The sequence below is a fragment of the Aquarana catesbeiana genome, linkage group LG04 (assembly GCF_042186555.1).
Source record: "Aquarana catesbeiana isolate 2022-GZ linkage group LG04, ASM4218655v1, whole genome shotgun sequence".
NCBI lineage: Eukaryota > Metazoa > Chordata > Amphibia > Anura > Ranidae > Aquarana > Aquarana catesbeiana.
The window spans coordinates 1,439,897-1,511,985 of record NC_133327.1 but is presented as its reverse complement, the minus strand read 5'-3'; the positions used below and the strand labels follow the sequence as shown (position 1 = coordinate 1,511,985).

Here is a 72,089-nt window from a genome sequence, read left to right as displayed (position 1 = left end):
TGTGACCGATACCAATGCGATGCTTCAAAATAAAAAAAAAAGTGAATATCGGCCGCACCAATATCACTGCTGTACCATATTAACTCCACTTGATGATGACTGTCTTCACTGTGTTCCATGGTATACCTAATGCCTTGGAAGTTGTTTTGTACCCTACTCCTGACTGATACCTTTTAACAATGAGATCCCTCTGATGCTTTGGAAGCTCTCTGCAGACCATGTCTTTTGCTGTAGGATGCGACTAAGAAAATGTCAGGAAAGACCTACTAGAACAGCTGAACTTTATTTGGGGTTAATCAGAGGCACTCTAAATGATGGCGGGTGTGTACTGACTCCTATTTAACATGAGTTTGAATGTGATTGCTTAATTCTGAACACAGCTACAACCCCAGTTATAAGAGGGTGTGCACACTTATGCAACCACATTATTTTAATTGTTTATTCAATTTTATTTATTATATCAATTTTTTTATTTTTTATTTACCCCGCCCCCCCCCCCGCTCCTAAAAGATTTCAGTTGTACAGTTTATAGGTCACATTAAAAAGTGGAAAAAGTTCTGAAATGATTTATCTTTGTCTCATTTTATTACATCACAGAAACCTGACATTGTAACGGGGTTGCTTAGACTTTTTATATCCATTGTATACATATATAATTTATAGAGGGGGGAGTATATAGATCATATATAGAGGGAGGTGAGTATATAGATCATATATATATATATATATATATATATATATATATATATGGGAGTATATAGATCATATATAGAGGGGAGTATATAGATCATATATAGGGAGAGGGGAGTATATCGATCATATATAGGGGAGGGGAGTATATCGATCATATATAGGGGAGGGGAGTATATCGATCATATATAGGGGAGTATATAGATCATATGGAGAGGGGAGTGTATATAGATCATATATAGGAGAGGGGAGTATATAGATCATATATAGGGGAGGGGAACATATAGATCATATATAGGGGTGGGAGTATATCATATATAGGGACGGGGAGTATATAGATCATATATAGGGACGGGGAGTATATAGATCATATATAGGGACGGGGAGTATATAGATCATATATAGGGACGGGGAGTATATAGATCATATATAGGGATGGGGAGTATATAGATCAGATATAGCGGAGGGGAGTATATATTTAATATAGAGGGGAAGGGGAGTATATAGATCATATAGAGGGGGAGTGTGTGTGTGTGTATATATATATATATATATGGGCGTATATAGATCATATATAGGGGGAGGGGAGTATATAGATCATATATAGGGGAAGGGGAGTATATAGATCATATATAGGGGAAGGGGAGTATATGGTTCATATATAGGGGAGGGGAGTATATAGTTCATATATAGGGGAGGGGAGTATATAGTTCATATATAGGGGAGTATATAGATCATATGGAGAGGGGAGTATATAGATCATATATAGGGGAAGGGGAGTACATAGATCATATAGAGAGGGAAATATATAGATCAGATATATAGGGGGAGTATATAGATCATATAAAAGGTGGTATATAGATCATATATAGGGGTATATAGATCATATATAGGGGTATATAGATCATATATAGGGGGAGGGGGTATATAGATCATATGGAAAGGGAGTATATAGCTCATATATAGGGAAGGGGTATATAGATCATATATAGGGGAGGGGAGTATATACATCATATAGAGGGGAAGGGGAGTATATAGATCATATATAGGGGGAAGGCGAGTAGATTGATCATATATACAGGGGGATGATATAGATCATATAGAGAGAGGAGTATATAGATCATATATAGGGGAAGGCGAGTAGATAGATCAGATAGATGGGGAGGGAGTATATAGATCATATATACAGGGGGAGTATATAGATCATATATACAGGGGGAGGGGAGTATATAGATCATATACAGGGGGAGGAGAGTATATAGATCATATACAGGGGGGAGGGGGGTATTATACAGAATCACTGGGGGTCCCCGGTCACACAGACACCCTCCGGTGGTCTCCTCACCTCCCCGCTCTCTCTCGGTCACTGTAGGCCGCACCTCACCCCGTTCTCCGGTTCTCTCCTCACAGCTGAGGGGTGTAGCGCCGTCTGGTGACGTCACACGCACATGACGGAATACGTTTAGGGGGGCGGGACCCCAGGGGCTCCACCGAGAGAGTGACGGTGAAAGTGGGAGGAGCAGAGAACGAGGATCAGGGGAAGACCAATCATGTCAGAGTGACACGCAGCCCCGCCTCTTCTTGCCTCCTCTTCCCCTTGCTCCGCTATGCAGACAAGCACCGCCCTCGGCCCGCCTCCAACACATTCCTTTCTGATATGATAACTCAGAAGGGTTCTCCTGTAGTCCTGTCCTATAGAAGATTTGTCCTGTAGAAGAGGTCCTGTCCTATGGAAGAAGATCTGTCCTGTAGAAGAGGTCCTGTCCTATAGAAGAAGATTTGTCCTGTAGAAGAGGTCCTGTCCTATGGAAGAAGATCTGTCCTGTAGAAGAGGTCCTGTCCTATGGAAGAAGATCTGTCCTATAGAAGAGGTCCTGTCCTATAGAAGAAGATCTGTCCTGTCCTATAGAAGAAGATCCGTCCTGTAGAAGAGGTCCTGTCCTATAGAAGAAGATCTGTCCTTTAGAAAAGGTCCTGTCCTATGGAAGAAGATCTGTCCTGTAGAAGAGGTCCTGTCCTATGGAAGAAGATCTGTCCTGTAGAAGAGGTCCTGTCCTATGGAAGAAGATCTGTCCTATAGAAGAGGTCCTGTCCTATAGAAGAAGATCTGTCCTGTCCTATAGAAGAAGATCTGTCCTGTAGAAGAGGTCCTGTCCTATAGAAGAAGATCTGTCCTTTAGAAAAGGTCCTGTCCTATGGAAGAAGATCTGTCCTGTAGAAGAGGTCCTGTCCTATAGAAGAAGATCTGTCCTTTAGAAAAGGTCCTGTCATATGGAAGAAGATCTGTCCTGTCCTATAGAAGAAGATCTGTCCTGTAGAAGAGGTCCTGTCCTATAGAAGAAGATTTGTCCTGTAGAAGAGGTCCTGTCCTATGGAAGAAGATCTGTCCTGTAGAAGAGGTCCTGTCCTATAGAAGAAGATTTGTCCTGTAGAAGAGGTCCTGTCCTATGGAAGAAGATCTGTCCTGTAGAAGAGGTCCTGTCCTATAGAAGAAGATCTGTCCTTTAGAAAAGGTCCTGTCCTATGGAAGAAGATCTGTCCTGTAGAAGAGGTCCTGTCCTATAGAAGAAGATCTGTCCTTTAGAAAAGGTCCTGTCATATGGAAGAAGATCTGTCCTGTCCTATAGAAGAAGATCTGTCCTGTAGAAGAGGTCCTGTCCTATAGAAGAAGATTTGTCCTGTAGAAGAGGTCCTGTCCTATGGAAGAAGATCTGTCCTGTAGAAGAGGTCCTGTCTTATGGAAGAAGATCTGTCCTGTAGAAGAGGTCCTGTCCTATAGAAGAAGATCTGTCCTGTAGAAGAGGTCCTGTCCTATGGAAAAGGATCTGACTTGTAGAGAAGGATCTGTGGTATAGAAGAGACCTTGTCCCATAGAGGAGGATCTGTCCAATAAAAGATCTTGTCCCTTAGAAGAGGTCCTTTCCTGAAGAAGAGGTCCTATCTACTGTCCCATCAAAATAGGTCCTGCCTCCTTAGCAGGACTCTAAGCTTCTCTCTCATACAGCCCAAAGCCTGCACTGACAACTCCCCCTGGCATGGATGGGAGAGGAGAGAGCTAATCTGCTCCTTCTTCTCCTGCCCCTCTCCTCCTCTATGCACCATGGGAAGTGTGAAGCCCAGCAGCTGAATTGAATCATTCCGCTGCCAGGCTTCACACTTCTCACAATGCACACAGGAGGAGAGGGGTGGGAGGAGGAGCTGTCAGTGCAGGCTCTGGGCTGTATGAGAGAGATGCTCTCAGCTTAGAGTCCTGCTGAGGAGGCACTGATAGGCTGCACTGATGTGCATGGATAGGTGGCATTTAGGGATGAGCCGAACACCCCCCCAGTTCGGTTCGCATCCAGAACCTGCGAACGGACCGAAGGTTCGCGCAAACTTTAGAACCCTGTTAAAGTCTATGGGACTCAAACGTTCGAAATCAAAAGTGCTCATTTTAAAGGTTAATATGCAAGTTATTGACCTAAAAAGGGTTTGGGGACCCGGGTCCTGCCCCAGGGTACATGTATCAATGCAAAAAAAAAGTTTTAAAAACTGCCGTTTTTTCGGGAGCAGTGATTTTAATGATGCTTAAAGTGTAAAAAAAAGGGAAGTATTCCTTTAAATATCATACCTGGGGGGGGGGGGTGTCTATAGTATGCCTGCAAAGTGGCGCGTGCTTCCCGTGCTTAGAACTGTCCCTGCACAAAATGACATTTCTAAAGGTAAAAAAAGTCATTTAAAACTGCTTGCGGCTTTAATGTAATGTCGGGTACCGGCAATATGGATGAAAATCATTGAGAAAAATGGCATGGGTACCCCCCAGTCCATTACCAGCCCCTTTGGGTCTTGTATGGATATTAAGGGGAACCCCGCAACCAAATTAAAAAAAGGAAAGGCATGGGGCCACTAGGCCCTATATACTCTGAACAGCAGTATACAGGCAGTGCAAACAAGACAGGGACTGTAGGTTTGTTGTTAAGTAGAATCTGTTTGTAATTTTGATCTGGTACATTTTTAACGTGTTTAGCTCCAGCCAAACAATCTATTTTTAAGCTTTTTGGAAAACATAGGGAAGGGTTATAACCCCTGTGACATTTGTTTTGCTGTCTGTGCTCCTCTTTAGAAGATTTCACCTCACTTTCTGTCCCAATGACAAATGTTTTTTGAAAATTTTGAGTTTTTAGTGAAACAAGGATTGGTGATAAAGCATCAGTGGAAAGGAGACACGTTTTTCCCATATTAACTCTTACAGGAGAGAATTTCCCTTCCTAGGGGTGGATTTCATCTCACTTCCTGTTGTCTCCTTCCGTTTGCAAGTAGGAGTCATTTGTAAGTTGGATGTTTGAAAGTAGGGGCCTGCCCTATATACTCTGCAGAAATTGGAGCCTTAGGTGTTGGTGTTGCCACAACACTGTAAGCCCTCACAGTTACTCTTGGTGGGTGCAGGAACGGGTCATGCTGTGAAATATTAGATCAAGAATTGTAATTACATGCCATTGTTGAACAGTGATAGAAAAATCGGGCCCTTGGTGGTGGTGTTGCCACAACACTGTAAGTGAAAAATTGGGCCTTTGGTGGTGGTGGTGCTGGTGCCACAACACTGTAAGTCCTCACAGTTACTCTTGGTGGGCGCTGGAACGGGCCCTGCTGTGAAATATTAGATCAAGAATTGTAATTACATGCACCTGTTGAACAGGGGCAGAAAAATTGGGCCTTTGGTGGTGGTGGCGGTGTTGGCACAACACTGTAAGCCCTCACAGTTACTCTTGGTGGGCGCAGGAATGGGCCCTGTTGTGAAATATTAGATCAAGAATTGTAATTACATGCCCCTGTTAAAAAGGGGCTGAACAATTGGGCCTTAGGCACTGGTGCTGGTCCCACAACACTGCAACCCCTCACAGATACTCTAGTTGGAGTGAAGGAATGAGCCCAGCTGCAAATTATTCCATCAAAAATTGTAATTAGACGCCCCTGTTAAACAGGGGCTGAAAAATTGGGCCTTGGGCACTGGTGCTGGTCCCACAACACTGCAACCCCTCACAGATACTCTAGTTGGAGCGCAGGAATGAGCCCTGCTGCAAAGTATTGCATCAAAAATTGTAATTACACGCCCCTGTTAAACAGGGGCTGAAAAATTGGGCCTTAGCCACTGGTGGCGGTGCCCAGAACCAAAAATGTTCTTACAAGCTATCAGCATGATCATTGAGGAGGAAGAGGATAGTCACTCAGCATAACAGGATAGTCACTCAGCATAGAGGGGATCTGACATTTCAAAAAAAAAATATTCGGTTACAGCAGCATCAGGTGCTTGGTAGCTGGTGGTGATCCAAGACTGATTCATTTTTATGAAGGTCAGTCGATCGACCGAGTCAGTGGACAGGTGCACCCTGTGATCGGTTACAAAGCCTCCAGCAGCACTGAATGTGCGTTCTGAAAGAACGCTGGATGCAGGACAGGCCAGTAGCTCAATTGCATACTGTGCAAGCTCTGGCCAGTGATCCATCCTCAAGACCCAGTAACCCAGAGGATTTTCGGTGGGAAAGGTGTCCAAGTCTGATCTTGCCCCTAGGTATTCCTGCACCATGTAAAACAGACACTGGCGATGGTTGCTGGAACCGATCATACCTTGGGGCTGCGGACTAAAAAATTGTCTGAACGCATCGGTCAGACTGCTACCTTCTCCCCTGCACCCCCTTTTACTGACCGAAGCCTCAGCAACACGTTGTCCAGGAACAGGAATTTGTAACCTCCCAGTCTCTAGGAACGCGTTGCACCGACCTTTCTGCAAGGCCTCCCGAAGATGTTTCATCCTCTGCTCCCTCTGTGACGGCAAGATAAGGTCCGCAACCTTACCCTTGTAACGTGGATCAAGGAGGGTTGCCAGCCAGTAATGATCCCTCTCCTTGATACCACAAATACGAGGATCCTTCCTCAGGCTTTGCAGGTTCAGGGAGGCCATGCAGCGTAGGTTTTCTGAGGCATTCGGTCCGGAGTCCTCTGGGTCCTCTGGGTCACTAAGGACGACATAATCCGCAGCCACCTCCTCCCAGCCACGTACAAGTCCATGGGTTTCTTGGGACTGTAAATGATCCCTTGAAGACTGCTGCTGATGCTGTGTGCCAGGCTCCACCTCCATGCTGGCACAATCCTCCTCCTCCTCCTCATTCTCTTCCTGTGTGATCGGCAGGCACGCAGGAACACTGTCTGGATAAAGGCCTTGAGAGGTAAGGAAGTCCTCCTCTTCCTGCCTCTGTTCTGCCTCAAGTGCCCTGTCCATTATTCCACGCAGAGTGAGCTCACCATCCTCATGGCCTCCTCAAATGGTGACAGGACAGTGCATGCATCCCTGATCATGGCCCACTGGCGTGGGGAAAAAAACAAGCTCCCCTGACCCTGTCCTGGTGCCATAGTCGCATAGGTACTCATTGATGGCCCTCTGCTGCGTGTGCAGCTGCTGCAACGTTGAGTTCCACCTGGTGGGCATGTCACAGATTAGGCGGTTCTTGGGCAGATTAAATTTTCTTTTGGAGGTCAGCCAGCCAAGCACTGGCATTATATGACCGGCGGAAATGCACACAGACTTTCCTGGCCTGCCTCAGGACATCCTGTAAGAGAGGAGGTTGGTGCCATTGTTGCAAACCACCATTCCTGACTTAAGCTGGCGTAGCGTCAACCACCTCTGAACCTGCCCCTGCAGAGCTGACAGAATCTCTGCCCCAGTGTGGCTCCTGTCCCCCAAGCACACGAGCTCAAGCACCGCATGGCATCTTTTTGCCTGCGTGCTTGCATAGCTCCATGAACACCTACGGAGCACCGCTGTTTCCGAGGACAAATCAGCACAGGAAGAGGCCATGGAGGAAGAAGAAGAGGAGGGGGTGGAGGAGAGAGGTGTGGCAGAATCACCACTAGTAGAATTTTGGAGACGTGGTGGCAGAACAACCTCCAACACTACTGCACCCTTTCCTGCATCCTTCCCAGATGTCAGAAGAGTCACCCAGTGCGCGGTGAAAGATAGGTAACGTCCCTGTACATGCCTGCTGGACTATGAGTCAGCGGTAATATGCACCTTAACGCTGACCACCCTGTCCAGCGAGGCCAAGACATTGCCTTCCACATGCCGGTAGAGAGCCGTGAGAAAAAGTGGCGTTTGGGAACCTGCCACTGAGGAACCGCACATTCCACAAACTCACGGAAGGGGTAGAGTCTACCAACTGAAAAGGCAGCAGTTGAAGTGCTAGCAATTTAGCCAAGCTAGCATTCAGCTGCTGGGCATATGGATGGCTGGGAGTGAACTTCTTTTGGCGGTGCAGCAGCTGGGGCAGGGAAATTTGCCTGGTACAATCTGACATTGGTGTACCGATAGCAGGTTGCCCGCAAGTACTTGGCTGTGACACACCTAATTCTACACCTTCATTCCTCTCAGTGCAGGTTTCAGAGAGGACTGAAGGTATAGTGGGGTTGGAGATCCCAGCTGATGAGGAGCAAGGAGAAGTCTGCTTTGTTCTTTGGTGTGGGTCTTTTAGATACACTTGCCAACAAACTGCATGGCAGGTTGACATATGTCTGGTCAAGCATGTGGTGCCCAAGCGGATGATGTTTTGGCCACGCGAGATATGCTTGAGACATATGCTGCAAATAGCAGCAGTGGGATCTGGTGCACTCATCTCAAAAAAGGCCCGCACCAAAGAACTTTTGGAATTACGTGCAGAGACAGCAGCGCCCTGCACATGCATAGCTCTGCGGTGTGCTGCCCTTAAGCTGGCCCCTGGAGGGCATCCTGCCTCATTGGAGATGTGCCTCCTCCTCCTCTCTCCTATCAGGCACCCACGTGGAGTCAGTGACTTCCTCATCATCCTCTCCCTCCTCATCACTGGAGCAAACCTGGCAGTATGCTGCAGCTGGGGGAACATGACTGCCAGATTGGGGGGGGGGGGGGGGGGAATGAGGGGGAGAAAACAAAAACCACAGAACAACAGCAGACCTAGGAAAGGAGTAAGAGGGAAGATTGATGAGCAAAAAGAGGAGAGAAAGGGAAACGAAGGCAAAAAAAAAAAAAAAGGAGTGGAAAGTAAGAAAGAGCAACTAGGGAAAAGAAAGCTTGAACCTGCCACCTGTAAAGAAAATTAAAAAAAGGGAAGAGCCTGGATTGACCCAGGGGTAATGGAGTCAATGAAATTACCCACCGTTGCTGTATTATTATGAGCTAGACTCAGGGGCTGATAGCACACAGGATGGAGTGACTGATATAATTGATGACCAATAAATCTCACCACAACACCAAGGGCAGCCACTGTAGAGAAAGTACATGAGGAAGGGAAGGTATAAGAAAGTGATCTAAAAAATCGGCATGAATTGTAAGACACGCCAAATTAGGAAGGAGGGGGAAGTACATTGATAAGACATTAGTAATCCCCATTCTTCCTATAGAGTTTCAAAGAAGGGTACTTACAAGGGCTCCAAATGACATGAGTGAGGTGCTGGGTGTCCGCCTGTGGAGATGACTAATGAGTCTGAGCGTCTTAAATGCCTCCAACCCGGAAGTTCAACAGCGCTAATATAGCCGCTGCTGTTACTTCCGGGTCCGGTCCTCCACTGTTGCGCAGGCGCGAGAGATTACCCAGCGCATGTGCGCAGCTCAATAGTGGTCGATGCCGAAGCATCGGTCATAGAGAGCAGCAGCCGGGCTCCATGGAGCCCCGTCTGCTGCCGGAGGAACGCAAGCCCGCCATGGGGGGAGAATTAACTCCTCACATCCCTCCAAAAAAGGAGGGTAAGTGCAAATACCAGTGTTAGCTTGGGTGTATATAAAGAGTGAAACATAGAATAAACTAAGGAGGGGAGGGATGCAAGATCTCCGGCAATGGGGACATATAAGAACCCACGGTTGGAGAAATATGCATCCAATCCCCATCCTAAAACATATAATGACTATACAAGCTGATATACATGGCTCTTGTTGATGGAGCATGCAAAAATACTGGAAACTTGGAATCAGCCATAGTAAAGAAACATCAGAATTTAAGTATTACATAGTGAAACCACTATGTATAGAGAGTCCGCTTATGAAACAGAACTAGGGAGAAACAAGCAAGGAAAGGGGAGGGGGGGTGAGGGGAAAGGGAAAGGAGGGGGTTGGGAAGGGAGGAAGGGGGGCACAATAAACAAGGTGAAGCACAATATGCAATTAAAGTATCATACCATTTATATTCAATGTGTTAGGTATGAAAGCAACATTACTGAGGAGGGAAAAAGGGGGAAAGAGGGCAGATGTTTGTTATTTTTATTTACGGCAAAGACTGGAGGAGCCAAGAGAAAAAAAAGAAGAAAAAAAAAAAACCCAGTTTTTGTTTTATTCATATCCAGGATGATGGTACCTATTAACAACACTATACCTTTTCTTGTAAACCATGTGGCACACACCTGAACTCAAACATGGAGGGGAGATGAAGAGGGGTTATGGAGATAATGAGGGAGGATGGGTTATGGAGATGAGGAAGGACTATGGAGATGAGGAGTTGGAGGAGATGAAGAGGGGTTATAGTAATCAGGAGGAGCTATGGAGATGAGGAGAGGGTAGGGAGATGAGGATGGTTATGGAAATGGGGGGGAGCTATAAAAATATGGAGATGAGGAGTAGGGGGAGACAAAGAATGGTTATGGAAATCAGGAGGAGCTATGGAGATGAGGAGAGGGTAGGGAGGTGAGGATGGTTATGGAAATGAGAGGGGGCTATAGAAATATGGAGGAGGGGAGCTGAAGAGGGGTTATGGAGATAATGAGGGGGGATGGAAAGGAAATTGAAGAAAACAGCTGAACGGCCGCACTCTGAATAACACCTTTTATTCGTGGCAAAACAGTAGAAAATCCAAAATCTATTACATCATGGTGATGAAAGGTACAGACAGGCTAACGCGTTTCACTGCTTAAGTTGTGAGTGGGGAAGGCAGTTATTAGAGACACCAACATGCTTAGAGCGGCATTGCTACCTCAAAAATGAGGGGGGATGGGTTATGGAGATGGTGAGCTGCAGGAGATAAAGAGGGGTTATGGAAATCAGGAGGAGCTATGGAGATGAGGAGAGGGTAGGGAGATGAGGACAGGTTATGGAAATAAGGAGGGATTTTAGAGATAAGGAGAGGTTTTGGAGATGGGAAGGGGTTATTTAAAGATGCAGAGGGGCCATGGAGATAAAAAGGGGAGAGGAGATAAGGAAGGGTTATAGAGATGAGGCAGAGGAGGAGATAAGGACGACGAGAAGGGAAAGGGTTATGAGACTGAGGAGGAGCTATGGAGATAAGGAGGAGGGGAGTTGGTGAATGCTTATTGAGATGAGGAGGGGGTTGGGAGGGGTTATGGAAATAAGGAGGAGCTATGGAGATAGGTAGAATGAGATTATGAGGGTGAGGGGGTAATATGGGAGGGTGGTTATGGAAATGAGAAGGGGTTAACAGATATGAGGAGATATCGAGAGAGCTGTGTTGTCATCACAAGTAGGAAGTTAGGAGATCACTATATTTCTGGCACATTAACGCATGTTTAAAAGGATAAAAACTGGGAAATGTGCATATATTCCAGAGATGTACTATTTTTTTTTTTTTTATTGCATAGACATACACTTTAAAAGGCAAACATTAGTGTAGACTGACAACGCAAACCGCCATTATCTTAGCTTTCATTTTATTTTGGAATCTTCAGTCATTGTTGGCATCTGATGAAGGGGTGAGAGTTGATCCCCTGAAACGTGTTGGTCTTCTCTTCTGACTTCTTGTGAAAATAAACCGTCACTGAACTTTAGATTTGACCCCACCCCCTCCCCCCAGAGACCCACCCCTTCAGAGTTGGAGTCTAAGCATGACTTTATCTCCTTTTGGGTCCCTCACCCCAGCAATCCGGCTTTTTATCAGAAATGGTGGGTTGTCGGTAGTGAACAAGGAGGACGTTCTGCACAAATTGGGTTTATTTCATTACATTTTCATCAAAGATTTCCAAGACCATCTACATTATCAGACATTCCATCCATACTACAATACACCAACTACAGCAGAGACATTATTCCCGGACACTCCACCTCAGGACACAATGAGCTATTTATAAAGCGGACAACAAAATCCCATATTGTATTCAAAGTCCATATTATATGATAAAGAAGAGAATGGGTTTTTCGATAATGATAATGCAGGGACAGAGCAGGGGTCTTACTTATAAAAAAAATAAAAAAGCATAGTCTTTCGTCCTAGCACTCTGTATGTACATTTGTTCTGGGTGATTGTGGCAAAAATGAATGTCCTTTAGGCTATTTTTTTTTTTCAAGAATGAACGTTCTTTTTTTATGAGCGGTTGTTGTAGACTGCATCATGGCCACTAGATGGAACTGAGGAGCATAGGAAATACATAGGTCTTTGTAACAATAGATACAATGTAACAATTCTAGAGGGAATTACCAAATAAATATAACCAATGGTGCCTTTATTCCCTTTAGCGTTAAGCAGAGCCGCTGGACCAATGGCTATGTGACTTTTGTTGGAAATAGACCACAAAGTGTATGTGCACCTTAAAAACGAATAAACAATGTAAAATACCAATATGTGAACTTTTTTAATAAAATAAGAAGAATTTTTTATTTCTTTTGCAATGTTTACTTACTAGCAGTCACATGACAGTTATTCAGAGCTTTACCCCGGGCTCCGATGGGTGGCGGTGGAGACTCCTTGTGACAATCTGAAGGTTCTGCTGATGTCATATAACCCAGCTGCTGTCCCTCAAACGGTGTGGGGGAGGGGTGTGTCAGCACTACTCTGACCATAGTAGTACTGGCAGGGCTGAGCGGGGGAGCGGCATGTCAGCAGTAGTCTGACCACAGGGGTACAGGCAGGACTGGGTAGAGGAGGGGCATGTCAGCAGTAGTCTAATTGCAGAAGTACAGCAAGGACTGGGCCTAGGAGGAGTATATCAACAGTAGTCTGACTACAGGGGTACAGGTAGGACTGGGTCAAAGGAGGGGCGTGCCAGCAGTAGCCTGACTACATGAGTACAGGCAGGACTGGGTAGAGGAGGGGCATGTCAGCAGTAGTCTGATTGCAGAAGTACAGGCAGGACTGGACCTAGGAGGAGTATGTCAGCAGTAGTCTGACTGCAGGGGTGCAGGCAGGACTGGATTAGAGGAGGGGCGTGCCAGCAGTAGTCTGACTACATGAGTACAGGTAGGACTGGGTAGAGGAGGGGCATGTCAGCAGTAGTCTGATCATGGAGGTACAGGCAGGACTGGGCAGAGGAGGGGCTGTCAGCAGCAGTCTCACAATGGGATATTGGCAGAGGTACAGGCAGGACTGGGGGGAGGAGTGGCATGTCAGCAGTAGTCTCACAATGGGGTATTGGCAGAGGTACAGGTAGGACTGGGTAGAGGAGGGGCATGTCAGCAGTAGTCTGATCACAGGGGTACAGGCAGGACTGGACAGAAGAGGAGTGTGTCAGCAGTAGTCTGACTACAGGGCTACAGGCAGGACTGGGTAGAGGAGGGGCATGTCAGCAGTAGTCTGATCACAGAGGTACAGGCAGGACTGGGCAGAGGGGGTAAGCCATAGTCTAATTACAGAGGTAAAGGCAGGTCTGGGCAGAGGGGGGGGGGTGTCAGCAGTAGTCTGATCACAGGGGTACAGGCAGGACCGGGCAAAAGAGGAGCATGTCAGCAGTAGTCTAATTACAGGGGTAAAGGCAGGGCTAGGCAGAGGGGGTGTGTGTCAGCAGTAGTCTGATCACAGGGATAAAGGCAGGACTGGGCGGAGGAGGGGCGGTCAGCAGTAGTCTCACAACAGAGGTAAAGGCAGGACTGGGCAGAGGAGGGGCTGTCAGCAGTAGTCTCACAACAGAGGTAAAGGCAGGACTGGGTGGAGGAGGGGCTGTCAGCAGTAGTCTCACAATAGAGGTAAAGGCAGGACTGGGCAGAGGGGGTGTGTGTCAGCAGTAGTCTGGCTACAGGGGTACAGGCAGGGCTGGGGGGAGGAGGGGCTGTCAGCAGTATTCTCACAACAAAGGTAAAGGCAGGACTGGGCGGAGGAGGGGCTGTCAGCAGTAGTCTCACAATAGAGGTAAAGGCAGGACTGGGCAGAGGGGGTGTGTGTCAGCAGTAGTCTGGCTACAGGGGTACAGGCAGGGCTGGGTGGAGGAGGGGCTGTCAGTCTCACAACAAAGGTAAAGGCAGGACTGGGCAGAGGGGGTGTGTGTCAGCAGTAGTCTGGCTACAGGGGTACAGGCAGGGCTGGGTGGAGGAGGGGCTGTCAGTCTCACAACAAAGGTAAAGGCAGGACTGGGCAGAGGGGGTGTGTGTCAGCAGTAGTCTGGCTACAGGGGTACAGGCAGGGCTGGGTGGAGGAGGGGCTGTCAGTCTCACAACAAAAGGTAAAGGCAGGACTGGGAAGAGGGGGTGTGTGTCAGCAATAATCTGGCTACAGGGGTACAGGCTGGGCTGGGTGGAGGAGGGGCTGTCAGCAGTAGTCTCACAACAAAGGTAAAGGCAGGACTGGGCAGAGGGGGTGTGTGTCAGCAGTAGTCTAATTAGAGTAAATATACGTAACTTCTGTGCTACTATGTGTAGTGATAAAAGGCACATGTACATTTTGTGTAAAATTAAAAGAGGTGCTGCTCAACACAGGATGTGTTCTTACATGAACGTACAAAATAAATAGAAATATATTGTGAAGCGCTACCTCACCCTACTGAACCCCGTTGGGCTTCAACATTTGTCTAGTGTAAATCAATAATCAATCTGAAAATATCCCTTTAGAATACAAATGTTAAACAAAATAGATAACCAATACAAAGTCCATGAACTGATAATAATATGTGCAAAAGGATGAGCTTGATGTATTAGTTCAATAATTCCAAACAATATTTTCTCTCTTCTTAGTGCAAATGTGAAAATATCCAATAGTGACAATCCAAGTGATATTTGATGTGTGCACACTGCAGTGCCCTCCAACGGTCACCCTATGTGCCCACCTCCCACAAAGACCCACAATAGGGTCCAATGGCGCCTTCCCCTTGGGGGGTAAAAATCCAGCATCTGTTATTCCTCTGTCTGTATGAGGCTCCCAATTTCCTAAATAACGTTCCTCATGAGTAGATAGCATAGGCTAAGAAAGAACTTGACATAGTGTTTACTGTTTAAAACACTCACTTTTAATAAAACAAAAGATGTAAACTCACATTAACAGATGAACTAATCCTGGTGCATGCAGGTAAATTGCTTGTATGGTTACAGTAGGAAATCCACGGATCATTACAACATTCTCTGCCCTGTGTCCCCAGCGACTCGCTATCTGCTTCCTGGTTTGTACGCCATGACGTCACAGGCTCGATCTCAATGACGAGTAGTCTGATCACAGGGGTACAGGCAGGACCGGGTAGAGGAGGGGCATGTCAGCAGTAGTCTGATCACAGGGGTACAGGCAGGACTGGGCAGAGGAGGAGCGTGTCAGCAGTATTCTAATTACAGGGGTAAAGGCAAACTGGGCAGAGGGAGTGTGTGTCAGCAGTAGTTTGACTACAGGGGTACATGCTGGTCTGGGTGGATGAGGGGCTTGTCAGCAGTGGTTTAACTATATGGGTACAGGTAGGACTGAGTAGAGGAGGGGCAAGTCAGCAGTAGTCTGATCACAGAGCTACAGGCAGGACTGGGCAGAGGAGGGGCTGTCAGCAGTAGTCTCACAACAGGGGTATTGGCAGGGTTGGGCAGGAAAGGGGAGTGTCAGCAATAGTCTGATCACAGGGGTACAGGCAGGAGTGGGCAGAGGGGGTATGTGTCAGCAGTAGTTTGACTGCAGGGATACAGGCAGGGCTGGCCAGAGGGGGTATGTGTCAGCAGTAGTCTGAATGCAGGGATACAAGCAGGACTGGGCAGAGGAGGGGCTGTCAGCAGTAGTCTCACAACAGGGGTATTGGCAGGGTTGGGCAGGAAAGGGGAATGTCAGCAGTAGTCTGATCACAGGGGTACAGGCAGGACTGGACAGAGAGGGTATGTGTCAGCAGTAGTCTGACTGCAGGGATACAGGCAGGGCTGGGCAGAGGGGGTATGTGTCTGCAGTAGTCTGACTGTAGGGATACAGGCAAGGCTGGGAGGAAGAAGGGCATGTCAGCAGGAGTCTGACTACATGGGTACAGGCAGGAATGGGCAGAGGTGGGGCAGTAGACTGACCATAGGTGGAATAGGCAGTGCTGGGCAGAAGAGGGGCTGACCATGGGTTTACACTGGCAGGACTGGGGGGGGGGGGGGCACGCATGTCAGCATTTCCCTGACTACTAGGGTACAGGTAGGACTGGGTGGGGGTATGACAGCAGCAGTCTGTCCACAGGAGTACAGCCAGGGGTGGGCAGGGTGTATAGGCATGCCATGTGCCTCTGAAGTAGAAGGCTGAAATGCAAATAGACCAGCAGACTAGCAGGTTTACCAGGTTTTTCTCAGCATACGAATAAATAAAAAGAGAACAGGCTACATTCAGATATGCCAACATGGAACATCAGACACATACTGTATATGAAATATTCAATTTAGGGGTAACATACACTATTAGGGTATACAGAGTTACAGACATCTACAGGCAAATATTCTCTAGCTTAAAATACCCGCCGATTTCCAACATTTGGGAAGCAACAAGTGGACACTGGAAGGGTCTTTATGTCTGCAAACATCCTTGAGTGTGTACCCTAAATTAGCTTTGTCTTTTTTTATAAATAGTAGAAAGCGGTGAAATAAAAAAAGGGACTAAAAAGAAACATTTAATTTTCTCCCCTTTATAAATAGATCCCTGGGGGCCCCCACAAGAACCCTCTTAGACTGTCCCAAAGTCGCCATGTTGAGGGGTCGCCGTTCTCTGCCTGGCAGCAGAATCTGGAAGAGAAAAAAAATGCAAGAATTATCACATATTATTATGTGTGTGAGACACAACCGGGAGCACAAGTTTGCAGTATCTAAACATCGATAGATAGGTTTATATACTGTAGATAGATAGATAGATAGATAGATAGATAGATAGATAGATAGATAGATAGATAGATAGATAGATAGATAGATAGATAGATTGATTGTATATACTGTATAGGATAGTTTTAGTTTTAGCTCTCACCATCTGTGGGTTCAACTCTCTCCTCTTCTGCTGCTGCCTCTGACTCTTCTGTTTCATCCTCATCCTCTACCTGCGTACCTGATATCATGGTAAAGGGTCATGGTTTTAATGCACACTATTACAGGTGTAATATTGGGCTTCATAATGACCCCCTAAGATTTTTACAGTGAGGCACAGATGTTCCCTCAGAGCAGTACCCTTGGAGTGGCATATCCAACCAATAACACCCACGGGTGCAGACCAGATCTCTTTTAGATCCCAAGGATTAGCATGTCCAACCAATAACACTCATAAGTGCAGACCAGAACCCTCTCAGACCCCCAGGGAGGACCGTATACCACCAATAAAACCCATGGGTACAGGCCAGAACCCTCTCAGACCCTGGGGAGGACCGTATACCACCAATAACACCCATAAGTGCAGACCAGAACCCTCTCAGACCCCAGGAAGGACTGTATACCAGCAATAAAATCCATGGGTACAAGCCAGTACCCTGTCGGACCCCAGGAAGGAGCACATCCCACCAATAACACCCATTGGTGCAGACTACAACCCTCTTAAACCCCGGGGAGCAACACATCCCACCAGCAAAGATTCATGGTATTAATGCACACTATTACAGGTGTAATGTTGGGGTTCATAATGACACCTGGAGATCCTCCCTGCTATACATCCCAAGATAGTTTCCATCCCACTGTCAGGAATGTACATATGATCCTTTCCTGAGATATTCTCAATCACACCATCACAGATATACATATGACCCCTTTCCAGCATCAAAGATTATCTCAATATGTTCTCCATCTTACCCTCACGCATGTACATATGACCAAGATAGTATCCATACCTTCCTCATGGATGTAAATATGACCCCAACCCAAAATATTTTTCATCCCACCTAGTGGATATACTGTACATATGAACCCCATCCCTAAAATTCATTATCCCAATCTCACAGATGTACTTATGACCCCTTCCCTACATCACGGATGATCTCAATATGTTCTCCATCGCACCTTCATGAATGTACATATGACCCCATCACAGGATATTCTCTAACCCTACCACTGCACAGATATACATATGACCACATCCCTAAATGTGCCTCATCCCAACCTCAGGAATGTTCATATGACCCCATCCCAAGATATTCTCAGTCCCACCATCGTGGATGTACATATGACCCATCCTAAAGTGTTCTCTTTCACAACGTCACAGATGTACATATGACCCCATCCCTTGATGTTTTTTGTTCCATCCTAAGATGACCCCATCCTAAAGTGTTTTACCCATCCCACCCTCACATAAGTACATAAAACCTCATCCCAAGATGTTCTCCATCCTTCTCTAATGCCATGGACATATCACCTCATCCCGAGATAAATTTACCATCTCATCCTCACAATTGTATATTTGACCACATCCCAAAATATTCTCCATCTCACCCTCACAGATGTATATTTGACCTTATCCCAAAAAAATTTCCATCTCACCCTCACAAATGTATATTTCACCACATCACAAGATATCCTCCATCTCACCCTCACAGATGTATATTTGACCTCATTCCAAAATATTCTCCATCCTACCTTATGATATGTCCCAAGATACAGTATTCTCCATCTCACCCTCACAGATGTATAATTGACCACATCCTAAGATATTCTCCATCCCACTATCACAGATGTACATATGACCCCATCCCAAGATATTCTCATGCGCCCCCTCACAGATGTACATATACAGTAACCCTATCAAAAGATATTCTCCCTTCCACCATCACTGATATACATATTACCCCATCCCAAAATATTCTCCACCCAAACCTCACAGATGTATATATGGCCTCATCCCAAGATATTCTACATTCAACCCCTAACAATTTACATATGTCCCCATCCCTTTATGTGCTCCATACCACCTTCATGGATGTACATATGACTCCATCCCAAGATATTCTCTATCCAACTCTCAATAATGTATCCCTATCCCAAGGTATTCTACATCTCACCCTCACTGATGTACATATAACCTCTTTCCAAGATAGTCCCCATCCCAACCTCACAGATGTACATATGGCCTCTCCCAAGATATTTTCCATTCCACTTTTACAGATTTACATATGACCTCATCCCAAGATATTCTCTATCCCACCCTTACAGATGTACATATAACCCCATCCTAAGATATTCTCCATTCTACCCCTATGCATGTACATATGACCACATTCCTTTATGTTCTCCATTTCACCCTCATGGATGTACATATGACCCCATCTCTGGATATTTTCAATCCAACTCTCAAGGATTTACTGTATATATGACCCCATCCTAAAATGTTCTCCATCCCATACTCACAGATGTACATATGACGCCATCCTAAGGTATTCTCCATTCTATCCCTATGGATTTAAATATGACCACATCCCTTTATGTTCTCCATCCCACCCTCAGGGATGTACATATGACCCCCATCCCTTAATGTTCTCCATCTCACCCTCATGGATGGAAATATGACCCCATCTCAAGATATGCTCAATCTAACTCTCAAAGATATATATATATGTCCTCCATCGTAAAATGTTCTCTATCCCGTCCTCAAGTATATACATAATACCCCATCCCAAGATATTCTCCATCCCCCAATCACAGATGTACATATAATCCCATCCCAAGATATTCTTCATTCATCATCACAGATGTACATATAATCCCACCCCAAGATAGACCCCATCCCAAGATATTCTCCATCCCCCAATCACATATGTACATATAATCCCATCCCAAGATATTCTCAATTCACCATCACAGATGTACATATAATCCCACCCCAAGATATTCTCTCTTCCACCATCATGGAAGTACAGTACATATGCCCTCACCCTGGTGTACAGCCCAGTCTTTTTTTGGGAAGGAGATCACAGTGTACACAGCAGCATGTTAGCCTCTCCCACCCACCCAAAGAATATTTTCTTTCTCTTTTTGATACCTGCCCTTATACATACTTGAACAGAATTCGATGGTCCTCAGCATCTCAGACACATAGTCCACATTGACGCAGAAGTGATCCATGTTCTCATAGCCGGGGTCCGGTCGGTCTATTGTGGATACTTTAGACATGTCTGTGATCCTTCAGATAGAATTAGGATATAAATAGAGAGCAGAGCAAAACAGAGAAGCACTCTGGCACACACCATGCGAATCAGGTTTAGACTATGTGGACTTCAGAAGGGGTTGCTCAATATTCCATGCAAGTTCCTAAACCCAAACTGCCCCTTAAGCTTGGGCAGGAACCATTCAAGTGCTTAACCAATGCACAACAAATAAAACTGAACATGGCCTGAAGAGGTCAGGACACATCAGATGCCGCGGGCCCATTAGCTAACTCAAGGAGCACAACCAGAGCGACATCCAGACAGTTGGAACCCATGTGGCTGAAGATTTACCATTCCAGCACCAAAAAATAAATGCATGGCTCCCAACTGTCCATCATTTGGAGGAATTATCCATTTTTTTAAAACCAAATCCCTCTGTCCCTCGTTCCTCATATGTTGTCCTTCTTTTTATTCTGATGTAAAGACCCCTAAAAACATGTTGTTGAACTTTCAGTTTAATGAAGCTAAATACAAATACAAAACCTTACAGTTAATTTAGAAAGCTGTCATGGACTGATTAGAAAAGTCTGTCCCCTGCCAGCATGGTGTAGAGAAGAATCCTTGTTCTTTGTGGAAGCAGCGGTCTCTCTGTTTAGGTCTCCTACACCCCCTGAGGAGTCAGACATATAACTTCGATATCAGTAAAGTGCTTGCTTCCTACTGATTAGAAAACCCTATCTCAGCTGAGGGCATGTTGACCAATCATTTTATGCGTATTCATTTTTCCTTCTCTGTGTTACTGGGGGGCCTTTGCCTACAAATTTTGTGTCAATAGTTTTCCTTCTTTAATATCTCAGAATGTTGGGGTATACAAATGCAGCTTCATTCTAAATGCATCATTAGTTATTATCTATAGTCCTGGAGATATTTCTCATCTGAAATAGGTGCACAGCTGAGGAGAGGTCAGGGTCATGTTTTAAACTTGTAGTACCACTTCTGACCACTAGATGGGACATTTTCTACAGGCTTCCTACCAATGTGTGGCTGAGTGTTCTTTGAGTGAGTTTTGCTCATACTTACTTTTTGAGCAGCTCCTTGGATTGCTGTGGGAAGGAAAAAAACAAAACAAAACAAAAGTGAGATACTCAGCTCAACTATATGATGTCTCCTTAAAGTTTACTTTTTACATAAAATGTATACCTTTGCTGCCAAAGTGGAAATGGTTTGTTTTACCGCCCCCTCAACTGCTAGTGTAACAGAGCCTTGAGGGTCTCCAGCAGTGAGATCGCTCTGCTATAGGTATTTCACAAATCTTGCTCTTCTCCTGCCTACCACCTAGGAGTTGTAGGTGTTTTCATCCACCTTAGAATGTCTTACTCCTCCTAATGCATTCTCCATTGTATAAAATAAATGAAAACCCAATAGGAAGAGTGGGGACCCCTCATAACAAGCATAGCAAGTGTGCATACCTGGGAACTCAGGGGTGGTGGGAACCCCTCATAATCGGCACAGCAGGACATGCTGTGCCGATTAAGAGGGGTTCCCATCATCCCTATGCCGAGGTCCTCAGTCTGTACATCTGTCGTGTGCATTATGAGGGGGTCCTCACCAACCCTGCGCTGAGTTCCTATTTCTGGTAATGGGGTCCCAATCCGTGCAGCGTTGAGGCGTAATGTGGATTTTAGATACAGATGTTTCCCAGAGTAGTACCCTTGGAGTGGCATATCCAATCAATAACACCCATGGGTGCAGACCAGATCCCTTTCAGATCCCAAGGATGAGCACATCCAAACAATAACACCCATAAGTGCAGACCAGAACCCTCTCAGACCTCGGGGAGGAGCACCCCACCGGCACATCCCACCAATAACACCCATGGGTGCAGACCAGAACCCTCTCATACCCGGGGAAGAGCACATCCACCCAACAGCATCCATTGGTGCAGACCAGAACCCTCTCAGACCCCAGGGAGGAGCACATCCCACCAGCACATCCCACCAATAACACCCATGGGTGCAGGCCAGAACCCTCTCAGACCCTGGGGAAAAGCACATCCACCTAACAGCACCCATTGGTGCAGACCAGAACCCTCTCAGACCCCGGGGAAGAGCACATCCCACCAATAACACCCATGGGTGCAGACCAGAACACTCTCAGACCCTGGGGAAGAGCACATCCCACCAATAACACCCATGGTTGCAGATCAAAACTCTCTCAGACCCCAGGGAAGAGCACATCCACCTAACAGCACCCATTGGTGCAGACCAGAACCTTCTCAGACCCCAGGCAAGAGCACATCTCACCAGCACATCCCACCAATAACACCCATGGATGCAGATCAGAACTCTCTCAGACCCCGGGGAAGAGCACATCCATCTAACAGCACCCATTGGTGCAGGCCAGAACCCTCTCAGGCCCTGTGGAGGAGTACATCCCACCAGCACATCCCACCAATAACACCAATGGGTGCAGACCAGAACCCTCTCAGACCCTGGGGAAGAGCACATCCACCCAACAGCACCCATTGGTGCAGACCAGAACCCTCTCAGACCCCAGTGAAGAGCACATCCCACTAATAACACCCATGAGTGTAGACCAGAACATTCTCAGACCCTGGGGCAGAGCACATCCCACCAATAACACCCATGGTTGCAGATCAGAAACCTCTCAGACCCCGGGGAAGAGTACATCCCACCAATAACACCAATGGGTGCAGACCAGAACTTTCTCATACCCCCGTGAGGAGCACGTCCCACCAATAACACCATTAGGTGCAGACCAGAACCTTCTCAGACCCCGGGGAGGAGCACACATCCCACCAGTACATCCCCACCAATAACACCCATATGTGCAGACCAGAACCTCTTCAAACCTTGGGGAAAAGCACATCCACCCAACACCTATGGGTGCAGATAGAACCTTCTCAGAGCCCAAGGAAAAGCACATCCCACCAATAATATCCATGGGTGCAGACCAGAACCCTCTCAGAGCCTGGGGAGAAGTAAATCCCACCAATAACACCAATGGGTACATACCAGAACCCTCTCAGACCCCTGTAAGCACCCCATACCCCCTATTTAACCTCCCTCAGACAGGGTATAACCACGCTTCCACACCCCCGGATGTTCTCATACTCATAGTGTAATTAGAGGTGTAGGTCTGCACCTGCAGAAAAGCAGCCATTTGGGGCTCATCCATGGACTGTATGGAGGTCTCCACAAGTTTGGAAGTGACTTCGAGGTGGTCGCCATGTTTGCGGATCAGCCCTCGCACATACTGCAGCTTCTCCTCCTGCTCTCGTGTAATCACTTGTAATAATTCCTTCTTCCTCTCCTCCAGGATGTTATAGAGAGAGTCAAATCTCTGGCTCATGTGCTGCTTCTGTCTGCGGCTGTTGTCCTGGACAAGAGAGGGGGGAGGGGAGGGATGGCATGTTACATTATAACATCCCATCACATTTGAGATATTTATTTTTTAAATACAGTAAATTATAATGGATTATACATTACAACATGGCTGTGATATATTATATACCAGCCACCAGGGGGCTCCAAACTGTTCACTACAAGGGCCACATTGTATACTTTACAAAAATTCCCGGGCCCAAAAAGATCAGTTTTATAAATGAATGATCCCTCTACTTTACATCAGAGTCCCCAACAGAGTCCCTCCTTACAACAGAGTCTCTCTTAAAGGTCCACATTAAAGTCCATCTTACATAAAAGTCTTCCTTTACATCTGGGTCCCCATCAGAGTCCTCCTTACATCGTTACATCAGATCCTTCACTTACAACAGAGTCCCCATCAGAGTCCCCCTTACATCAGATCCTTCACTTACAACAGAGTCCCCATCAGAGTCCCCCTTATGGGTCCCCATCAGAGTCCATCCTACATCAGAGTCCCCTTTACATCAGGGTCTTCATCAGAGTCCCCCTTACATCAGAGTCTTCCCTTACATCAGGGTCCCCATCAGAGTCCCCCTTATGGGTATCCATCAGAGTCCATCCTATATCAGAGTCCCCCTTACATCAAGGTCCCAATCAGCGTCCCCCTTATGAATCCCTATCAGAGTCCATCTTACATCAGAGTCCCCCCTACATCAGGGTCCCCATCAGAGTCCCCATTACATCAGGGTTCCCCATCAGAGTCCCCCCTACATCAGGGTCCCCATCAGAGTCCCCCTTACATCAGGGGGGGTCTCTATCAGAGCCCCTCTTACATCAGAGTCTTCCCTTACATCAGGGTCCCAATCAGAGTCCCCCTTATGGGTCCCCATCAGAGTCCATCCTACATCAGATTCCCCCTTATATCAGGGTCCCCATCAGCGTTCCACCTATACCAGAGCTCCTTCCCTCCTTAAATCACAGTTCTTATCAGAGTCCCCTATTTATCAGGGTCCCAGTTAAAGTTAAAATTACATTAGGGTCCCTGTCAGAGTCCAACCTTATATCAAAGTCCCCATCAGAGTTCCCCTTACATCAGAGTTCCCATCGGAGTCCCCCTTACATTAGAGTCTTCCCTTACATCAGGGTCCTCATCAGAGTTCTCCCTACACTAGAGTCCCTATGCTGTAGCCGCAGGGTGGGAGGCATAGCAGTTCTGGAAGGGGAAAGTCTCCTCCTCCTGCGAATAGTGGGACAAGGATGTCATTAGCTGAAGATTGCAGAGTGGGGACAGAGACGCGGAGATCATAGGCAGCCTCTGCTAACCAGAGTCCTCATTTTGTGCATATTGAGGAAACACCAACCACTGACTCGAGCTGCAGGCCAAATGCAATCTTGTAGTAGGCTGGATGTGGCCCATGGGTCACTTTTTGGTTAAGAAGAAATAAACGGTGAGTCTCCAAAGAAGGTCCCACTGGTGGAACCTTCTTTGGAGACTCACCGTTCATTTTTTGGTTAACCCCTGATATATTCCCAAGGAACATTACAACATTGTACACTCACCAATCCACAACCAGAGCCCCCCCTTAACACAGAGTATACTGGACTCTGATGGGGACAATATAGTGGTCCTTCCCCTTCATAAAGTCATATTGTCTGTCTGTATGATCTCAGTGACACTCACTTCAACACTTTTGCAGATCTCCTCCATCTGTGTGATAATTGCCTGAATCCGATCGTTGCCAGCGACCAGCATTGCAATCCCATCACTGAGGTCACTCTGTGGAGACAAGAACATTGTTCATTCCATTTGTAGTTCAGAAGAAAACAGAACTAGAAGATACTGTATGTTGGTAGGGCGCTGGAGCCAAATGTGAATAAATCCAGGCTTCAGCTCCAACTTCTCTCTCAGCCGGGGGGAGTTCCTGGGGGTCCCCGGAGCAATCTGAAGACTATAAAAAATAATGTGGGGGCCACAAGTGTTGGATAAGGCCATTAAAAGTACATTTTTTACAACTTCACAAAGACCATGCCAATGCGTTTCATCAGGGCTTGTATGCTGGCAATGATTGATGATTACAGATAATATGGACAGGTAATTGAATTTACTGCCCTTCAAACTTAAGGGGGGCCGGACTGTGACCAGTGGGAGTAGAAAATGCTGGCATCAGTGGGAGTAAACCATGTCATATAAAAAAAATTACATCATTGGTGTCAGTGGGAGTAATAATGCCCCATCACTGGTATCAGTGGGAGGAATAGTGCCCCATCTTTGGTGTCAGTGGGGGGAATAGTGCCCCATCATTGGTATCAGTGGGAGGAATAGTGCCCCATCATTGGTATCAGAGGAAGGAATAATGCCCCATCATTGGTATCAGTGGGAGGAATAGTGCCCCATCTTTGGTATCAGTGGGAACAATAGTGCCCCATAATTGGTATCAGTGGGAGGAATAGTGCCCTATCATTGGTATAAAAAAAAATAATATAGTGGATGGGCATCTTGATGGGACGCAATGTGCGGGGATGGTGACAATTGTAGGTGCTCACTCAGGTTGAACTGGATGGACTGGTGTCTTTATTCAACCTTAATAACTATGTAACTATGTAACTATGGTATCAGTGGAAAGAATAGTGCCCCATCATTGGTATCAGTGTGAGGAATAGTGCCCCATCATTGATATCAGTGGGAGAAATAGTGCCCCATCATTGGTGCCTGTGGAAGGAATAGTGCCCCATAATTAGTGTCTGTGGGAGAATTAGCTCCCCATCATTGAGAGGAATAGTACCCCCATTGTTGGTGTCAGTGGGAGGAAGAGTGCCCCAAGGGCCAGATAGAGGCAAGCAAAGGGCCACGTCCAGACCACGGGCCACAGTTTGGAGACCCCTGGCCTAGGTAATAAACTTTTCAGGACTTATTCTAGACTTGTGGCATGCGCATTCTTCTATACTCTTCAGATTCCTCCGGGGACCTCAGGAACACCCGATGGAGTACAGATACCCAACTCAATGTGAGCAGCCAAACATTTGCAGAAACCTAGTGTGCTCCATGTACTGAAGGAATTGCCTGGTGCTAAATTATAATGGGTTCTGGGTGGATGGGCCTCAATCTATGCTAGGCGACTTAATATCTACTGAAAGTCAAATTTAGATGGCACTGACAAGTGAGATGTCCCATTCACAGACCAAACATTACTTTAGACCATTGCCAACAGTCTAGGCAACCTTCAACCTATGTCTTCTAGGACAGTGTTTCTCAACGAGTGTGCCATGGCACCACATGGTGCTGTTTGGATTCCCCCCCAGGGTGTTGCAAGCACAGCACTTAGTTTGCCCTGGATCAGTGTCATGAAGTGCCATGGCATGGGTGGGCTGGCCAACAGCCTCATAACAACCATTGACGCTCTAGGATCAGGATGTACGGTGTCATTCATTGGTGTGGTGTTGGCGCCCGATCCGCCCACACAATGGCAACACATGACTCTGATCCAGGGCAGGTGGCATGCAGGGCCACCCCCAGCATTCCGGAGAAGATGGAAGTCTGCTTTATCTAGATCTGCTCCATCTCCCACCCTCTGAGTTAAAAGGTAGAGCTCTGCTGTTAAGAGGGGACTGTGTGATTGGGTGGCTCTGTGATTGGGGGACTGGGTGATGGGGGTTCTGTGATGAGGCTACTGTGTGATTGGTGAGTCTGTGATAAGGAGACTGTGTGATTGGGGGTTCTGTGATGGAGGGACTGTGTGATTGGGGGGGGTCTCTGATGGGGGGACTATGTGATTAGGGGGCTATTTGATGGGAGGACTGTTTGGGGGGCTCTGTGATGGGGAGGCTGTGTGATTGGGGCTCTCTGTGGTGATGAAGGGGTCTTTGATGTGATGGGTGGACTCTGTTATGGGGTTACTCTGATGTGATGGGAGGATCTCAGTCTCCGTCCTCCAGTCTTTCTCCACTTTCCACCTTCTGCCACGCTGCTAGATGTTAAGAGGGGACTGTGTGATTGGGTGGCTCTGTGATGGAGGGACTGTGTGATTGGGTGTTCTGTGATGAAGAGACTGTGTGATTGGGGGTTCTGTGATGGGGATGTGTGATTGGGTGGCTCTGTAATGGAAGGATGTGTGATTGGGGGTTCTGTGATGGAGGGACTATATGACCGGGTGGCTCTGTGATGGAGGGGATGTGTAATCGGGGGTTTCGTGATGAAAGGACTGTGTGATGGGGGTTCTGTGATGGAGAGACTGTGTGATAATGTGTTCTGTGATGGAACGACTATTTGATTGAGGTTTTCTGATGGGGAAATGTATGATTGGGGGTTCTGTAATGGGGGGACTGTGTGATTGGGGGTTCTGTGATGGGGGATGTGTGATTAGGGGTTTTGTGATGGTAGGACTGTGTGATTGGGGGTCTGTGATGGGGGGGCTGTATGATTGGGGGTTCTGTGATGGGGAATGTGTGATTGGGGGTTCTGTGATGGAAGGATTGTGTGATTGGGGGGTCCATGATGGAGGGACTGTGTGATATGGGTTCTGTAATGGGGAGACTGTGTAATTGGGTGGCAGTGTGTTGGGGGGCTGTTTGATGGGGAGACTGTGTGATTGGGGGGTCTGTGACGGGGGTTCTGTGATGTGGAAACTGTGTGAATAGGGGGTCTGTAATGGGGAGACTGTGTGATTGGGGGGCTGTCTGTGATGGGGGTTCTGTGATGGGGGATTGTGTGATTGGGGGGTCTGTGATGGGGGTTCTGTGATGTGGAGACTGTGTGAATAGGGGGTCTGTGATGGGGAGACTGTGTGATTGGGGGGCGGTCTGTGATGGGGGTTCTGTTATGGGGGATTGTGTGATTGGGGGGTCTGTAATGGGGGGGGTCTGCATGTATAGGGGGAAGTCTAATGTGATGAGAGGACCCTGTAAAAGGGGGATACTGTGGTGATGGATAGACCCTGTCGTGAAGTTACTTTGATGTGATGGGGGTGCTCTTATGTATAGGAGGGCTTTGACATGTAATGGGGGACTTTGGATGTTAAAGGGGGACTCTGATGTGATAGGGGTACCTCTGACATGATGGGGGGGGGGGGTGGCTTTGACATGATGGGAGGCTTCTGGTGTGAAGTTAATTTCATCACGGTGGTTGTGTGCATGTGTGCATTGTCAAGGGCTCAGGTTTCCCATTGATAAGTAAAATTTGTTTTTTTAGACTGGTGTGCCTCGGAATTTTGCATATTTTTAAAGGGTTCCTTGACTGAAAAAGGGTTGAGAAACACTGTTTGCTAGGATACTGATGAAAAAAATAATTGTATGTTCAACCTTTACAATCAGGTGAAGAATGTGTGGGCAGGTTCTCTAATCACCATACTGGAGCACCTTGTAAACCTGGAGCCACAGAGTCTCAGTGGTTTAATGACCCTATGGCAATGACTCCACATCTCAGGATTTCCAGTCTTGTCCAACCCTTGTAGATGTATGTACTCTTGTGACCTCTTCCACCAACCATAGCTATAATATGGGTCTCCAGATAAAATCTCCTATATATTGCAAGGAAGTACCTTCTGTCTTTTGTAGATGCTGGACAAAGGGGCTACTTCACAGTCCTTGTGTGCCCCAAACACCTTACACATGGAACAGGTAGGAACCTCACAGGTTAAGCAATAAATATTGATTTTCTCATCCTCGTGTTCCTCACACATCAAGTGCTGCTCCGTCGTTTTTGTGTTCAGAGGCCTGGACAAAATGAAGACAAATTATGGACTGGAAAGACAAGGATGCCAAACTGTTCTCTTACTCTTTGAAGGTTCTTATTTCTCCAGGTCATGGTATAGCTGGTAGAGCTTGGTCATGTTCAGCTGGACTTGCTCTGTAATGTTGAAGATGTTTTGTAGCTTCTCCAAGCCATTTATTGAGTTCCAATCATTAGAAATTAAGAAGAGACTTGGAGAAGCTACCAAACGTCTTCTGGTGCAATAATTTTTATGGCTGAACTCAAAAGTAACATCACAGCGAGTCACTCACGCAGGGGTTTACACAATGAGAAGCAAGTCATACATATATGAGTGAAGTCTTGTGCAACATCCATTTAAGCAATATACGGTGGGGGCCCACATAAGTTACCTAAGCCAGGGCACAGGGTTATACCATAGGGAAACCTCAGAGGTGGACAGATGAGTTGATCATGAGAGAAAAAAAGAGAAAAATAAAGGGAGAGAGAGAACAGGACAAGGACAAAAAGGGGGGTTAAGGGAGGTCCTGCAGGCTTGGGCCCTAGCTACAAAACGTCTTTAACATTACAGAACATGTCTAGTTTTACTATTGAAATCCAATCATTAGAACTAAAGAAGTGGCTTGGAGAAGCTACGAAACATCTTTAACATTACAGAACATGTCTAATTTTAGTACTGAAATCCAATCATTAGAACTGAAGAAGTGGCTTGGAGAAGCTACGAAACATCTTTACCTATACCGAAACAAGTCCAGCTGAATGTGACCAACTGCTAGTAACCATCCCTACTCCAATATTCTGCATTACAACTCTAAACTGTATTGTTGTATATAGAACACTGATCAGCTTTAGGTGTTGGTCAAGATAAAGATTTACCTGGATGGATCCCACAGTCTGGGCTACCACGGGGATTAAGTATCTCAAGCTACATCTGTGAAAATGGAACCCTAAAAACGTTTGATACTTTGAAGTAGGGATGGGCCCGATGTTTGGGTCGAACGTAAGTTCGACTCGAACATCGGGTGTTTGTTTGTTTTGGAACAAACAAACATATGGGGAGCTCGCGGGACGTTTGCCCACCACGGAGTGCCCCATAATGCACTGCGAGATCGCAGTGCATTGAAGGCTGCTGATTGGCCAAAGCATGCACCTGATCTGCGCGATGTACAGTGAGAGCCATTAATGGCCAAAGGCAGGGTGCCTTTGGCCAATCATGGCTTAGGGGCTAAGTCCACGCCCCACACTATATAAGGCTGCTTACACGGCAGCCGTGTATAGTGTGTATTAATGGAGATTATGAGAAATGTTAATTAGGGGTGGGTGGCGCTACCTTTAAAAATGTTAAATATGAGTCCAATAAATAAAGTATAAAATACTCATAAGTGCAAACCTCATTCACTCAAAATACAAAGGGGAATGAGTGTGAGTGGGCAACTCCTAAGTAGTGGACCTCGCTAACATGCCAATCACATGTCATACATAAAAGTTGTGTGCAAATGGGAAAATCCGGACAGCCGCACTCCAGGAAATTATAATCCAAACTTCTTTATTTTAAAATCAGGAACATGTCATACAGTACATCAAAGGCAGAGTGTACAGACAGGCAGCTTACGCGTTTCGCACTATATCAAGTGCTTACTCATAGCTCGCGCAGCTCTGAATCCACAGCGGCCATTTTCCTCTCCGAGCTCGGAAAGGAAAATGGCCGCTGTGGATTCAGAGCTGCGCGAGCCAGAGATATACTGATGGATACTTCACAGCTGGAGCGGGAGCACCTGAGGACCCAAAACACCATATCGTTGCCTGGTTTTACATGCCTACTACCCCTGCAGGGGTGCAGGGAGCTGGTGAGTGGGGATCCTTGAGGGGGAGCACCGCAAGTCACTGGATCTGAACAGCTGCCTTCACTAAAGTCACTTCTCACAGATGTTTTTGCTTTTTGTTTTTTCTGCTTATGCTGGATTCTGACACATCCAAAAAACTTTTTCCATAATTTTGTCACTATTTTTTTAGGGTGCACATTGTATCGTATGCCCCAGTTGGGACTACTTATGATATATATAATTTGTGGCCGGTTAGATTTTTTCACTTATGTAATTTTGGACACACTTGTGGATCAATTTAGGATCTAGGCATGGGATAATATCAGCTGCTTATGCTGACTAATGCCATCTGGAAAGTGGATTACACATTGGTTTTCAAAAAAGGGGGGCTTCCTATCGGATTGATTCCCTTCCATGTCACAGGCTGTGGTGCTTATTGAATTGAGTTAATGTCATTTTTTACCGTTATGCTGTCACTTATTATTCAATGTTTGTTGGTCAACTATACGTTATACACTTTTATGCATGACATGTGATTGGCATGTTAGCGAGGTCCACTACTTAGGAGTTGCCCACTCACACTCATTCCCCTTTGTATTTTGAGTGAATGAGGTTTGCACTTATGAGTATTTTATACTTTATTTATGGGACTCATATTTAACATTTTATAAGGTACCCTGTTAAAGGTAGTGCCACCCACCCCTAATTAACATTTCTCATATCATTAAACTCACCCCTTTATGGGGTAAGTGCAAGGGGAGGCTGCAAACCTTCTGGTCCATGAGCGCGGAAACCCGCCCCTCAGTTTAATTAATGGAGATTAGGCAGATAAGTTAGTGGATTGAGTGTGCAGTCAGTGTAGTGTATATAATACAGTGTAGTGTATATAATACAGTGCAGAGTATATGGTGCAGTCAGTGTAGTGTATATAACGCAGTGCAGAGTATATAGTGCAGTCAGTGTAGTGTACATAATGCAGTGCAGAGCATATTGTGCAGTGCAGAGTATATAATACAGTGTATTGAAGTGTATTTAAGTGGTTAAGGGGAACCCTATGACAGAATTAAGAAAACAAACGGCATGGCCCCCCCCCCCCAAATTCATATCAGGCTCTTATTCGAGTGGGCAGGAAACGAGCGAGCGCCCCCCCTTTTAAACAATACCTGGCTGCTTGCCCTCAACATGGGGAGGGTGCTTTGAGGTGCCCCCCAAAGCACCTTGTCCCCATGTTGATGGGGACAAGGGCCTCTTTCCAACAGCAGATGGGGTCTGCGGGCAGGGGGCTTATCGGAATCCGGAAGCCCCCTTTAACAAGGGGCCCCCAGATCCCAGCCCCCCTCCATGTGATTGGGTATCGGGTACATCGTACACCTAACCATTCACCAAAAAAGTGTCAAAAAGTAAAAACCACAAGAGACAGTTTTTGACAAATCCTTTATTAAAAAATAAAAATTTTTTAAAAGTGTCCCTCGATGTAAATCCACCGTCAATTGCCCTGCCCGACGGACCCGAAAAATAGCAAAAATGGAAAACGCTCCACCTCCTTGGGAGGCCTCCCGCTGACTGCTCTCTCATCGCTTTGACAACTCTTATATAGACAAGGGCATGGAGGTGGAGCATTTTCCATTTTTGCTATTTTTTGGGCACATCGGGGGCTTCCAGATTCCGGTAAGCCCCCCCAGACCCCGACAACCACAGAGGCCCTTGCCCCCATTAACATGGGGACAAGATGCTTTGGAGGCACCCACCCCCCCATGTTGAGGGCACGTGGCCTGGTATTGTTCAGGAGGGGGCGCTCGCTCGTCCCCCCCCCTCCTTTTCCTGACCTGCCAGGCTGCATGCGCGGATAAGGGTCTGGTATGGATTTTGGGGGGATCCCACAATGGTTTTTTTTGTTTATTTTGGCATGGGATTTCCCTTAAAATCCATGCCAGATCCGAAGGGCCTGGTATGGACTGGGGGGAGGACTCCAAGCCGTTTTTAATTTTTTTTTTAATCTGTATTGCTGGAAGCTGGCAATACTAGAGTTTGCATGTTTGCTAAAGCTTTTTGCCTGTTCGAGAGTTCTGGTACGAACCAAACCGGGGGGGGTGTAGGCCCATCCCTAGTTTGAAGCAACAGTTCTCTCTTCCTAATTCCCATCTTTTTCAGATATACAGTATACAGTTACGCCATGCGTTTCAGACTCAGTTTTGTTCATCCAGGTTGGCTCTCACCTCATCCGGGCTAAAAACTCTTCTCAGAATTGATTCTCTTCGTAAAGTGTTATATACCATTTACAAAGCCTTATTGCCTTCTATACATGATAGTTCAGACAGTCTATTCACCAAGGGGCGAGCGGAGGCTCCGGTGCTAGACAGTGAGGATTGGAAAGATATGTAGGAGTATCTCATGCAACAGCTGTACACAGTGCTAGTTTTTTGCTCAACCCATTGGACAGTCCGATGTCAGTACAGCGATCTCCCCTGCTAATCTATTGTGTTCTGACAGGGGGCTGGCCCCCTACCAGAACATTCCAGTCAGCAGACCTTTTTCAGTCATACCCCATCGACAGAAGCCAGTCGAACATCCGGCATCTCTAGGACTGACTGCAGTACACACGGGCCGAATGTCTGTTGGTTCCTATTGAAATGGCAGATGGCTTTGGTCTCCACTAGAGTCAGATTGATTCAATTTAAATTTTTGCTCAGGATTTATTTTACCCCTCAGCGTTCTCTTTGGATCTACAACTCCATTCCCAAGAGGTGCTTGAGATTTTTTTTGTACCTTCTATCAAGCCAGGGCATGCCCTATTGGCTCTGTGTTGTACCTCTCTAAGTTTCACATTTAATTAAAAAAAAAGTTAGGAAAAAAAAAAAAAAATTTACCTGGATGACTCCTGCTTATAGATGTCGATGATATTTTCCACCAGCAAGTTCCGTTGCAGTCCATAGACTCCATGTCTGTCAAGGACCACTTCATGACGACAGGATGGACAGCGGAAACGTCCCCCTGATGACACTGTGCTAGAGCCCCGGGACTGCCACAGTGGGTTGGAGGCCTGGAGATAGAGAATATTGTAAAATAATGTTCAGTGTGGGGCGAAGTGCAACTTGATATCCAATGTCAATGACAATGACTTTTACAGTTACCATTGTGCTTATGTTAGCGCTCAACCGAACTATCAAGCCATCAAACGGCTGGTGACATAGGTAGCACCATGTCAACTGCGGATCAAACAGAGGCCAAGATGGCACCTTCCTTGACTGTAAAGGATAGGATGGTTCAGATCCTGAGTGCGACTGACCTGGTTACATACTTACCTTCACCTGTCCCTGCTGTGTCCGCACTACCAAACACCGGGAGGAGCAGACAGCAGAAGGGGAAATATAGAGATCTCCGGTCATTGACTCCAAGTCCCCACACCTTCCACTGACTCTTCATCTTCAGTTGTGTCCTCCAATTCTTCCCTGCTTATTTTCATCACCTTCTTCCACATAAATATAGCAGTGTGCACACTCCAGACTCCAGACACCCTGGAGTGGAAGAAGCCATGTTAACTCAGATGTCAACCAAGAGGTTCAACAGTGCAAAGAGCTATGGCATCTGCAGTAGGGGGACTGCCAATGTTCAGTTGTAAGAACCATGTTGGCTTCAATGAGAGGAGCACTGACAGCCCGAAGGTGTCATGTTATTCCAGATGTCAATCGGAAACAGTCACATTACCTGGGTTTGGAGGAGTCATTTCAACCTATAGTGGGAGGAGCCATGACAGCCTGGAGTGGAAGGAGCCATGTTATCCTAGATGTTATCTGGAAGGAACAACATGCCCTGCAGTGGGAAGAGCCATGGTATCCAAAGTGGGAGCAATGCCATTGTGGAGTTGGAAGGGCCATGTCAATTGCAACAAGAGTAGCAATGACAGTCTGTAGCTGAAGGGGCCATGTCATTCCAGATGTTACCTGGAACCAGTCATATCCTCTAAGTTTGCACGAGCCATTGAAACCTGCAGTGGAAAGTGCCATGTCATTCCAGATGTAACCTTGGAGCAGTCACATCCCATGGGTTTGGAGGAGGCATATTACCCAGCAGTGAAAGAGGCCATGACAGCCAAGAGTTGAAGGTGCCATATCATCCCAGATGTCACCTAGGAGCAGTCACATAGTTACATAGTTGGTAAGGTTGAAAAAAGACACCAGCCCATTGTCAATATTACATTGTATATCCCTGTATGTTGTGGTCGTTTAAGTGTCTATCTAATAGTTTTTTTAAATTACCTATGCTCCCTGCTGAAACCACTGCTTGTGGAAGAGAATTTCACATTCTTACCACACTTACCATAGAGAACCCTCTACGCAGTTTCCGGTTAAAATGCTTTTCCTCTAATTTTAGTGAATGGCACCGAGTCTCTTTAAATGCCCCTTCGCGTGAAAGTTTTATTCCTGTTGTGGGGTCACCAGTGCAGTATTTGTACACTGAAATCATATCCCCTCTCAGGCGTCTCTTCTCCAGAGGAAATAAGTTCAGTGCTCGTAATCTTTCCTCATAACTAAGATCCTCCAGTTCCTTTATTAGCTTTGTTGCCCTTCTATGTACACTCTCCATTTCCAGCACATCCTTCCTGAGGTCTGGTGCCCAGAACTGGACGGCTTTCTGCAGGTGCAAAGTCTTGTAGAGCGGGAGAATTATTGTTTTATCTCTGGAGTTAATCCCCTTTTTAATGCATGCCAATATTCTATTAGCTTTGCTTGCAGCAGCTTGGCATTGCATGCGGTTGCTGAGCCTATCATCTACTAGGACCCCCAGGTCCTTTTCCATCCTAGATTCCTCCAGAGGTTCTCCCCCTAGTGAGTAGATTGCATTCATGTTTTTGCCACCTAAATGGATAATTTTACATTTTTCTACATTGAACCTCATTTGCCATGTAGTTGCCCTCCCCATTAATTTGTTCTGATCTTCCTGCAAGGTTTCCACATCCGGCGGAGAAGCTATTGCCCTGCTTAACTTAGTATCGTCCGCAAATACAGAGATTGAACTGTTTACCCCATCCTCCAGGTCGTTTATGAATAAATTAAATAGGATTGGTTGAAGCACAGAGCCCTGGGGGACCCCACTTTCCGTATTGGACCGTTCCGAGTACTCCCCACTTATCCCCACCCTCTGAACTCGCCCTTGTAGCCAGTTTTCAATCCAGGTACTCACCCTATGGTCCATGCCAACAGACCTTAGCTTGTATAGTAAACGTTTGTGGGGAACTGTATCAAATGCCTTTGCAAAATGCACATACACCAAGTTTACCAGCCTTCCTTCATCTAGATGACAGCTCACCTCTTCATAGATGGTTAATAGATTTGTTTGGCAAGAACAATTTTTCATGAATTCATGCTGATCACTGCTAATGATACCGTTTTCATTACTAAAATCTTGTATATAGTCCCTTATCATCCCTTCCAAGAGCTTGCATACTATTGATGTTAGGCTAACTGGTCTGTAGTTCCCTGGCATATATCTTGGTTCTTCTTTAAAGATTGGTGCTACATTGGCTTTTCTCCAATCAGCAATCATTCCCTGGGTTTGGAGGCAGTGGCGGTGCGTCCATAATGGCGCACGGGCGCCGCCCCCTCTCCAACCACTCCCCATATGTAAAATAGATACATTCATGCATTGAATGAATCTATCCATGGCCGCTGTAGCCACCCCCTATTCAGGCCTCCGGTCCCATTTTGGATGCTGGGCGCCTGAATTTCAGTGGCGGGGGGCTATTTTTGAAGCAACTGATTAGAGCCATAGGCTTTAATAGGCTTCAAAAAAGGTGGACTTGTGGTGCAGAGCATTGAGCTACGATCCCACCCAGGTGTGTTAGCAAAGCAAATTAATATTTGCTTTGCAAACACTGAATCGCCTCTCCGCCAATCAGGGAGCGTGGGTCTATTACCCGTCACCTGATTGGCTGAAGGCACAGACATCCCTATCGGATGCCTAGTAGAATGGAGGAGGAGACACATGGGAACCATGGAGAATGTAGGAGCTGTCACCTGTCCGTTCCACAGCTTGCCGCCATCACCCGGATGTGGTAAGTGCCGGTCTGACGGCGGGCGATATATGATGGGCACAGAAGCTGCATATGATGATCACAGAAGTTGCATATGATGGGTACAGAAGCTGCATATGGTGAGCACAGAGGCTGCACATGATGAGCACAGGCTGCATATGATGGGCACAGAAGATGCATATGGTAGGCACAGAAACTGCATATGGTGGGCACAGAGGCTGCATATGATGGACACAGAGGCTGCATATGATGGGCACAGGCTGCATATGTGGGCACAGAAGCGGCATATGATGGGCACAGAGGCTGCATATGATGGGCACAGAGGCTGTATATGATGGGCACAGAAACTGCATATGATGGGCACAGTGGCTGCATTTTATGGGCACAGTGGCTGCAATTGATGGCGCAGTGAGGCTGCAATTGATGGCACAGTGAGGCTGCAATTGATGTTTTTTTTTCAGTATTTTTCATAATTTTTCAGTTTGTTTGCGCCCCCCCAAAAAATTTTGAGCACCAGCCACCACTGTATGAAGGACCATATGAACTGGCAGTGGAAGGAGCCACGACAACCATGATTTGAAGGAGCCATATTGTCCTAGATGTCAACTTGGAGCTGTCACAACCCCCTGGGTTTACAGAAGCCATTTCAACCTGCAGTGGAAGGAGCTATAACAGCCCTGAGCTAAAGGTGCCATGTCATCCCAAATGTCACCTGGGAGCAAGCACATCTCATGTTTTTTTTAGTAGCCATTTCAATGTGGTTGAAGTGGAAGCTGGTGGAACCTAGTGGAACCTAGTGGAAGTAGCCAAGAATATTTTGCATTACATCACCACCAGCAGACAGAGAAGGCATTTGTTTCACAATAGAAACAATAGCATAGAGTTGTATCCTTCAAAAGACACTACATACTTATTTGAAGACTACAGTACAGACCATGAATACCAACAAAGACATCCTGTGCAAATACTGTCCAGTATATTCCATGGTTGCACTGTGATCTGTCCCTTGCCATAGTCCTTGGATCCCTACTGGGATCCAAGGACTATGGCAAGGGACAAACCACAGTGCTGGTATTTTTCACAAGATTTTACTTGAAAGATTTTACTCTGTAGGTCTTCTCTATAAAATAAAATGAATGCAGAATTCCCAGAGCAGAAAGAGGTTTCCTTACAGCCTTGTGTCTCATGGTCCAGCGATTGGCCTGGCCCTGTCCTGGAGCTCAAGGTGCAGATGTCCTTTATTAAAGCAACCCTGTGGATATCCCCAAGTGATCTACAGTGTATACAGAGCTTCTCAGCATCTCTTTAGTCATACCCGACTGGGCCACCAAGGTTTAGGAACCAGCAGACATGGATGATGGACCTAGATGGAGGATCAGGAAAATGTATATATAATATAACAACAGGGTATGATGACCTATGTGGGCTCAGTGAAACTACCACTCTGGAGGAGATATTGCCAGGCTGCAGGCGGCCTGTCCATCCCTCTCCCCACTGCACTGCACTGACCCACCAACTGCCACCCCCATAGTACCACTCTCAAAGTAAGCCACTTCAACACTGGCAGTCCCTGCATTTTTCACTAAGGATAGCCCTGCCCAGTCACAAGGCACCCCTGATCACATGGATAGGTCTGTTCCAATTTTCATAGACATATTAGGAAGCCAACACCGAGCCAAACAGAAGAAATGATTTATCACATCTGAAATCTGACCAATATCTAATACACCGACACACGTCCACAACTCCACACCTTAGATTGGTGATACCGGCCAAGTCACGGCTGCCTGGAACAACACAGCACTTCCCAGAGCATCCCTTCCTTCCGAACATCTCCTATAGTATGTTTGCAACCTCTGACTATCTCCTATAGTATGTTTTCAGCCTCTGACCATCTCTTGTATCATGTCTACAGCCTCTGACCATCTCCCGTATTATGTCTGGAGCCTCTGACCATCTGCTATAGTATGGCTCTGCTCTCTGATCATCCCCTGCAGTATGTCTGTATCATTATTTTTAATTTTTATTATGTTTTCTTAAAAAAAAAAAAAAAGTAATTATTGCATCCCATATTATTATTATATATTATTATATATGCTTAGCAAAGCCTGTAGTACATAGAGTCCAAAAGAGAGAGCAGCACTCACAGGTCTTCAGAGGTGAAAGCACAGTGAAGATTTTGGTTCTACGTTGCGACGAATCCTGAGAAAGACGAGCTTGTGCCTCATTGAAACGTCGAAATAATGTCATGGACTATAATTACTAATATATGTTTGTAATGTAATTATTATATTTAATTTTAATATATGTTCTTAAAAAAAGTAATTATTATAGCTCATATAATTATTGCTTGTAATATAAATAATCATGATATTTAGGTTTTTTTATTTTCTTAAAAAAAAGTAATTATTATATCCTATTACTGTACTTGTTCTGATAAGTTTTATTGATAGCTAGCAAAAAAAAATACAAAAAACTGCACATATTCAAAGAGTATCATAATAGTGCACAAATAAATGGGATACAATAGAATAAAATTGGCCATACCATGGGCAGATAAAAGTCCACATATAAAGAAACTAAAAACATAATGGTCGCACACATTGAAAATTGTCCAAGAGTAAAAAGGAAAAAGGACCAAAAAAGGCCAGCTAAGAAGGATTAATAATATTTTTTTTTTTGTAATATAATTAATATGTTTATTGTTAATTTATTTTATTTTCGGGGGCGTGACCTGGACATGGCTGTGTGAGGATGCGTGTTCTGCGAGCTCCCGGTTACCCCCTACCTATCCCGGCTTCTCACCTCGTTTTTTACAGGCATGCTATCTGCTAAAAGACACAGAAACAGATCGTCCAACCAGTAAACCCATTCCAACACTCCACAGGGTGAATTACACCGTTTCTTCGCAAGGTTACAGAGACTTTCCCCAGGCGCTCCAGTGGCGGCTCCATGAGGACTCGTGCTGGAGGCTCAAACCTTACAGGCTCAACATTCATCTCCTAGCCCTTCTACCGCCTCAGATTCCATACCATAGACCCCGGCAGCTTTCCGCCCTGATATGCCAGACCCCTCACAATATACGGGCGAGAGTTGCCTGGATCAAGACATCCGGGCCCTGCTTCAGGCTCTCCTGACCAAAAACGACATCGAGGCCCTCATCCTCTGGCTGGAGGAAACTCACCAAAGGGACATCCAGGCGGTCAGAGACGATGTACAGTCTCTCTCAGACAAGGTATCATCGGGAGAAACTTCGCTGTCTGTTTTGGAACAAAGCGTGACTGCCTTAGAAGGTTCCCAGGACTCCCACACGGACTCGGCAGTAACCCTGCAGCTGCACCTGGAGGACCTGGAGGACCGGAGCCGCCGTAACAACCTGCGGCTCCGGGGTCTCCCAGAGGCCATGGGCGCTAAAGACCTGGCGGCAACTGTCACGGCCATCATTTACAAAATTTGGGATCCCCCCCCACTGACTCTGGAGCTAGATAGAGTCCATAGGGCCCTGGGTCCTAGATCGCAAGATCCCAACAGACCGTGAGATGTCCTCTGCCAACTACATCGATATTCACAAAAAGACACCATTCTCCGCAAAGCCTGGGAACACGGAGATGTAAACTTTGATGGGGCCTTTTTAGGGTGACGCTGCAACGCAGGGCCTTGCTCCGACCTGTACTGGACCTAGCGAGGCAACAAGGCCGCACCTACTGCTACCCGTTGGCGGTGATTTTCCGGAGAGCCACCATGTCCTTCAAGCTACGTGCACCAGGGGACCTGCAGGCTCTTTTCTTGTTTCTGGATGCGGATCCCGTGCAGGTTCCCGACTGGCTCACGTTTATCCCGCATCCCGGGGGTGGCTCGGGCCCTGCCTCAACTCGGGGCCCTTCACAGGTGCACCCTCAGAGATCCAGGAGATAGCCCCAAGTTCCATCCATGAAACGGACATGTGAGTCCCAAATGTGTTGGCTCTTCTTGTCCCTCCCCTGCCTCCTGTCACTGACTGCCATTTGCCCGACACCCCGCTGATCCACTGCTGCCGAAATGGCGTACCGCTCCCCCGCTGTATCTGCCCCCCAATGGTACCGCTCCCCCGCTGTATCTGCCCCCTAATGGTTTTCTTATCACCGCACTCAAGAGGGCCCCGTACACATTTGGATTCTCTTGCCCGACTGTTCCTGTGCTCTCCTGGCTGACCTACCTGCCCACAGGACTCGTGCACAAAGGAGATACGGAACACTTACATCCTGTGGCTCCTGGACCTGTGAGAACTCCGGGCTCTTGTTAGACCCCCGTGATGGTCATCCTGCTCTACAGTCACTGTGCCTTCCTGCTGCATGAACCCCTTTGGCCTATCCAACCCCTGCCTACAGGCTAACTACCACTTTGCCAGGTAAGAGGTCATGAAACCTAGCCCACCGATTTTTTTGAGCGTTTATCGGCATTTATCAGTGTTTTTTTGACGTTAGAGCGTTTTTACAGCTGAAACTCCTCTCAGAACCCACTAGTTTTGGGGGTTTTTTTTACAGCCAAAAACTGCTGATAACAGCCTATGTGTGCATAGACACATAGGATAACATGCTGGGGAGTTTATTGACTGTAGAAAAAAAAAAAAAAACGTCTGAAGCCAAAAACAGCAGCTGTAAAGACATCCAAAAACGTCCAGTGTGCATGAGGCCTAATAATATGAAAGGCCTCTGTTCTGTATTTATGTTAGGCACTACAGTATTTGTGGATATTAAGCAAGAACATGCCAAGTATGTGAAAAATGCTCTGGTAAATGGTGGTCAGTCACTACAGATCATCAAACAGGGTAAAAACACACAGTTAGCTAACATACCTTGTACACATAAAAAAAAAAAAAAAAAAAATTATATATATATATATATATATATATATTTTATTTTCTATTTCGACGAGTCCTGAGAAAGACGAGCTTGTGCCTCACTGACACGACTAAATAATGTAATGGACTATAATTACTATATATATTTTTGTAATGTAATTATTATATTTAATTGTAATATATGTTCTTCAAAAAAGTAATTATTATATCTCAAATATTTATTGTTTTATAATAAAAATAATAATAATGATTTAGGTTTTTTCATATTTTCTTTAAAAAAAAAAGTAATTATTATATCCCATTTAATTAATATATATATATATATATATATATATATATATATATTTACATTTCTAATATAACTATTATATTTTCTGTTAATATATTATATACTGTATACATATATATTTTTTTTAAAGTTATTATATCTAATATAATTAATAATTCATCTGTATAAAATAACTGTATTTATTTGTAACATATGATATTTTCTTTTAATATAAGTCTCTTTTTGTTAAATTATAATGAATATTTGATTAATCTCTGTAATAACATTAGGTATTATATACAATTTTAATACATTTTTGTTTTTTGTTATTGGAAGGAATGATACATTTTAAATATATTACATAGAACGTTATAAGTACACTGTGTTCACAGTCCTCTCCATAAATTCTGGGTATATGATGTTGACGAGGAGTTATTTTAGGAATTAATTACGGAATCATCCAGGAACGGATGCGGATAAGTCACGGCTCTCCAGTTGTCAGCCCGTCTCCTCCATCCCAGGACTTAGGTTGTGTTTTTTTTTTTTTTGTCCCTCTTAGGATTACCATACGCATTACCATCTTATCACACAATCTATACACAGCCAACCATAGAGTTACCAAAACTATGAGGACCTACTTAGACTATCCAATCAGCCAGTTCCCTGATGATAACCCTAGAAGAGATTGTATAGCGTTTGGTCCAAAGAAGGAGATTTAGGGTTATCATCAGGGAACTGGCTGATTGGATGGTCTAGGTAGGCCCTCATAGTTTTGGTAAATCTATGGTTGGCTGTTTAAAGGTTGCCTGCTCAGATTGTAAGGCGCATGGTGACCCTAATGCCCCGTACACACGATTGGATTTTCCGACAACAAATGTTGGATGTGAGCTTGTTGGCGGAAAGTCCGACCGTGTGTATGCTCCACCGAACATTTGTAGTCGGACTTTCCGCCAACAAATGTTGGCTAGCAGGTTCTCAAATTTTCCGCCAACAAATTTTTGTTGTCGGACTTTCCGATCGCGCGTACACAAGTCCGTCGCACAAAAGTCCACGCATGCTCGGAACCGATGCTCACCAAACACAACATTAGCAGAAGGAGCCCAAAGGGTGGCGCATGACTACTGAACTTCCTTTTTATCGGCTCGCCGTACTTCTTGTACGTCACTACGTTCGTAATTGTTGGCCAACATTTGTCTGACCGTGTGTATGCAAGACAAGTTTGAGCTGACAACCTTCGAACAAAATTCCACGGTTTTGTTGCCGGAAAGTCCGATCGTGTGTACGGGGGCATGGGAGCGCCGCTGTGTGATTTAGCTATAGACAAACAGCTTGGTCACCTTGCTACAGGAAGAGGAACAATGACGGATCAACAGGTAATAAAACTATGTTACGGGGGAAGTTGCCTGGTTGGTGGCACCCTACGTCCTATGCGCCAATTTTTATTTTGCCCCCCCCCCCGACCCTTCTAGACACAATTCTAATAGAGCGTTGCATGCACCGGGCTGGTACCTGGAAGATGTCGTTGGCACACTTGCGGCACAGGTTGTGCTGACACGGTAGGATGACCACGGGTTTGGTGAACATCTCCAAGCAGATGGGACATATCAGCTGCTTCTCCAGGTTGTCCATGGTCTGGGTGTCCCCCCCTAAAGCCTTGAAGCCCACGGCAAAATTCATCCCTTCCGCAGGACGCGAGCAACCAAGGTGAGAGCGACGGGCCGGTCTTGTGTGACTTCAGTGGGCTCTGAGCCTCTGCTGGGCACACACCGTCCCTTGCCTAACTATAGAGGGTCTTATCATTGGGAGGGGGGAAGGGGAGTGATGGCCTTAACCCCTTTCTTGCCAAGGGGGGGTAGCGTGGCCACCCAGTCGCTGTCCCTGGTGAGCCAGCCTGCCGAAGGGACAGTGTTAAAGGCGGACGTTGGAGGGGGGGGAGGCTGGAAAGGGGGGGAATTCCTGGGGGGGTATTTTTAGCTTTTGGATAAGATGGACCCCGATGGGAGGAGGAGGTCGCAGCTGTCACACACGGCAGCAGGTGACACTGACTCACACAATGACTCGCAGAAAATAACAAAGACACAAATACACTTCCATGTATCGGCGGAGCCGCAGAGGAACACAAAACATCCACACGTCACATGCACCAAGCGTGGGGATGCCTAAAGGGTAAAGGGGGATTCCGCAGCATGACAAATACATACCCCCCCACCCCCCTTACATTAGGGCATGAGGGCTCTGGAGTAGAGCACTGAAGCAGGGTGCTGGGATGTTTTCAGGAGGCTGCGCACAGATCCCACCAGTCATGATCTGCCTGCATTGCATAGAGAAGCACAGAGACCCAGTGACGTCACTGGGTGTAAAATAGACTGGAAATCCCTATAGTAGTTGTGCACCATGACTGTGAAGCTGTGATTTCCTACACACTGGCCACAGGGGGTCGCTTGTTTGGCATCATGTATTTTTTTACAGGGTGTTCTGTGAATGGACGTGATGGAGAGGTGGGGGCGGTGACCTCACAATCTTCACCACCACGGTGGGAGGGGGGGGGGGTTGTGTGACTGACCATTAGTCAAATAGGGAAGGGGCTACCAAGTTCCTTCCCTATGGTGTCCAAAAAGAAGGGCAATGCAATTTGCCATTAGTCAGGGGAGACTGGGGCTATCCAGTGGCGTCTAATGGAGAGTTAGTTCAAATGACCACCAGTCCTGTGGGGCGGGGGCTACCAGGAGGCTTCTCCATGGTGTTTGATGGAGGGGTAATGTGACTGAGCATCAGACAAATAGGGAAGGAAAGAGGGGAAATGCATTTAGACATCATTTAGGTGGGGTTAGCGCTACTAGATTGCTTGCCCATGGTGTCTGATAGAAGGGTTGGGTAACTGGCCATGACTTAGCTAGGGAGGGGGCTACCAGACGGCATCCCCATGGTGTCTGATGGAATGGGTAGCGTGATTGACCATTATTCGAGTGCGGAAGGGGTTATTACATGACTTCCCCACGGTGTCTGATGGAGGGGCAGTGTGGCTGGCCATCAGTCAAATTGGAAAGGGGATACCAGGTGGATTCCCCATGGTGTCTGGTGGGGTGGTGTAACTTGCTATCGGTCAAATAGCAAAGGGGCTACCAGGTGGCTTACCTATGGTGTCCAATGAAAGGGGCAGTGTGATTGGCCATCAGTTAGGTGAGGTTGGGGCGACCCAGTGGCTTCCCCATAGAGTCTAACAGAGGGGTAGTGCAAAATAAATGACCATCAGTCATATAAGAACAGGGGCTGCCAGGTGGTTTCCCTATGGTGTCAAATGAAAAGGGCAGTGTGATTGGTCATCAGTTAGGTGAGGTTGGGGCTACAAAGTGACTTCCCTATGGTGTCCAATGAGAGGGGCAGTGCGACTGGCCATCAGTTAGGTGAGGTTAGGGCTACCCAGTGGCTTCCCCATTGGGTCTAATAGAGGGGTACTGCAAAATGACCATCAGTCATATAAGAACAGGGCTACCAGGTGGCTTCCCTATGGTGTCCAATGAAAGGGGCAGTGCGACTGGCCATCAGTTAGATGAGGTTGGGGCTACCAAGCGGCTTCCCTATGGTGTCCAATGAAAGCAGTGTGATTGGCCATCAGTTAGGTGAGGTTGGGGCTACCCAGTGGCTTCCCCATAGAGTCTGACAGAGGGGTAGTGAAAAATGAGCATCAGTCATATAAGAATGGGGCTACCAGATGGCTTCTAATGAAAGGGGCAGTATGATTGTCCATCAGTTAGGTGAGGTTGGGGCTACCCAGTGGCTTCCCCATAGAGTCTGACAGAGGGGTAGTGAAAAATGAGCATCGATCATATAAGAATGGGGCTACTAAATGGCTTCTAATGAAAGGGGCAGTATGATTGTCCATCAGTTAAGTGAGGTTGGGGCTACCAAGCGACTTCCCTATGGTGTGCAATGAGAGGGACAGTGCGACTGGCCATCAATTAGGTGAGGTTGGGGCTTCCCAATGGTGTCTAATAGAGGGGTAGTGCAATTGACGATCAGTTGGGTGGGGTTTGAGCAACCGGGTGGCATCTGCATGGCGTCTTATAGGAGGGGTAGGGTTAGTGACCATCATTCAAGTACAGAGGGGGCTACTACATGGTTTTCCCCATGGAGTCTAATGGAGGGGTAGTGCAAATGACCATCAGTCGGGTGGGGAGGGGGCTACCAGGTGGATTCTCCATGGTGTCTGGTGTAGGGGTAGTGTGGCTATCAGGCAAATAGCAAAGGGGCTACTAGGTGACTTCCCTATGGTGTCCAATGAAAGGAGCAGTGAGATTGGCCATCAGTTAAGTGAGGTTGGGGCTACCAAGTGGCTTCCCTACAGTGTGCAAGGAAAGGGGCAGTGCGACTGGCCATCTCTTAGGTGAGGTTATGGCTACCCGGTGGATTCCCAATGGTGTCTATTGGAGGATAGTGCGACTGGCCATCAGTTAGGCAGGGAGGGGGCTGCTAGGTAGATTTGCTATGGTGTCAGATAAAGGGGTTGGGTGACTGGCCATCAGTTAGGTAGGGAGGGGGCTACCAGGTGGCTTCCCCATGGTATCCAAACGAAAGGGGCAGTACGATTGGCCATCAGCTAGGTGAGATTGGGGCTACCAAGTGGGTTCCCAATGGTGTCTAATGGAGGGGTAGTGCCACTGGCCATCAGTTAGATTGGGAGGAAGCAACCAGGCGGCTTCCCTATGGTGTCCAATGAAAGGGGCAGTGCAATTGGCCATCAGTTGGGTGAGGTTGGGGCTACCAAGTGGCTTCCCTACGGTGTCCAATGAGAGGGGCACTGCGACTGGCCATTGGTTAGGTGGGGATGGGGCTCCCAGGTGGCTTCCCAATGCTGTCTAATGGAGGGGTAGTGACATTGGCCATCAGGTAGTTAGGGAGGGGGCTAACAGGTAGTCTCCCCATATGCAGTGCAATTGGCCATCAGTTTTCAGACAATGGCGTGTGAGGTCTTCAGTCTGGGAAATTTAGCAGAGTAAGCTTCAGCTTTAAAAGTTTTAACCCCTCCCCCACTGTACTAACAATGGTTTACTGGAGAAGTTTCCCCCTTTACCTCCTGAGGGGAAATCTCCCCAAAAGAAAACCAATAAAAACCTGACAGACCCTGCCACTAGAGGTTTTTGCTGAAGAGGAGGGACTGTTCTGTAGTCCTGTCCTAGGGGTCACAACGCCACTCCTCCACAGATACAGTACAGGGATTGAGCATTGTAATGCTAGCACTGGACTACAGAACACCTCCTTCCTAAGTTTTGAAGGAGGAGGACCCTAGTCCTTTCCTAGGGTGACAACACTGTTTCTCTGTATAGTACAGAGAGTGTTGTCACTAGTGCTGGACTAGAGAAACCCCCCTCCTTATGTTATGGAGAAAAGGAGGTACCTAGTCCTGTCCTAGAGTGACAACACTGCTCCAACATAGATACAGTACGGTAAGCGCTGTTTATCCTAGCACTTTACTACAGAACCCCTCCCCTTATGTTATGCTTTTTGTATTATCTGTTGATCCTGACAGAAATCATGAGAGCTGGAAACTACCTGTGTTATGGAGAAGATTAGGGGGTGTTATGTAGTCCTTACCTAGGTTGACAATGCTGCTCCTCCATAGATACAGTACAGTGAGTGTTGTCAACCTAGCACTAAGCTACAGAACGCCTCCCTCCTATGTTATGGAGAATAGGAGGAGCCTAGCCTTGTCCTAGAGTGACAACACTGCTCCTCCATAGAGTATGGTAAGCACTGGACTACAGAACATGTAATACAGAGGGGAGGTTCCTAGTGCTATCCTAGGGTGAAAATGCTACTTTTCTGTAGCACTGGACTACAGAACGCCTCCCTCCTATGTTATGGAGAATTGGAGGAGCCTAGCCTTGTCCTAGAGTGACAACACTGCTCCTCCATAGAGTATGGTAAGCACTGGACTACAGAACATGTAATACAGAGGGGAGGTTCCTAGTGCTATCCTAGGGTGAAAATGCTACTCTTCTGTAGCACTGGACTACAGAACGCCTCCCTCCTATGTTATGGAGAATTGGAGGAGCCTAGCCTTGTCCTAGAGTGACAACACTGCTCCTCCATAGAGTATGGTAAGCACTGGACTACAGAACATATTCTACATAAGGGGAGGTTCCCTAGTCCTGTCTTAGGGTGACAATGCTGCTCCTTCCTAGCACTGGACTACAGAACATCACCCTCTTATGTTATAGAAAAGATGAGCACCCTAGTCTTGTCCTAGGGTGACAATGCTGCTTCTCCGTAGCACTGGACTACAGCACCCCTCCCCCTCCTATGTTAGGGAAAAGATGAGCAGATGATACAGTATGAGTAGTGAGGGTTGTCACCTTAGCACTGGACTACAGAACACTTCCTCAACATGTTCAGGAGAAGAGGAGGAGCCTAAGTCCTGTCCTACATAAATACCTTAGGGTAAGCAGTGTCATCCTAGCATTGGACTACAGAACCCCTCCCTGTATGTTATCTGCTGTGCAATAAGGGCAAAGAAAATACCGGCTGATCCTGTTAAAAATCATGAGAGCTGGAAACTACCTGTGTGATGAAGAAGACTGGGGGGAGGGGGGTGTTATGTAGTCCTTTAGTAGGTTGACAATGATGCATCGCTATTTATTACAGATACTTATAAAGCGCCACCAATATACAGATATATATTGTAAATTCACATCAGTCCCTGCCCTCAAGGAGCGTACAATCTAAGGTCCCTAACTCACATTCATACATACACATACTAGGGCCAATTTAGACAGGAGCCAATTAACCTACCAGCATGGGAGGAAACCGGTGTTCCCGGAGGAAACCCACATAGGGAGAACATGCAAACTCCAGGCAGGTAGCACAGTGGTTGGGATTTGAACCGGCAACCTCTAGTGCTGCCAGGTGGAAGTGCTAACCACTTAGCCACTGTGCTGCCCATAGTTACAGTACAGTGAGTGCCAACACCCTACCATTGGACTACAAACCCCCCCTATGTTATGGAAAAGAGGCCTGTACTAGAGCAACAACACTGCCTCTCCATAGATACAATATGATGAATGAGGGTTGTCACCCTAGTACTGGACTTCAGAACCCCTCCATCATATTTTAGAGAGAGGGGGGGGCCCTAGCCCTAGGGGGTTGGGGCACCCTAATCCTGTCATAGGGTGGCAACACTGCCTCTCCATAGATACAATATGATGAGTGAGGGCTGTCACCCTAGTTCTGGACTTCAGAACCCCTCCATCATATTTTATGGAGAAAGGGGGGGTGGGACCCTAGTCCTGTCCTAGAGTGACATCACTGGTCCTTCACAGACACAAAACAGGGAGTGAGCGGGTTCACCCAACAGTAGACTATAGAACCCCTCCTATCTATGTTATGGAGAAGAGAACATTGCTCCTTCACAGACACAGTGCAGTGGGTGTTGTCACCCTGGGACAGGAACTGTGTTGTGAATGCCGACCTCATGACAGCACCCCCTAGTGGTCAGACCACCAACACCAACCTTACCCTATGTTATGGAGAAGAGGACAACTCGAGTCCTGTTCTAGGACAACATTGCTGCTTCTCTCTTCTAGCATTGGACTACAGAACCCATCCCCCCAATGTTAAGAAGAGGTGGTCCTTATGCTTGTACTAAGGTGACAACACAGCTGCTCCACAAATACAGTATGAGTGAGGGTTGTCACCCTAGTACTGGAATACAGAACCCCTCCATCATATGTTATGGAGAGGGAGGGGAAGGGAGGACCCTAGTCCTGTCCATTACTGCCCCTTCAAAAGACACAAAACAGGGAGTGAGCATTGGCACCTTAGCACTGGACTATAGAACTCCTCTTCCCTGTGTTATGAAGACCAGGAGAACCCTAGTTCTGTCCTAGGGAGACATCACTGCTCCTTCACATACACAAAACAGGGAGTGAGCAGGGTCACCCAACAATAGACTATAGAACCCCTCCTCTCTATGTTATGAAGATGAGGAGAACCCTAGTTCTGTCCTAGGGTGACATCACTGGTCCTTCACAGACAAAAAATGGGGGGTGAGCATTCTCACCCTAGCACTGGACTACAGAACCGCTCCATCATCTTATGGAGAGGGGGGAGGACCCTAGTCCTGTCCTTTGGTGACATCACTGCTCCTTCACAGACCACAGAAACTGGGAGTATTGGCACCTTAGCACGAGACTATAGAACCCCACCTCCCTATGTTAAGGAGAAGAGAAGGACTCGATTCCTGTTCTAGGATGACACTGCTGCTTCTCTCTTCTAGCACTGGACTACAGAACCCCTCAATCATATTTTATGGAGAGGGGGAGGACCCTAGTCCTGTCCATCACTGCTCCTTCACAGACATAAAACAAGGAGTGAGCGTTGGCACCCTAGCACTGGACTACAGAACTCCTCTCTCCTATGTAATGAAAAGTCCTGTTTTAGGGTGACAACATTACTCCTCCACAGACACAGTGCAGTGGGAGTCGTTTTCCTAGGACAGGACGTTTGTTTTGAATGTCGGCCTACAAAGTGGTCAGACCACCAGCACCACCCTTATGGGGAAGAGGAGGACTCGAGTCTAGGGTGACACTGATGATTCCCTGTACAGTACAGAGAGTGCTGTCACCATAATCCTGGACCTCAAAATTCCTCCCCCTTCTATGTTATGAAGGAGTGGGGGACCCTAGTCTTGTTCTAGAGTGACAACACTGTTCCTTCATAGATACAGAATGCAGTGTTGTCACCCTAGCACTACAGAAGCCCTCCCTCCTATAATTTGGAGAAGAGGAGGACCTTAGTCCAGTCCTAGAGTAACATCGCTGCTCCTTCGTAGATACAATACAGTGAGTGCGGTTACCCTAGCGCTGGACTACAGAACCCCTCCCTCCTATGTCATGGAGAAGTGGCGGACCTTAGTCCTCTCCTGGGGTGACAACACTGCTCCTCCACAGACACAGTACGGCGAGTCTCGTCACCCTAGAACTGGGCTACAGAACCCCTTCCCCCCTATGTTATTGAGAAGAGGACCTTAGTCATGTCCTAGGCCAGTGATGGCGAACCTTGGCACCCCAGATGTTTTGGAACTACATTTCCCATGATGCTAAACTACACAGCACAGTGTATGAGCATCATGGGAAATATAGTTCCAAATTATCTGGGGTGCCAAGGTTCACCATCACTGTCCTAGGGTAACAACACTGCTCCTCCATAGACACAGTATGGTACGTGAGTGTTGTTACCCTAGAACTGAGCTACAGAACCCCTCCCCCCTATGTTATGGAGAAGTGGAGGACCTTAGTCCTGTCCTAGGATGACAACACTCCTCCTCCATAGACACAGTACAGTAAGTGGGTGCAGTCACCCTAGAAATGAGCTACAGAACCCCTTTCTCCTATGTTATTGAGAAGAGGACCCTTCTGTCCTATGGTGACAACAATGCTCCTTCCTAGACACAGCGCAGTGGGTGTTGTCACCCTAGGACAGGAAGTGTGTTGTGAATGCCGAACCTTATAAACAGTCCCAACCTAGTGGTCAGACTACCAGCAGGACCCTTAACCAGAACATCTGTTCCCTCTCACGGTCAGTATGAAGACAAGGAGACAAACTTTGTGTGGGTGATTTTATTAAAGCTCCAGGACACTCAGAGGTAGTGATCTCCTTCCACCCAGAGCTCTCAGACACTATTGTATGGTGGTAAACACGCCAGTCCACAGCGCCCCCCCCTCCTACGTTGGCACTACGCGTGCTGGTGAGAAAACCGGAACATTTGGCAAAAACCCGGTACAAACTTTAGCATTCAGGTGTCCAGAAAAAAGAATAGAGTAAAAAAAGCTAAAATGAAGTACAGTCTATGCACACAGGATGCAGAAATACATGGGGGGTGGGCGGGGGGCGACTTTTGGAGAGGACAATAATCCAGACCACACCACAGGTCCAAACAGCGGCCAACAGACTCTCTGGACGTGTGTACACCAGTTTACATGTGACTCGGGTACAAGGATATACACATCACAGGAAGTACGGGACTGACTGTAAATTATCACCGAAGCTTCACCCAACAGTAGAAAGAATTGAAATGATACTATACAGTGAATATTCTCCAACAAGAACCGTGAGGCCACAAAAAACAGCTCAGATTCCATTTTAATTTACAGGCCGGGCAAAGGGACAGATGCCTTGGGCGCTTCAACAGGAAGTGGAAGGATGGGGGGGGGGGGGGGTTGGTGTAAAAAGGACAGGACCTGCAACCTATGCTGCTGGGTGCTAAACAACCTTGTCCTGTCCATGAATGAAAGTTTTTGGTTGGCCGTTAGGTATGGCCTCTGATTATCCTTAAAAAAAAAAAAAGTCAAAGCTTGTCCGTTAATTGGTTACAGTAAGAAGTCAGTGCAGAGTGGTGTTAATGGAGCCCGCGTTAGTGGGAAGGGAATTCGACGAGCACCGTCCAGACGTTTCCGAAAGTGCAATCATCTGCCCGGAGCACCAGGCCGGCCAAAGGACAGCAGTCATTGGCATTGAGCTTTGAAGGATCAAATACAACATTGAGGAGGTTGCTTCCAGTATGGCTGAGAATCGCTTCAGTCTGATCGGGGATAAGAAATAAAAAAAAAAACACGAGTCTTTGGAGCAGGAACTTCTACACAGTGAGATTGTCTGGCCATAGTCTCTGGGTTTAGCCTCCTAGTTTGGTACATTAGCCCTATTTTGACCAACAGACAGAAAGAGCAAGACAGCCCGGGGGCCAACCGGTTTATAACTATTTAAACCAAACTTTTACAGGACGGAAAGGGTTTCTAGAGGCAACTATTGTGAAGGTTCATTCCAGGATCCCGTTTCATGTTCTCTGCTCTGCAGGGGGCAAGGATGGTCAAAGATAGTCTTTAATTAAGAAAGTATAGAGTTCGGTCTCCTTTGCTTCTTGTTGCCAGTGAGAAGCAGCTCCTCAAGCCTCATTGCGAGGACCAAGAGACTGAACAGCGCAATACGAGGCGGATTTCGTTGCCCCTCTGCTGTAAGGTCCAAAAAGAAGATGGAGAAGGATTTGAAGATCGTGGAAGGTGCCATGAGCTCTTCAGAACAAATTTTTTCTCCTTCTCCTCAAGAGCTCTAAATCCGGGTCTTCAAAAATGGCGAGAAAGGGATCCCGTCCAATACAGCTGCTATCCAGGTTGCCACGGGGTCCAAGGACCTTGGGGTAGAGAGAGACTGAGGTGAAGAAACACTTGGCAACAGAAGGGTAAGAACGGTGAGCAGGACAGACAGACAACGGAAAGAAGGTTTATCCATGTCAGGAAAAGATGGGAACAGGACAGACAATGGGAAGAAGGTTTATTAAAGCCAAGAGGAGAAAGGAGCAGGACAGACAAATAACACAGAGAATGGGAGAGATGGACACTGGGATAGGGAAATGAGAACTAGAAAGATAGACAATGAAAAATAGGTTTTATTAGTGTGAAGAGGAGATGACAGATGGAAAAAGGGAAGGGCGTTAATTAGTGAAGGGGAGATGGACAGATGATGGACAATGGGAAGCGGAGATGATAAATGGACAGGTGGACACGGGGAAGGAGAGATGAGAGATGGACACGGGGAAGGAGAGATGAGATATGGACACGGGGAAGGAGAGATGAGAGATGGACACGGGGAAGGAGAGATGAGAGATGGACACGGGGAAGAAGAGATGAGAGATGGACAGCTGGAAGTAGGTTTATCCATGTAAAGGGGAGATGAGAGATGGAACGGATGGAAGGAGACATGACAGACGGACAACAGGAAGTAGATTAATCTGTGTAAATGGGAGATGGAAAGGAGGGAAGGAAAGACAGACACTGGGAAGGAAAGACGAGAGACGGGCACTTGGAAGCAGAGACGGGCACTTGGAAGCAGAGACGGGCACTGGGAAGCAGAGACGGGCACTGGGAAGCAGAGACGGGCACTAGGAAGGAGAGACGGGAGACAGGCACTGCGAAGGAAAGAAGAGAGATAGACACTGGGGCGGAGAGATGGACATTGGGAAGGAGAAATGAGAGATGGAAAGGATGGAAGGAGAGATGAGGGGTGGACATTGGGAAGAGGTTTTATTGGTGCACACAGGACAGACTGTTGCCATCATTACTGTATGGTACCACTGGACACAGGAAATTTTACCAAATTTACAATGAACTATAAAAGCCATACTGGCAGTAAGGCGAAATTGGACAGGACACAATACTTCCTCTAGCACCATATAACGCACTGTAATAAAAAACTCACAGTATTAGGAGTTCTGCTTCTGTGGCTCGGGGTGGACAGAAGCTCCAGCAGATGGCTGCTTGTTGATGACCTCCTCCCCTGCAGAGAAACAGAAGACATCAAACAGCACAGAACCCAAACCTCATCCTCCAAAACTGGCCGACACCAACACCAGACTCACCGTCCTCTGCTCTGATCTGAGCCTCCAGGTCTTCTGGGTTCACACACTTATAAGACTCGTCCTCCTCCGGAGGTTTACAGCGGCCGCAGCAAAACCCACAACAGCAGCAACAGCAGCAGCATGTCACCAAGGTGCAGCAAATCACCAGAGTCTGTAAAGAAAATATCAACACAGTGTGTCCAAACCAGCAAAGATAAGCCTCCAGAACATTCTACATACATTTCATACAGGGGATAAATCTGACCTCCGGCCCTCCCTATTTGTAGAACTCCTCCTAGGTGCCAGTCCACTGCTTACATCATGGCTGCTGAGAGGAGTACTGATGCATGGTACAGTGATGTTTTCAGGAAGCTATGTACAGTACCCAGCCAGCTCCCCCCACCAGCCATAATCCACCTGCATTGCTTAGAGAAACCCAGTGATGATATCACAAATCTAAAACAGGGTATGTAATGAAAACAAAGTGTTACCTAAAATTATTAGCATATTGGTGAGTGGGAGGATGAGAGGCAAAATATAAGCCACCTGTGTGTGACACAACTGGGAGAGGACTCCCTACTTTCTGTCTGTCCCAACTGGAGAGGACTTCCCTTATTTCCCCTCTGTGACTCAACTTGGGAGGACTTCCCATACTTCCAGTCTCAGTGTGTCCGAACTGGGGAGAACTGCCTTTACTTCCTGTCTCCGTGTCCCAACTAAGGAGTTCTTCCTTTCTCTGTGTTAATTGAGGAGATCTTCCTTTACTTGCTGTCTCTGTATGTCCCAACTAAGGAGTTCTTCCTTTACTTTCTGTCTGTGTGTCCCAACTAAAGATGACCTCCCTTAGTTCCTGTCTCTGTGCTTCTCAACTGAAGACTTCTTCCTTTACTTTCTGTCTCCCAACTAAGGAGTTCTTCCCTTACTCCGTGTCTCATCTCAGGAAGACTTCCCTTACTTCCCATCTATGTGTGTCCTGACTAAGGAGTTCTTCCTTTGCTTCCCATCTCCGTGTGTCCCAAATGGGGAGAAATTCCTTTACTTCCTGTCTCTGTGTGTACCAACTGTGGAGGACTTCCCTTACTTCCTGTCTCTGAGTGTCACATTTGAGCAGCCCCTGATCGCCATCCAACAACACGACCAAGACGTTGTCAAACTCCTGATCGCTAATATAATCAGGAACAAGTCCCTAATGCCATAATGGCTAACCAACATGATCTCATCACCAGGAACAAGTCCCCAAACCACTGATCTTTAAAATCACCAGGAACAAGTCCCGAATCCCCTGATCTCCAACATCACTATAAAACCAGTCCCTAATTCCCTGATCTCCAACATCACCAAAAACAAGCCCCAAACCCCTGATCTTTAACATCACCAAAAACAAGCCCCAAACCCCTGATCTTTAACATCACCAGGAACAAGTCCCAAATCCCCTGATCTCCAACATCACCATAAAACAAATCCAAAATGCCCCGATCTCTAAGATCACCAGGAACAAGTCCCCAATCCCCTGATCTCCATCACCAGGAACAAGTCCCCAATCCTCTGATCTCTAAGATCACCAGGAACAAGTCCCCAATCCCCTGATCTCCAACATCACCAGGAACAAGTCCCCAATCCTCTGATCTCCAACATCACCAGGAACATGTCCCCAATCCCCAGGAACAAGTCCCCAATCCCCTAATCTGTAATATTACCAGGAACAAGTCTCCCATCCCATGATCTCCATATGACCAAAAATAAGTCCCCAATCCCCTGATCTCTAACCAACATGACCAGGAACATATCCCCTGATCTCTAACATGGTCAGAAACAAGACACCAATCTTCTGATCATTAACCAACCTGACTGGAACCAAGCCTGCAACCCCCTGATCCTTAAACAGCATGACCAAGAACATTCCATCAATACCCCAATTTCTAACCAACATGACCTGGTTAGGTCCCTAATCCCAGAAGCCTTAAACAAGACGAACAGGAACCCGAACCCCTGATCTCAAACACACAACTCAAGAATTTCAGGCCTCACCTTGAACCAGCACTTGGACATGAGGAAGTAGTACTTGACACTCTCCTCTCCAAACTGCTCAGCCACATAGAGGCCCATGGAGCCATACTCATCGTAAATTTTCCTCTTGTTTTCGTCACTCAGAATTGTGTTGGCGTTGTTGATTTCTTTGAATTTCTCAGATGCTTCTGGGTTATCAGGGTTTTTGTCTGGGTGGAAACGCAGGGCTAGCTTCCTGAAAAGAAAGAAAACAGACTTTATTGCAGGCAGCAAGCAATGTGTGACCAAGATCACCCAATCTGATCTCATCTTTCATTCTTTTGATCACTCTTATGAAAGGTGAGATGGGATTGGTTGCCGTGTAAATAGCTGTATCAAGCAATCCCCAAGTGAAACAGGTGAAAGAATCTCAGTCTTACCGATATGCTTTCTTTATCTCATCCTGTGAGGCGCCTTTCTCCAACTCTAACACTTGGTACAACGAGGATCCAGTCCGGGACATCCTCCTCTGAGGTTTGTTGGGATCTGCCATGGTGCCCTGGAAGGAGCAAAGGTTAGAACGTCAAACGGGCAGGTCCAAACATGACTTAACTCAAGAATAAAACACTTAGGGCAATTGCTTACAGCAGGGGTCTCCAAATGTTCTAAACAAAGGGGCCAGTTTACGGTCCTTCAGATTTTATTGGCATGGACTGTGGCCATTGGGCGTAGAAAAGGTCCCAATGTCAGTGGGGAAAAACAATGCCCCATCTTTGATGTCGTTGGGAGAAATTGTGCCCCATCACTGGTGTCAATGGGCAGAATTATGTGCACCATCATTCGTGTCATTGGGCGCCACTGTTGGTGTTATTGGGAGAATATGTGGTGCCCCATCATTGACATTAGGAGGAACTGTGACCCATCATTGGTGTAAGTGGGATGTATAGTGCCCCATCATTGGTGTCAGTGGGCGGAATAGTGCCCCATCATTAGTGTCCTTGGACCCAATTGTTGGTGTCATTGAAAGAAATTGTTCCCAATTGTTGGTGTCCTTGGGAGGAACTAAGCCTTTTTATTGGTGTTAGTGGGAGGAACTGTGCCCCATAATTGGTGTCATTGAGAGAAACTGTGCCGTATCATTGGTGTCAGTGGGAGGAACTGTGCCCCATCATTGGGAGGAATTGCACCCCATCATTGATGTCAGTGGGAGGAATTTTGCCTCATCATTGGTGTACTTGGTCCCCATTATTGGTATCAGTGGGAGGTTAAGTGTCCCATCATTGGGCCTCATTGTCTATGTCATTGGGAGAAATTGTGCCCCATTGTTGATGTCATTGGAAGGAACTGTGCCCCATCATTGGTGTCATTGGGAGGAACTGTGCTCATTCATTGGTGTCATCGAGCCCCATTGTTGGTGTCACTGGGAGAAATTTTGCCCTATTGTTGATGTCAGTGAGAGAAATAGTGCTTCATCGTTGGGGTCAGTGGGGGAATTTTCCCCCGTTGTTGGTATCGGTTGATAAAATAGTGGCCCAAGCGCCGGATAAAAGCAAGCAAAGGATCACATCTGGCCCCGGGCTGCAGTCTGGAGACCCCTGCCTTATAATATCTAAACTCAAATTTGAACATTTCCTCTGAAGGTTTGTCCTGGGATAACACAGCATGAAAGAAAACAGCCACAATGGCCAGACCTGTCCCCAACATGAGCCTCATTCAATACCATCACCTAGGTTCTCCCTTGTGTCCAAGAGAACAGATGGACGGATCAGCAGTACACCATTTCTTGCAAAGGGAAAGTCATTTCTTTTTTTAACAAACACAAAAATGTCCAACGTTTTGAGAATAACAAACCATAAAGTAAAATTTTTCAAATTATTAATAACTTCAGTTCCCCTTGAGATATCCTTGCAAGCCGCCTCACACACTCCCAGGTCATGGAGGGTTTCAGCTGTGTTTGCATATCATTTTCCTGCGGTGACGTGTATGTTCCTGCACAAACGACTGCTCTCATGACCACATGATAATCAGTCTGTAGGTAGATAAGTGTCTGTAGGTGCTTTTTTTTAGGTGGAGTAGAGATGTGTCTAGCCACAAACTCACAATCCAGAATGATGACAGTGCAGTTAACATCTGACCCCCAATGTAAGGAACATTCTTCTAACGGATCACCAATGTAAGGAACATTCTTCTCACTGACCACCAATGTAAGGAACATTCTTCTAACGGATCACCAATGTAAGGAACATTCTTCCCACCGATCATCAGTGTAAGGAACATTCTTCTCACTGACCACCAATGTAAGGAACGTTCTTCCCACTGATCACCAATGTAAGGAACGTTCTTCCCACTGACCACCAATGTAAGGAGCATTCTTCTCACTGACCACCAATGTAAGGAGCATTCTTCTCACTGATCACCAATGTAAGGAACGTTCTTCCCACTGACCACCAATGTAAGGGACATTCTTCTCACTGACCACCAATGTAAGGGACATTCTTCCCACTGATCACCAATGTAAGGAACATTCTTCTCACTGATCACCAATGTAAGGGACATTCTTCCCACTGATCACCAATGTAAGGAACATTCTTCCCACTGATCACCAATGTAAGAAACATTCTTTCCACTGATCACCAATGTAAGGGACATTCTTCTCACTGACCACCAATTTAAGGAACATTCTTCTCACTGATCACCAAATGTAAAGGACATTCTTTGCACTGACCACCAATGTAAGGAGCATTCTTCCCACTGACACCAATGTAAGGAGCATTCTTCCCACTGACCACCAATGTAAGGGACATTCTTCCCACTGACCACCAATGTAAGGAACATTCTTCCCACTGACCACCAATGTAAGGAACATTCTTCCCACTGACCACCAATGTAAGGAGCATTCTTCCCAGTTTCACCGACGCAGTTATCAATAGGGGTGCAACGGATCATCATTGATCCGTACGGATCAACCTCCGCGGATCGGGACACCCGCGATCCGCGGAGCGCTCTGTGGCCTCGGCCATAGGAAAGGCCGCGGCTTCGGCCTAGCTCCGGAGCAGCGGCCATCTTGGTACACCCAGCGGCCGTTTACCACGTGATCGCTCTGTCAAATGACGGAGCGATCACTTGTAACAAACCGGCGTCATATCATGACGCCGGTTCCTCTCTCCCCTCTGTGTACTGATCTGTACAGTGGAGGGGAGAGTTCAGATGTACTCTGCCATGCCCTGACAATACTCTGCCATGCCCTGACAATACTCTGCCAATATAACCGCCAATACTCTGCCAATATAACCGCCAATACTCTGCCAATATAACCGCCAATACTCTGCCAATATAACCGCCAATACTCTGCCAATATAACCGCCAATACTCTGCCAATATAACCGCCAATACTCTGCCAATATAACCGCCAATACTCTGCCATACCCTGCTAATATATTGTTACAGTGGGGGAGATTGTGGATATTACAGTGGGGGGAGATTTTTTTTAGTTGATCCGAAAATGATCCGAACCGTGACTCCTGATCCGAGGAACGATCCGAACCGTGAGTTTTTTGATCCGTTGCACCCCTAGTTATCATTTCTGATCATGTCTTCTCTGCTCTTTTACAGGTAATTGTCTCCTATCCATCTGTACATCTCTACTGAACTGACTTTGCTGTAACATATTTTTGGTAATTGTCTCTTGCTGCCATATCTTTAAACTTCTATATTTAATGCTAGATCTATAACAAACACACTGCAATAGCAATATTACTGGTGATTGATTCTCAACTCCATGTGGCTTGAGTGATCAAGAGAGGTAATTAGCTTTATGACCCTAGCCTGTGTGTGTAGCTGGTCTGGTACTGGCCATCTCCTCCCCATATTCAGGTGTCTCATATCAGACCCAATAATGACCAACTGAGAAATGCATCCCAGCTTAGTCTCCCTATAAATTATGGCATCCTATGGGGTGGCGCAGACATCATGGCTCTGTCCTGAGTGGCTCTGTCCTGAGTGGCTCTGTCACGAGTGATGCGCAGTTTCACCGACGCAGTTGAACGAAAGCAGGATAACTAAAGCTGGATGAACAACAACAAGAACACTGCTCCACTCTGCAAGACGACAAGCAAACCAGCTTTTGACATTTATTTTATATTAAGTTAGATTCCCACTCTCTATCCACTAACATGCTCCTTATTCTCTTCCTTCTCACATTGGTGTCTTCTATCCTCAAATTATCTTTACTCTACCGCACTCCCACCTTGCCTTCCTCGCCCTCCTCCTTCTCCTATTCTCAGGTGACATTTCTCCTAATCCTGGTCCACCATTTTCCAAATGCAAGCCACATATCCAATACCTCTCCCCCTCTGGCAACCACCGCAATCCACTCAGTTTAATTTCTATCCCCCTGCTTCCTCAAAGCAGCCCACCAATCTCATGCGCCCTTTGGAACGCCCGCTCCATCTGTAACAAGCTAACATCTGTACATGACCTCTTCATCTCTCATGGCTTGAACATACTCGCCATAACAGAAACCTGGCTTCAAAATTTTGACTCAGCTTCTCTTGCTGCCCTCTCCCATGGTGGTCTCCATTGGACTCACTCCTCCAGACCCAACAGACAGAAAGGAGGTGGAGTTGGCTTCCTTCTATCCCAACAAAGCACCTTCCAAGTTCTTCCTGTCCCTCCCTCTCTATCCCTCTCTTCTTTTGAGATGCACTGTATTCGTCTGTTTTCTCCCATTTCTTTGAGGATTGCACCAATTGATCGGCCTCCAGGACCGGTATCGCGCTTTCTTGATGACTTTGCTGTCTGGCTACCCTACTTTCTCTCCTCTGAAATACCCACCATTATTCTTGGTGACTTCAACATTCTTGTCAATGTTAACAGCCCAACTACAGCTAAACTTCTCGACTTAACCTCATCTTTTGACCTAACCCAATGGACACATACTTCCACTCCAATGGGAATACCCTTGACCTTGTATTCTCCCATCTCTGCAACCCTGGCAACCTCACCAACACCCCCTTTCCTCTCTCTGATCACAAGCTCATTACTTTCACTGTATCCTTGCCTCCAACCACCCATCCCTCCAAGCAGCAAACAATTACTTGTAGAAACCTTTGCCACTTTAACCCTTCTCTTCTCTATTCTGCTACTGACCACCTATATGACATAATCTCTCCCCTGTCCTGACCTGGCCACCTCTGTCTACAACAGTTCACTCTCACCATCACTAGATGCACTTGCTCCTCTAACCACACACAGAATCAGACCCCGACCGTTACAACCCTGGCAAACTGACAACACTAGAAATCTCAAGAGACATTGCTGTGCTCTTGAACGACTGTGGCGTAAAACCAAATGCCTGCAAGACTTCACCCTATATAAATCTGCCCTTCTAAAATACAATTCATGCCTCCATGCTGCCAAACAAGCCTACTTTGTCTCTCTTATTATTCAGTCTTCACGAGTGAATCGGGGGGGCTTCAGTAACCAAAACTGCAGTGTTTATCCTCATGACACAACACAGGAAGCACCTCCATGGTTAACAGAGGACAGAATTAAAATTAGACTTGAGAAACTTAACATTAATAAATCACCGGGACCAGATGGCTTGGGTACTTAGGGAACTCAGTCAAGTGATTGCCAGACCGTTGTTCCTAATTTTTACAGACAGTCTATTGACTGGAATGGTACCAGCTGATTGGAGAAAAGCCAATGTAGCACCAATATTTAAAAAGGGCCCAAAATACATCCCTGGGAATTACAGACCAGTTAGCCTAACATCAATAGTATGTAAACTCTTGGAGGGGATAAGGGACTATATACAAGATTTTAGTAATAAGAACGATATCATTAGCAGTAATCAGCATGGATTCATGAAGAATCGTTCTTGCCAAACCAATCTATTAACCTTCTATGAGGAGGTGAGTTGCCATCTAGATAAAGGAAAGCCCGTAGACGTGGTGTATCTGGATTTTGCAAAAGCATTTGACACAGTTCCCCATAAACGTTTACTGTACAAAATAAGGTCCGTTGGCATGGACCATAGGGTGAGTACATGGATTGAAAACTGGCTACAAGGGCGAGTTCAGAGGGTGGTGATAAATGGGGAGTACTTGGAATGGTCAGGGGTGGGTAGTGGGGTCCCCAGGGTTCTGTGCTGGGACCAATCCTATTTAATTTGTTTATAAACGACCTGGAGGATGGGATAAACAGTTCAATCTCTGTATTTGCAGACGATACTAAGCTAAGCAGGGCAATAACTTCTCTGCAGGATGTGGAAACCTTGCAAAAAGACCTGAACAAATTAATGGGGTGGGCGACTACATGGCAAATGAGATTCAATATAGAAAAATGTAAAATAATGCATTTGGGTGGCAAAAATATGAATGCAATCTATACACTGGGGGGAGAACCCCTGGGGGAATCTAGGATGGAAAAGGACCTGGGGGTCCTAGTAGATGATAGGCTCAGCAATGGCATGCAATGCCAAGCTGCTGCTAATAAAGCAAACAGAATATTGGCATGCATTAAAAGGGGGATCAACGCAAGAGATAAAACGATAATTCTCCCACTCTACAAGACTCTGGTCCGGCCGCACCTGGATTATGCTGTCCAGTTCTGGGCACCAGTCCTCAGGAAGGATGTACTGGAAATGGAGCGAGTACAAAGAAGGGCAACAAAGCTAATAAAGGGTCTGGAGGATCTTAGTTATGAGGAAAGGTTGCAAGCACTGAACTTATTCTCTCTGGAGAAGAGACGCTTGAGAGGGGATATGATTTCAATTTACAAATACTGTACTGGTGACCCCACAATAGGGATAAAACTTTTTCGCAGAAGAGAGTTTAATAAGACTCGTGGCCACTCATTACAATTAGAAGAAAAGAGGTTTAACCTTAAACTACGTAGAGGGTTCTTTACTGTAAGAGCGGCAAGGATGTTGAATTGCCTTCCACAGGCGGTGGTCTCAGCGGGGAGCATTGATAGCTTCAAGAAACTATTAGATAATCACCTGAATGACCGCAACATACAGGGATATATAATGTAATACTGACACATAATCACACACATAGGTTGGACTTGATGGACTTGTGTCTTTTTTCAACCTCACCTACTATGTAAATATTAATACCTTGGCATCCAGTCATCGTCGGTCCTTCTCAACCTAACTCTCTGCTTCGTCCACCATCCCCTCTACCCACTAACTCACTCACTGCCCAAGAGATTGCCAATCACTTCAAAGACAAGATTGATGCAATTCGTGAGGACACCTCCACTGTGCGTACATCTTCCCCACCTAACATACCTTGCCTAACAGCACATTCAACACTCTCCTCTTTTGAATTGGCTACTACTGAAGAGGTTATAAAACTTTTCTCAGAAACTTCCTCACAACTACTACGGTCACCCTCTTCTTCTATCCTATGCTCCCTCACCCACATATTCAATCTCTCCCTCTCTAGTGGCATCTTCCCCTCCCCTCTAAAACATGCGCAGATCACTCCCATTCTTAAAAAGCCCTCACTGGACCCTACCGACCTGAACAACTTAAGACCCATCTCATTGCTCCCATTCACCTCTAAACTTATAGAACGCTTAGTCTACAACCGTCTTAGCTCTTACCTTCCTAAAATAACCTTCTTGACCCCTTACAGTCTGGCTTTCGCTCGCAGCACTGCACGGAAACTGCCTTACTAAAACTCACTAACGATTTACTAACTGCTAAAACCAACAGCCAGTACTCCATACTCCTACTACTTGACCTCTCTGCAGCCTTTGATACTGTTGACCACCCACTCCTTCTCAATAAACTCCATTCCCTTGGCCTCCGAGATTCTGCTCTATCCTGGTTCTCTGCCTATTTATCACAGCGCTCCTTCAGTGTCACCTACAACTCTGTCTCCTCCTCTCCATTGCCCCTTTCTGTGGGGGTCCCCCAAAGCTCTGTTCTTGGACCCCTTCTCTTCACTATCTACACTTCCTCCCTTGGTCACTTAATAACCGGCTATGGCTTCCAATACCACTTATACGCTGATGACACTGATGACGCCCAAATCTATCTGTCTACTCCTCACCTCACTCCTTCAGTCTCCTCTCGCATTACTAACTTACTAACTGACATATCAGCATAGATGTCGCACCACTTCCTTAAACTAAATCTCTCTAAAACTGAGCTATTAATATTCCCCCCCGCCCGTGCCCCCCTCCATGACTTTTCCATCAAAATCAACAATGCAACCATCAGTCCCTCCCCTCACGCTAGGGTACTAGGTGTAATCCTAGACTCGGACTTGTCATTTCAGCCTCAAATCCAACCGTTGTCAAAAGTTTGTAGAATTCACCTCCATAACATCTCTAAAATTCGCCCCTTTTTAACAAATGAAACCACCAAGCTCCTCATTCACTCCCTTGTTATCTCTCGCCTTGACTATTGCAACTCCCTTCTCAATGGCTTACCTCTCCATAGGCTATTACCTCTTCAGTCTATCATGAATGCTGCTGCCACACTTATCCACCTTACCAACCGCTCTGTGTCTGCCAACCCTCTCCTCCAATCCCTACACTGGCCCCCAATCACCCAGCGAATTAAATTCAAAATACTAACGACAACATAAAAAGCCATTCACAACTCTGCCCCGAGCTACATCACCAATCTTGTCTCCAAATATCACCCAAATCGACCTCTCCGCTCTTCTCAAGATCTCCTGCTTTCAAGCTCTCTCATCTCCTCCTCCCATGCTCGTCTCCAGGATTTCTCCAGAGCCTCTCCCATCCACTGGAACTCGCTTCCTCCATCTATCCGGCTATCCCCTACTCTTGCTACCTTCAGGCGATCCCTGAAAACTCATCTCTTCAGGAAAGCCTATCACGTCTCCAACTAATCTCCTACCACTTCCAACAGCTCATTCCCCACAGTTACAACCTTTTGTACCACCTGCCCCACCCTATTAGATTGTAAGCTCTTCTGAGCAGGGCCTTCTTAATCCTCTTGTATTTTATTGTATTATAACTGTATTGTCTCCCTTTTATATTGTAAAGCGCTGCGTAAACTGTTGGCGCTATATAAATCCTGTATAATAATAATATAAGCAACATTCTTCCCACCAACCAAGAATATAAGGGGTCAGCACATTGCTGGGGGAACACATTGCAGGGGCCTCTATCCTTAAGGCATCTTTCTCTAAGTCATTCTTTCTACAAGTGATATGCACTTCAAACTCTGCTTCAAGTTCTGCCTCGTCTGAACATTCCTTCTCGGTCTCTCCACAGGTATGTGTCAGCTCAACCACATCTTCCACCTTTAACCACTTCAATACCAGGCACTTTTGTCCCTTCCTGCCCAAGCCAATTTTTAGCTTTCAGCGCTGTTGCACTTTGAACGACAATTGCGCGGGCATGCTACACTGTACCCAAACAAATTTTTTATCATGTTGTTCCCACAAAGAGAGCTTTCTTTTGGTGGTATTTGATCACTGCTGGCATTTTTATTTTTTGCGCAACAAATAAAAAAAGACCAAAAATTTTGAAAAAAAAGTTTTTCTTTCTTTGTTTCTGTTATAAAATTTTGTAAATAAATATGTTTTCTAATTCACTGACGGCACTGATAAGGTGGCACTGATAGGCAGCACTGATGGGCACTTATGGGTGGGCACTGATGGGTGGCACTGCTGGGCATCACTAATGATGGCTTGCTTCACTGATAGTGACAGCTCTTTGGATCTCATATTGAGAGTTGACAGCAACAGATTCCAAATGCAAATAGCACACTTGAAATGAACTCTGGACCTTTTATCTGCTTCATGTAAATGGGATAATGAGGGAATAACACACACCTGGCCATGGAACAGCTGAGCAGCCAATTGTCCCATTACTTCTGGTCTCTTAAAAAGTTGGAGGCACATATACAAACTGTTGTAATTCCTACACCGTTCACCTGATGTAGATGTAAATACCCTCAAATTAAAAGCTGAAAGTCTGCAGTTAAAGCACATCTTGTTCGTTTCATTTCAAATCCACTGTGGTGGTGTATAGAGCCAAAAAGATTAGAATTGTGTCAATGTCCCAATATTTATGGACTTGACTGTACATAGCAAACTGCACTGAAAAGCACCTAACAGACTGCAGGTGACTCCGTCTCTCTGCTAAGCTCTCTTTCCACTCGGTAACATGCGTTCTCTACCACTCCTTCCGACACTCATGTCCTCTCTCCTCAAACTCTCTTACCTTCACCCCTCTTCTCCACCCCCCCCCTGCTTATACATATCACCCTGCCTTCTGTCCTCTCCCTACTACTGCTCCTACCAACTCTTGCTCATTCTCCATATACTGATAAAACCTCCAGTACTCTGAGGCATGCCCCTTCATATAAATCACATTCCCACATTACCTCCCTGAGCCTCCTGCTTCTCCTAACCTCTGGTGACATATCCCCAAACCCTGGGCCGCCATCATCTGTCTTTGCCCAATGCTACCATCCCCTACACCAGGGATATGCAATTAGTGGACCTCCAGCTGTTGCAAAACTACAAGTCCCATCATGCCTCTGCCTCTGGGTGTCATGCGTGTGGTTGTCAGAGTCTTGCTATGCCTCATGGGCCTTGTAGTTCTGCAACAGCTGGAGGTCCGCTAATTGCATATCCCTGCCCTACACCCTCTGGCAGCAGCCACAACCCACAGAACTTAGTCTCTATTCCTCTTCTTTCCAAAACCAGCCCTCCCTTCTCCTGTGGCCTTTGGAACGCACGCTCTGTCTAACAAAATCACCGCCTTCCACGACTTCTTTATCACAAATTCCTTTAAACTACTTGCCATTACTGAAACCTGGCTTCATGAATCAGATACTACTTCTCCTGCTTCCCTCTCCCATGGTGGCCTTCTCTGGACCCACTCCCCCAGACCAAGTGGACGGAAGGGAGGTGGAGTGAGAATCCTTCTAGCCCCATGCAGCACCTATTAGGTACTTCACCCACCTCCCTCACTGACACTCTCCTCTTTTGAGGCACAATGCATTCGTCTATTCTCTCCCATTTCTCTAAGAACTGGTCATCTACTAGCCCCCTGGACCAGTATCAGCCTTCATTGATGACTTGTCTGCCTGGCTACCCTACTTTCTCTCTTCTGAAATCCCCACAATTATTCTTGGTGACTTCATCATCCCTGTTAACATTAACACTACTATTACTTCTAAACTTCTCAGTTTAACCTCATCTATTGACCTGAAGCAATGGATACAGGATCCTACTTACTCCAACGGCAACACCCTTGACCTTGTCTTCTCCTATCTGTGCACTCCGTGCAACCTTTCCAGCAATCCTCTCCCACTCTCTGATCACCACCTTATTAGTTTTGCTCTCTCCCTGTCTTCCACCTCCTCTCCCTCCAATCGCCTAACAGTTACACATAGAAACCTTCACCACCTCAACCCTTCTCTTCTCTACTCTGCTACTGATCATCTCTATGACAAAATCTCACCCCTGTCCTGCCCCAACTAAGCCACTTTCATCTACAACAGCTCACTGTCTTCCTCCCTAGACAAGCTTGCCCCCCTCACTACAGGCAGAATTAGGCCCCGACTGCTACAACCCTGGCAAACAGACGACACCAGAAATCTCAGAAAACGTAGCCCCGCTTAAGTTCTAGGAAGACTTCACACAATATAAAAGTCTGCCCTCCTAAAATACTATTCCTGCCTCCACACTGCCAAGCAGACCTACTTTATCACACTCATTACCACCTTCTCATCCAGTCCACATCAACTCTTCTCTACCTTCAACACTCTACTCTGTCCTCCACTGCCTCAACCCACCAACTCACTCACTGCCCAGGAGATCGCCAATCACTTCAAAATTAAGATTGATACAATTCATGAGGAGATCTCCAACGCGCAGAAACCTCCCACACGCAACACCCCATGTCCACAGATACAATCATTACTTCCCTCATTCAACCCTGCTAGTATTAATGAGGTTGCTAAACTTTTATCTAACACTCATCTAACCACCTGCCTCCTGGATCCAGCTCCCTCGCAAATGCTACGCCCACCCTCTGACTCGATTCTACAGTCTCTAACTCACATTTTCAACCTCTCCCTCTCTTGTGGCATCTTCCCAAACTCTCTAAAACATGCGCTAGTCACCCCCATAATTAAAAAACCCTCACTGGATCCTACCAATCTTAACAACTTACGCCCCATCTCCTTACTCTACTTCTCCAAACTTCTTGAAAGACAGGTCTACAACCAACTGAGCGACCATCTGACCATGAACAAACTTCTTGATCCCCTTCAGTCCAAATTTCACCCTCAACACTCCACGGAAACTGCTCTCCTTAAAATCTCAAATGACCTACTAACGGCTGAAACCAGTGGACACTATTCTGTACTACTTCTCCTGGATCTCTCTGCTGTCTTTCACACAGTGAACCACCCCCTCCTCCTCAAACTCCACTCCTTTGGTCTCTGTGACTGTACTCTTCGCTGGTTCTCATCCTACCTATGCCACCTCTCCTTCAGTATCACTTTCTCCTCTCCTCTTCCTTTCTCCGTTGGGGTCCCCCAAGGTTCTGTTCTTAGACCTCTCCTTTTCTTAATCTACATCACCTCCCTGGGTCAGTTGATTGCCTCCCACGGCTTTCAATATCATCTCTACGCTGATGACACCCAAATCTATCTCTTCACCCCCCAGCTCTCTCCATCACCAACTTACTAGCAGACATATCAGCCTGGATGTCACATCACTTCCTCAAACTCAACCTATCCAAAACGGAGCTCGTGATATTTCCTCCCTCAGGTGCCACAACTATCAACTTGTCCCCCCACGCCAAGGTCCTAGGTGTAATCCTGGACTCTGAACTAACCTTTCAGCCCCACATCCTATCACTATCCAAAATTTGCCACCTTAACCTCCGCAACATCTCCAAGATATGCCCCTTCCTAACCAATGTCACCACAAAGCTTCTAATCCACTCCCTGCTCATCTCCCACCTTGACTACTGCAACTCCCTCCTCATTGGCTTACCTCTAAACAGGCTATCCCTACTTCAGCCCATCATGAACGCTGCTGCCAGGCTCATCCACCTCACAAACCGCTCAGCGTCTGTTATACACCTCTGCAAATCCCACTATTGGCTGCCACTATGCCAACAAATTAAATTCAAGATACTATCTACAACTTACAAAGCCATCCACAACCTGGCCCCCAGCTATAACACTAACCTAGTCTCAAAATACCAACCTAATCGTTCTCTTCGCTCCTCCCAAGACCTCCTGCTCTCAAACTCCCTTGTCACCTCATCCCATGCTCGCCTTCAGGACTTCTCCAGAGCCTCTCCCATCCTCTGGAATGCTCTACCCCAATCTGTCCGATTTTCTACTACTTTATCCACTTTGAGACGATCCCTGAAAAATCCCCCACCTAACAACTGTACATTTATCTTCTCCATCAGCACATCCCCCAACAGTTATTACCCCTTGTATCTCTTGACCTTCCCTCTTAGATTGTAAGCTCCAAGTAGCAGGGCCTTATGATTCCTACTGTATTAAAGTGTATTGTATTTGTACTATCTACCGTCAAGTTGTAAAGCGCTGCGTAAACTGTTGGCGCTATATAAATCCTGTATAATAATAATAAATAAGGAGCATTTCTCCCACTGACCTCCAATGTAAGGGACATTCTTCCCATTGATCACCAATGTAAGAAACATTCTTCCCACTGACCTCCAATGTAAGGGACATTCTTCCCATTGATCACCAATGTAAGGGAAATTCTTCCCACTGACCACCAATGTAAGGGAAATTCTTCCCACTGATCACCAATGTAAGAAGCATTCCTCCCACTGATCACCAATGTAAGAAGCATTCCTCCAACTGACCACCAATGTAAGAAGCATTCCTCCAACTGACCACCAATGTAAGAAGCATTCCTCCCACTGACCACCAATATAAGAAGCATTCCTCCCACTGACCACCAATGTAAGAAGCATTCCTCCCACTGACCACCAATGTAAGAAGCATTCCTCCCACTGACCACCAATGTAAGAAGCATTCCTCCCACTGACCACCAATGTAAGAAGCATTCCTCCCACTGACCACCAATGTAAGAAGCATTCCTCCCACTGACCACCAATGTAAGAAGCATTCCTCCCACTGACCACCAATGTAAGGAACATTCTTCCCACTGATCACCAATGTAAGGGACATTCTTCCCACTGGTCACCAATGTAAGGGACATTCTTCCCACTGGTCACCAAAGTAAGGGGCATTTTTTTATTTTAGCAAGATTGACTCTATAGGTCAGTGTAAAAGTATGATTCAGCTAAACTACAAGAGCATGCTTACCGGTGAATACCTCAGGACGAGCGCAAGGTGAGGAACACCCTTCTACCCCGTGATGTGTACTCAGGATTCGATGGCTGTGTGTTGGTAAACATAACAAAGTCCATTTTTACGTATTGAGTAGAAGTACCATTCAGTGCCATATACTATATAACGGGGGCTATTTCCTTGTTGGGTTCTGTTACATGTCTTTGAAAGGAAGTAGAACATGGGGGCAAAGGGCTCCTAGAGAATTTACAACAATGTCCTTTATCTCTGACCCGTAGATAAGGAGGTATCATTACAGAGGAAGAGGACTTCACCCAGCTCTGAGATCAGCACAGGGACTGGCTGGTAGCAGTTAGTTTTAACCATCTTTAAACAGAGGTGGAGGCCATCAACAAGATCAATCTTGCACATATAATGCCATTTTAACATCGCCACCCTGGTAATTTGGCAACAAGGCACACCTTAGCCATGTTAGGCCCCTTTCACACGAGGCGAACTCAGCTTCCACGGAGTCCGCCTCGGTCTGCCAGCTCAATGGGAGATTGGTCCGTTGATCTTCTCTGAGCCGGCGGATGACAGGTCCCTCTCTGCTCACTGAGTGGGAAGGGGCTTGTCAGGCGCCGCTGCCGCCTATGGAGGGATCGGATGAAGATGGACAGCATGTCCATTTTCATCAGATCTCACCCGATCCGATAGCGACGGACCTGGACATAGGGCCATCCGTCTGCTTTTAGCGGAGCGGACCGGGTCGGATGTCAGCGAACATGTCTTCGCTGACATCCGTCGCTCCATAGGCTAACATGGCGCGCCCGTTCAGGTCCGCCGTCAAAACTGACAGGCGGACCTGAACGGTCCGAACGTGTGAAAGGGGCCTAACCCAAAGAATTAATACTGATGCAGACTTCCTGGCACCAAGGATGGGATAACGCAACCAGAACAGGGTAGTTCTACAACCTTTAAACCTTTCATCCAGTTCTTGGACCATTACCATCTACACAATCCATGGGTGGTTGGATGAAGGTGTTGATGCTCACTGTGTGGATATAAATGTTGGGGTATCTTCCTCCAGATACTCACTAAGCCTTACAAAGTGGCTTGGAGAAGTTAAGGAACATAATCAACATCACAGAACAAGTTCAGCTGAGTGTGGCCACCTACCACTAGATACACTATGATCTGGGGACCTGAGAACCTTCATAGACACTATCAGCTAAAGGCAACTAATGTCTGTGACCCACTGTATGGTTTTCTGGAGGAGAAGATTTGGAGATCGTATGGATCTCCAAACACTAATCTAGATTTGCATCCCCGGCACCCTTTGAGAATATGGAAAACCTTGAGGAAGCCCAGTCTAAAATGGGGTCACCTATCACATCAGAAGTCCAACCCCCTTTACACCAAAATCCTCAATGTGCCCCCCCCCCCAGAATCATCAGAATCCTTACTCAACCCCCCCCCCCCCCTTTTGCATGAG

At 46.5% G+C, this 72,089-nt stretch overlaps 2 protein-coding genes across 2 annotated transcripts in view; both read right to left on the bottom strand.

Moving 5' to 3' along the window:
* Positions 1–14,821: 14,821 nt before the first annotated feature.
* Positions 14,822–43,849, bottom strand: TRIM54 (tripartite motif containing 54). The gene is made up of 9 exons (XM_073624718.1): positions 43,443–43,849; positions 33,662–33,834; positions 28,802–28,976; positions 24,949–25,044; positions 23,047–23,280; positions 20,962–20,984; positions 19,792–19,916; positions 16,788–16,865; positions 14,822–16,552 (listed from the first exon to the last, which is right to left on the bottom strand). Exons 1-9 carry the CDS (start codon positions 43,608–43,610, stop codon positions 16,494–16,496), a joined length of 1,131 nt encoding a protein of 376 aa, XP_073480819.1. The 5' UTR covers positions 43,611–43,849; the 3' UTR covers positions 14,822–16,493.
* A 7,683-nt stretch (positions 43,850–51,532) lies between these two features.
* The window catches only part of DNAJC5G (DnaJ heat shock protein family (Hsp40) member C5 gamma), a 26,328-nt gene continuing 5,771 nt past the window's right edge, over positions 51,533–72,089 (bottom strand). The window contains exons 2-6 of the mRNA XM_073624717.1: positions 56,745–56,863; positions 56,347–56,560; positions 54,340–54,490; positions 54,180–54,257; positions 51,533–53,115 (exon numbers count right to left, since the gene is read on the bottom strand). Of these exons, the coding sequence (XP_073480818.1) occupies positions 54,184–54,257; positions 54,340–54,490; positions 56,347–56,560; positions 56,745–56,857 (552 nt within the window). The 5' untranslated portion in view covers positions 56,858–56,863 and the 3' untranslated portion in view covers positions 51,533–53,115; positions 54,180–54,183. The remainder of the gene's footprint in view (positions 53,116–54,179; positions 54,258–54,339; positions 54,491–56,346; positions 56,561–56,744; positions 56,864–72,089) is intronic.

Coding starts and splice junctions, on each gene's coding strand:
- TRIM54 (XM_073624718.1), bottom strand. CDS start 43,610: ATGAATTTTGCCGTGGGCTTCAAGGCTTTAGGGGGGGACACCCAGACC. Junction 25,045..28,801: donor GCATCTACAAAAGACAGAAG/GTACTTCCTTGC, acceptor TTGTCTCCACAG/AGTGACCTCAGTGATGGGAT. Junction 20,985..23,046: donor AAATGGCTGCTTTTCTGCAG/GTGCAGACCTAC, acceptor TCCTTCCCACAG/CAATCCAAGGAGCTGCTCAA.